The 72,089-nt window shown below is 38.4% G+C and overlaps 2 protein-coding genes and 1 long non-coding RNA gene across 8 annotated transcripts; all 3 read right to left on the reverse strand.

Annotated features, from left to right (window-relative positions):
- Nucleotides 1–6,497: 6,497 nt before the first annotated feature.
- Nucleotides 6,498–7,275, reverse strand: LOC136200991 (cypmaclein-like). Its single transcript, XM_065991518.1, has 2 exons — nt 7,134–7,275; nt 6,498–6,840 (listed from the first exon to the last, which is right to left on the reverse strand). The coding sequence occupies exons 1-2, from the start codon at nt 7,228–7,230 to the stop codon at nt 6,659–6,661; spliced, it is 279 nt and encodes a 92-aa protein (XP_065847590.1). The 5' UTR covers nt 7,231–7,275; the 3' UTR covers nt 6,498–6,658.
- A 17,592-nt stretch (nt 7,276–24,867) lies between these two features.
- LOC136234687 (uncharacterized) lies at nt 24,868–32,048 on the reverse strand. The gene is made up of 3 exons (XM_066024161.1): nt 31,792–32,048; nt 25,660–25,729; nt 24,868–25,580 (listed from the first exon to the last, which is right to left on the reverse strand). Exons 2-3 carry the CDS (start codon nt 25,720–25,722, stop codon nt 24,999–25,001), a joined length of 645 nt encoding a protein of 214 aa, XP_065880233.1. The 5' UTR covers nt 25,723–25,729; nt 31,792–32,048; the 3' UTR covers nt 24,868–24,998.
- Nucleotides 32,049–37,271: 5,223 nt separating this feature from the next.
- LOC136201410 (uncharacterized) lies at nt 37,272–40,322 on the reverse strand. 6 transcript variants are annotated; one of them, XR_010673825.1, is made up of 5 exons: nt 39,894–40,321; nt 39,433–39,519; nt 38,728–38,986; nt 38,315–38,434; nt 37,272–37,585 (listed from the first exon to the last, which is right to left on the reverse strand). It is a non-coding gene; the product is annotated as an uncharacterized lncRNA (long non-coding RNA). The 6 variants fall into 6 exon arrangements; XR_010673822.1 differs by lacking the exon at nt 39,433–39,519 and having other exon boundaries at nt 37,277–37,421; nt 37,534–37,585; nt 39,850–40,320; XR_010673823.1 differs by having other exon boundaries at nt 38,728–39,519; nt 39,894–40,322.
- Between the last annotated feature and the right edge of the window lie 31,767 nt (nt 40,323–72,089).

The raw sequence follows: 72,089 nt of genomic DNA on the forward strand, positions 1-72,089 counted from the left end.
CACTTAACCTATCTATTTGAGTTGACTCGGCCTGTACAAGTAAAATAAACGTCTCGCTATATGTGACTTGACATCACCCATAGTCATAAGATTCAGTTCAAGGATATAGTTGATAAAGGATCGAATTATACTGTAACTAATACGGAAGGGTTAACGACAGAATCAACCTGTCTTCTTAATGGACTCTGGGGGAGTGATTACAGACTTGTCAATAACATACTCAGTACATCATTCCGTTATACAAGGATTAAATATAATTCTTGAAGAAATTAATTTAATAGTTGCATACGGCCAGAAGTAGTAAGAACCTAATGGATCACACATAAGACTTGGAACCAAAAGAGAGATGGATGTGATTAATAGATGGAAGCCCAATTGAGCCCAGTAAGGCCCATTTAAATGGAGGGGGCCGAAATTTATATATAGAAATAAGGAATTATTTTAATTCCATTAATCCTAATTTGATTGGGTTTGTGAATTAAATTAATTAAGAGATAATTAAGTTAGGAGTTTTAATTAGATTAATATACTCCTATTATTATCCAATTAGGTTATTTATTATTATCCTAAATGTATTTGATATATTATAAGATAATAATTAGGAATCCTATTCCGAATGGAATTCCTATTAAGTAACTTATTCCTATCTAACTAGGGTTTAGATACAAGCGACTACATATACCCCCTCCTTATGAGAATTTCAACTAAGCCTCCTACTCCCCTCTATGTGATTTTCGAAACCTACATTAAGAGAGAGAGAGTGAATTCGCATCCCCTAGTTCGTGGACAAGAATTCATACGGCTTCCGTCAATTGATTAATCTCATTCATCTCCTTTTCTCTTTGATCTTGTGTTGGTTAATTAGAGGCAATCTATTTTGGTTGCATCTCATAAGGGTTGATTCTAACTTAATCTAACTGTGTTCGCGAAAGAAGGAAAAACAATCAAAAGGGAGAAATTCGTTTTTCTTCGCCTACATCAGGTCAGTTCACTATTTCGTGGATTCCCGGAGATTGAACCGTCTGATCGTCGCGAGTTTTGGACAGTAGCTTCTAGACATATTCTTCCACGGTTCCACCGAAGGGATTGTCGTTCGGAGGTCTGGAAGGTCTGTTTCGGATAGGGGCAGATTGGTAAACAGTTTACATCTCCTTTGAAGTTGTGGGCACTTCGTTTGCAATGGTAGATTGATCATCGAAAGGTATTTCTTCTTATCCCTCTTTATATGAAATAACGATTAACGGATCCTATGTTTAAAAAGGAAGTAGGCTAAAATTTTATATTTCCGCTGCTATACCTTAGCCTTAATTTCCTTCACCTCTACTCACTCCTATAACTACCGATGAGTACTATAACCAAGTACTCAGCTTCTCCTTTCTATTCTTCTATAAATAATAGGTGTTTGTCCTAAACAACAATTGCTAAGACACTTTAGATGAATGAAATCACTCTAGACTTTTACACAATGATTGGAATTGGTGTAAGATTTGCTTTGCTTTTCTCACAGAACTTCAAGTATGAATTTGGTCAGCGTTTCGACTTGATTGAAGATCTGCATCGAATGAAGCATTTGAGAGGCCTATTTATAGTGACACTTCAAGCACCGGTGATTTCGAATTTCGAAATAACCATTGGAGGCTAACGGCTTCCTGTTGCTTTCACTCTGGACGTACTCAGTGTCGTTGGCCAATGAGATTCTTGTGTCTTCTGTTTACGGCAGTGCTCAACAGCTTTACGTCAGATGAACAGAATGTTTCGACATTTATAGTAAAGTCTTCCAGACAGCTTACTATGTCTTCTGAGCTTTACCTAAAGTAGAAATACTTTGTCTCTAAGTTGGTTCTGTTCTGCCGCTGACTTGTACTTCTTGTCCTTCCACTCAACAGCTTCATCTTGAAGCAATTGATAGAAGGCTTCTCGATCCTTCTTCATATTGAGCTAGTGCTTTGCTTAGAACGACTGCGTTTTGTCTTCTTGGGCCGTGAGGTCTTGATCTGTTGACTTGGGCTTGACTTCCTCTTATGGGCCTTTAGGCTTTTTATCTTAATGTCTTTAAATCAAATTAACTCAACATTGAACAAACACATTAGTGTGAATAAATCAAAGCATTTAAATTTAATGTGTTAGAATATTTTTATCATTTACATAAATAATTTTGTCAAATCAAAATCATGTGGAAAGGTGTTTCAACATAAGTTGTCTTGGATAAGCAAGGAATAGACATGCACGAATAAGTTGTCTACTTGTTATAGCATGTTCACTTGAATATACATATGTCTACTTGAATAAGTTGTCTACTTGTTATATCATGTTAGACATACTCTTAAAGCTGAAAATGTTATGAACTCAACTGACTCATTTTTATTTGAACATGAGTTATGCTGATAAGTAAGGATTCTGAATGCAATTCGTTTATGAAGCATGTATTAAAGGGTAAATTTAGGCTAATTATAAGATATATTTTGATTAGATAGAATATACATATACATACGAACTGAATAACAAGATCTACATAAAGGGTTATGTATGTGCATTGGTCATACTCTTACTATGTTCCTTTCCACTCGGTTTGATATCGTAACAACAACATTAAACATGGTGATAGGTGTTGGTCCCTTGTAAGGTTGCAAGTATAGTTCCAAGGGGGGGTTAGGAACTATTTAAACTTTTTCGAAATTAGGGCAGACTTCTTTTTCTAAGAAAAAAGGTTTTAACAGCGGCGCTGAGTAAACAGCAAGATACTGGCTTAGTCAACTGGTGACTAGGTCAGTTTCTTAGCTTGAGTCAGGAGATAGCACTTAGAGTCTATTCCTGAGCTCAGATGTTTAACGCGCACAACTCAACTTGACCTCTTTACTTGGTCAGTTTTTGGTTAATTTAAGCAAGCAATATATATAAGGAGTTAAAGGTAAGAAATACTTTACTCATCAAATTTATCCAGGTTCGGCTTCTTCTAAGCGTACGTCCTGTCCCCGGAACACGTTCCGAGATTTCGAATCCTCTACTGAGCTCTTTAAAGGTAGAGCCTCAAACCCTTTACAATCTTAGCAACTGAGTATAACAAGAGTACCTTCCTCTATACCTCTACTCAATCCTAATCTCTTGCTGAGTACTATAACCGAGTACTCGGCCTCTCCTTTCTATCTCTAGAAATGATAAGTGTTTTGTCCTATACAAAGATTTGCTAAGTTACTTTAGACGATTGAAATAATCACTCTAGACTTTTACACAAATGTATGAATTGTAGTGTAAGATTTGCTTTGCTTCTTGATTGCAGAACTTGTGTAGAAATTTGGTCAGCGTAACTGCTTGATCAAGTTCTGTGTTGAGTGAAGTTTCTGATGGCACTATTTATAGAGACGTCTGGGCATCGGTCATTTCGAATTTCGAAATAACCGTTGGAGGGAAACGGCTACATGTCGTTGTCATCCTGACTTGCTCAGAGCTCTCAGCCAATCAGATTCACGTATCTTCTGTCCTCGGTAAGCTCAGCAGACTGTTCCTCCTTTTATGGTAAATTCAACTAGACAGCATACTGTGTCGTCTGAACTTTACCCAAAGTAGAAATACTTTGTTTGGAGGTTTTCATATGCCAGCTGCTGTCTTGTACGCTTTGTCGAGACTACTCAGCAGCTTCATCTTGAAGTTGTTCCCGAAGGTCTTCTAGATCCTTCTCATGCTGAGTTGCGTTTTACCCAAAGCGACAGCGTTTTAAAAACACGTGCCGAGTTGTACTGAGTTGTTTGACTTGGGCCTTGGCTTCCGTATTGGGCTTGGGCCTTTTAATTCTTATGTCTCATAAACAAATTTAACTCAACATTGAACAAACACATTAGTAGAATAAATCAAAGCAATTAAACTTAGTGTGTTTAGAATATGTATTTTAAATTATACTTAAACAATTTTGCCAAATCAAAATTATGTGGAAAGGTGTTTCAACAATATGTTTATCATGCATTCAACACAAATAGAGTCCCTTGTTTTGACAGCATCATAAACCTCATTACCAAGTTCAGAGTACCATGAGTACAACCCAAGTGGAAGGAGCATTGTAAAAGAGTCAGTTTAGTCTACTTGCACATACATACAAACTGAATAGCAAAGCTCTACGTTATATTGCAAAAGGGGGGATGAGTGTTGCCTTTCAATTGTAATTGATGGTCCAAAGCTCCTTAGTTGTTCTGACTAGTGAAAGGAAATTTGGAATTGGAATGAGAACCACATTTGGAGCTCACATTGCCTTTCGATTCTCCTTTCACTTAGTCAAGACAGCTTAGGAGATTTGAATACCTTTCATATTCAGCACAAACAGAGTCCCTTGTGGTGACAGCATCATAACCCTCATTGCCAAGTTCAGAGTACAATGAGTACAACCCAAGTGGAAGGAGCAAAAAGGTCAGTTTAGGAGCACAAAGCTCTACGTTATATTACAAAAGGGGGAGAATTAAAGGTCCAAATCTCCATAACTATTTTGAGTGGAGAAAGGAAATTTCGAATTGGAATGAGAACCACATTTGGAGCTCGCATTGCCTTTCGATTCTCCTTTCCCTCACTCAAGATAGTTTAGGAGATTTGGACACCCTCATATCCACTTTGCATACTCCTCAGTCCATATCCGGGCGATCCCCTCATACTCTTCCCTATTGTTGCGGTATTGCTCAGCAACTGCTTCTTACCCAGGATATGGCTCCTCAATGTGGGGCTGTAGAAGTAGATCATATAAGTGCCACAGACACTACAAAATGCATAGAATAATTAGAACAAAAATATAATGTTGTATTTTTATCAAAAGAAATAGATAAATGGTTGCATTATACTGTGGCAGTGGAAAAGCAATGGTTATTAAGGATACGGGGAAGTTGAATCAACCTTTGAGGATCCACGTTAGGATGATATATCCTATTCTAGAAGCAAAACTGAGAATAAGAGGAGAGATTTATTAGTGTATGTTTCATGTAGGTGATTATATTTTACTGATATGAGTTAATATTTACTCTTGGAAGACTGTCTGGGAAATCCGGAGGGTAGCTGACTCTGATTTCAAATACACCTCTTTCATATCGGGTGTATTGGGGGTCTTTCATTCTGATCGACCATTTGAAGAAGTTACCATTGAGAGGACATGTACGTTATCATCCAAGAAGAGACATTAGAAATACACAGAAGAAACCAAGAAGAGTACAGAACAACTATGGATTGACATTACGTACCATCTATAGCCAGAAGCCACTCTGGGTTCTCCATGTACAATTTCTCCAAGTCGGCAATTATGTCGTGTGGAGTTTCAATAAGGGGATCCATAGTGATATGATTGTGGTAAGTGAAAGGCCGTAAAAGGGGAAGAGTCACGTAATTACTACTGAGTTTAGAGATGTGTGTAATATTAATGACTTGCTTGGCTTTTGCAGATACCAAGACCTTTAGGATTATAGGCCTAATTATTACTCCAAGATATGGATTGACTTATGGAAGATTGGTTATTTTTTGTGTGTTTTAATTCAGAAATGTATTGGTTATTGAATATATGGATTTGACGTTATAGGCACAAATGTAAACATATTATGAGTATTGGTCTCCATTAAAATTAAAACCATTGATATACAGAATTTCATCTTCATATTTTAGAATGTTTCTGTATTCAGGTATAAAAACCAGAAATTCAAACGAAAAAGAAGGCATAAAGTGACATCTTAATTTTTAAAAATGTCATCTAAACAGCGATAAAAATACATTAGAATAAAAGTATCTGCCATATGAAAAAAATCATTTGACATGATTGATTAAGACATGTGCCATCTAAACAGGCTATAACGGCAGAAATTATTATACGAACTGTCATCTCAAATTAAATATGCCAATTTCCCACAACCTCACCAACGGTTTTAATTGTTAGAATGTCATGTGATGACATTAAAGGTGACAGCAGTAATAAATAAGCTGCATTGTAACAAGGGTAAGATGACATTAAACAAATAGGCTAATGTCATGTGTGATGACGAAACATGACAAAACCTGACCGTCGTGTGAAGGTACACTAAACGGCAGCGAGTCCCGTGATAGATTTATATCTCGCGAGACGATGGTTTTTAATTGTCGTCTGAATAGGGTTTTGGCGTAGTGAAAGTTGTTTAGAGCATGAAACTATAATTTTTTATTTTCCAAATCATCATTAATCACTTTCCGTCTTTTAACCAAATAAAACGTAAATAATTTTAAAATAAAAAATATTCAAGAATTAAAGTTTCTTAGAATATAATTTCAATCAACTGTACTATAAAAGATTACTTATTATTGGAGTGGTCATTTTGATCAACTATTACTAAAGTTTAGTACTATAATGCTTGATTTTGATGTTTATGCGTGTAATTTATCCATAATGCTTTCAATAAAAGTTAAATATAGTATAGAAGCAGCCGTTATTAGAAAAAAGAATGGCATAGAGCGATGTGAAAGCTGGTAGACAGAAAGAAGATAAATAACACAAAGACAAGACAAGAAACAACAAATATACATACTGTTTCATTTCATATATATGTAGTATAAATGAAAACATTTTATTCCAATATATATATATATGTATATAGTAGTAGTCACACTATCCTTAGTGTGCATGGGATATTAATTAATTTTTTGTTAGATAGATAAGAAAAGAAAGAATTTAAGGGCACTTGGGTCTGCCACCATGGGTCTTCATGTTAGCATAGCAAGGACAGACATCTTGATTGCCAGAAGTACCAGGAGGCACGCAGTTGCACCTCTCGCAGCAAGTGTTGCATGCCCTTATGCACATTTTCTGCCTTGATGCTTTGCTGCATCTGTACTCACATTTCCCACTGCAATCTGATTCACATAACAATATTTATTCAATTCACAACAACAAACACCAGTGGGCAGAGACAGGATTTTATATACGGGAATATTAAAAAAAATTGAGGATGAAGAGGTTTAAAACCTCCTATGATAAAACATCCATACCCACTCAACCATTTCAAAATGTTGAAATTATCCTACAAAAATGCCAACATAAACTAAAATTAGGGGCTATCATATACCAAACCGTCGGCCGGGGGCCGTAGCCCTGGCCGGATCCGCCTCTGACAAACACTACTTCAGAATAAGATGCATTTACTTACCTATTGTTGCAGCAGCTTCAACAACATTCAGCTCATTTATAAGCAGATGGAAGCAAATCAGTGCAAAAAACAAGAGATTCATCTTCATATTAGCCATCTTGATCTTTCCAACACAATAATACAATTTATTTCCTTCAATCTGTTTTCCTATTTATACTAGTCAATGAATAAACAACTTGCTTTCTCTTATTAATCCTTTTCCGCAGGTGACCTGTGACTAAGTCTATTGTCATTGCCTTTTTCTTCTTTGAATTATTTTCTGATCTGTATATTTTTTTATTTGTATTTTCTAAATCTGAAAGCTACCTCAGTTTTAATTTTAATTTCTTACTCAATCCTAAATATGTATTGCTACCTTTTATTTCATTAGTCGAGTTGATTGGTGATGTTTAAAAATATTATTATTAGTATCACACGCAAATGTTCTTTTACTTAAAACATGTACATGTACAATAGGAGCTCACTCTATATTAAAATTTCAACCATGTACAGTACTATTGTCAAGATTTAAATAATTGACTGATTATATGTCATATATATAACTTGACTCAAACCTTAACTCATAGGTAATGCACACAAATATCTTTTGTGATCATCTTTTACAATTTTTACTAGTGTAAAACTCATAGCTCAATTGTAACGACCCGGTCCAGAGTGGGTGGCGCTGGGGTAGAAGGCATGAGCAAGGAGGGGCCCTAAGGGATGACGATAGGGGCAAGGATGAACTGAATCCCACATCGGAAATGGAGAGGGAGTGATTGGGGCTTATTAGTAATGTGTGAATCCAATACATGCAGACGTGTTTTAAAGCTATGAGGCCCAATGTGTTGGATTTGGGCCAGAGCAGACAATATCTACATGGTATTGAGCAGGTTGATACATCAACTCTCCATGACTTCAATTTGTCGCGCTCAACTCTCTCCAATATCAACTTAATGCTTGTCACACTTGTCTCCCCCAAACTACAACTCTTTGTACCCATCTCGAATAACTTACATTCAAAGAGAAGGTGGACTTCCAGATGCGGCAAATAAGTTGAACCTAGGAAGTTCACATTAGGAAAAGGGGCCCAAGCCCATCTACATCAGGCCAACCAGTCAAAGAATTGACTCAGACTCGAAGGGAAAATAGGTCTTTTTCGGCCAAACCCTATAAATATGGGGCTCTTGGCACTCAAAAGGGGATCCATAGCTCTTTTTCTCACTTATCTCTCTACTTCATTTTTCTATACTAACTTGACCATCAGTGTACGTAGAGGACCACTCCCGATATAGGTCTGGACAAATTTCAGACATTCGAATAGAGATATCAACTTTTCATCATTTGGTGCGATGAGCGTGGATGAGAACACCCCCGAACTTTTTGCTCCATTTTCAGTAGAAGAATGGAATCACGATGGAAACTACTCCCCAGAGTCACCCCTACTAAGGAGATCCTTGGAACTAATAGGCAGAAACAAGACAAAGAAAACCTTATCGCCCTATAGAATTTGGAGGAACGTGTCTTTGTCGAGGCAGACTCAGATGAAACTAGAAACCCTGATATGAAGCAAACAGAAACCCTCTAAGACTTCCAAACGGTGCAAGCTCCATACATCGAGACACATTGCTAGATAATAGAAACTCAAAGGATATTCAGGAGGAAAATTGAAAGCTATGATAATTCCTCCAAGCCAAAAACTCACCCATATAAGAAGCACCATCGGTAGAACCAGACCGTCGGGCCAAATGTAATGACGAACTCTCTATGGGATGCCATTCCTTATGTGGGCATGCTACTTTGGGCGCTCACCGAGTGCCCAAGACCATAGAGGAGGCATCCGTAGAAAAGAAGCAGGCTTGAGAGGCATAGTTTCAAATGTTCCTAGACAAAAAAGGTTCTAAGCGAGGCTATTGAGGGAAAGATCACGTCTAATAAGACCCCCTAGCCCAGTGAATCATCGAGTCTAGCTTTCCGAAGAACTGGAAAAACCTCAAATTTCTACGTATACAGGTATTGATGACCCAATGAACATTGCACCACTTTCATGAGCATGATCAACTTGTACTTTAAGAAAGATCATGTGATGTGTAAGGTCTTCTTAACAACCTTGATTATTGTGGCCCAAGAATGGTACCGAGGACTAGAGTCAAAGTCCATTGATTCCTTTAACCTCTTGAAAGACCTTTTTGTGGCTAGTTCATAGGGGTTGTGAAAGATACGAAGATAAGCTCCAACCTCAACGACGTCTACCAATGCACTGTCGATCCTTTGAGAAGCTACCTCGCCCGCTTCCACCATATTTCCTCACAAGTAAAATCATTGAATCTAAAGGTAGCCATTGACTCCCTCACTAAAAAAACCACATGTGAACCCCTCAACAGAAGTTATATATCAATCTCCCCCAGTCTCTCCAACAGAAGTTAGCGGTCAGACAAAGCTTCATTTATTACCATGAAAGCATGAGACCGATGGATTATGTAGAAACGAGATGTGCCAAGCAGTCCATTACTTTGAGGATTCATGACCATCACAACACCAAGAGCCTCCCACCAATCCATACCGACCCTATTTGTCATCGAAGATTTCCAAACAGGCTCTGAAGTTCAGATTGGAAAGGACAAGTACTGCAAGTACCATAAACGGGAGGGGCAAAACACAGACAAATGCAAACACTTCTCTAAGGAAGTTGAAAAACTGCTTTTATAGGGCCCATGAACAAGAACGGGTCTCCAATAAAAGGAAACTTAAGATGAGCGGGAATTAACCTTTCATATGGATTGGAAGAAAATTTTTGTGATACCAAAAGGAGGTACAAGTCATTAGGGAAAGAGCCCCCGTATATATAAAAGATTCACCCCGCAAAAAATAAACTAAAGGGACTAATTGACGAGTCCCCCCCCCCAATCAATTAACCATCCTTTATGCACTCCCAGAGCGAGGCCCTAATCCCCTCCCTCCCCACTAAGATCCTTGTTGACACAAGCAGCTTGGTGAATGACGGTTGCCGAATCCACCAAAAATAATTAATACTTCACAGACCTAGTTACAGGCTTGCACAAGGGTAAGTAAAGGTCGTACCCAAAGGATTAATACTGATCTAATCATAAATATAACCAAGCAATTAACAAAAAGTAAATAGGGGGAGTTTGAATAGGTTGATTTACTAAATTAGCAAAAGTAATCAAAATAGAATTTGGATTGAATGTAAATATTAAATAAGACTTCAGTTAAGGGATCCTCAGGCAAAGATTTCAGTTAGTCTTGATCATTGACGGAAAAGATTATTCATCCAAATCAAGTATCGGATTAGTTTGGGATATTCTTCTGTATTACTGAATTAGCTAAGTAAGACTATAACTAATCCTTAATTAACGAATAATCTCACCTCAGCGGCTAAGATTCAACCCGTTAACAGCATTATGAAATAGAAGAACCTAATCTAAGCCAACCGATTCTCAGCTATATCGATTCAGAAACCTAATTAATTATTCACTTGATATGATAAAATTGAACCTTGATGTATTAATGTCACGTGGAGGAATTTCAGATGTCAATCTGATTTTGTCTTCGAATACATTCCAAGATTCGATTTTATGTTCTCAATTACCACTTGCTTTGATTCAACTAAACAATGACTCGTTGATTATATAGTTTAACCAAATAGTTGTATGTCAATTTATTCAATGAATAATAGGTTGTTATCATTCAAATGTAAACTAATAATTGGGGTGAAATCCCTAAGCACAGTGAATAAGTAAATGATACGAATAAAGAAGAATGACAGAAGTAGAACGATCTCACAGAACTTGAAGAATCCTACCTTTGAATTAACCCTTAACCAAAAATAAGGATTTAGCTATGAATAGCCATGAAGAACAATCTGTATCTATTTTCAAGAGAGAACAAATGATTACTGAAAAATAAAAATCTAAAAAGAACTTTTTTTTTCCAATAACGTAAATCAGGCTTTTTGTAGAAAAAAGCCTCTCCTAAAAATTAGCTAACAAAAATAGTTTGTTTTAAACACAATCAAGATATTTTCTAATATGTCATGTCTCCTAATTTTGTGCATGCTTAGTCATTCCCAACTGTCCAGGTTCATTCTTGATAGAATAAGGGAGAGTCTTGATCAATTCTGGAATCTGCAATTCCCGAAATCCTTAGTCTTGGGCAAGACTAACTTTATCTTCGTTTCAGCTCCTCCGAATCAGCTCCAAATTTCCTTTTAGTCCAAATTTGTTTCAACTTAAGTCCAATTCTGCTTCTTTTAATCATTTGAGTCCTATGGAGATAAATCATACCAAAACAAGCAATAACACCCAAAATAACACTAAATCAATTAAATAACCTAGCAATAAAGTGGACATTAGCACTAAAGTGGACATTTGAACGTTGAATTGGACACTTATCAGTGAACCTCGTCTCTTGGTTTGCTCTATCATGGTTGAAATTCAAAAAAAAAGTCTAGGAGAAGGAAATTTTCCCCTAGTGCGTTTATTCGACATAGATGTATTAGTCTTGGGACTCATCTTGCTCCCGTTCATCTTTGAGAAAGAGCTGAACTTGGTCAAAGTCCAGGCCGAGTGGGTCATGGTACATATATTGTTGGCTTACAATTCCATCATGGGGAGATCACTCATTTCAAGAATCTTCACCACCATCGACATCGGCAACCTCACATTCACTCTCCCTAGCACTTAAGGGCCCTCACTACAACGGAAGACAGATAATTAGTAGGGCGATATAGTGGACCTCAACCACATCCAAAAAATTATATTGGTGATTGAAAAATTGGGAGCCTTAATGATCTCTATGGGTACACACCTCACCCTCTAGAACCACTAAAGACTTTTGCCTGAACAATGACCACATCTGAAGATGGGGACACAACTATTCCCGACCCTGGAACACAACATCAAAGGAGTCCTGGCTGAGCATGTCGATGTCTTTGTGTGGACCACCTATAACATCATTGGGCTCTCATCCAACCACACCACACACCGATTGGACATCAAATCCTCATAAGTTTTGGCCATGCAAAAGAAGCACCTCTACTATAGGGACAATCAATAAGCAATCAAGGCGGAAATAGACAAACTAATAGATGTAGTTTTCAATAAAGAAATGCATTACCCCATTTTGGCTCTCAAATGCATGGCTTGTAAAGAATAGCAATGGGAAATACCACATGTGTGTGGATTTTAGTGGCCTTAATTAAGATTGTCTCAATTATTGTTATCCACTACCCAAATATCGACTAGTTATTCGACCAGGCAAATGATCGCAAAATTATGTCTGTTTTTTACACAATCGCGAGATATTAGCAAATCCTAATGCACCCAAGTATAATTTATGCCCTCGATAGAATAATGTTATGATCTCCCCAAGTACAATCCTACGAGATACCACTAACAAGCATGCACTTAGGGATGCAACTGAGAGCATCAAATAATATAACTTCAATTCCATCCTCATCGTTATCTCCTACAAACAGAAGGTCGCCCAATACTATAACTAATGCATCCCTGCTCGACCGTTCAAAGTCAGTGATATGGTCTTACGCGACACCACAACATCAAAATCACTATTAAAAAAGATAAAGTTGGGAAAGAATAAAAAGGTCCTTATCTTGTCTCAAAAACCATAGAAAGGTCTTTATAGTAAACACGGTCTACATATTTTCCTGTCTAATAGGTGTTGGGGTTTTGTGTCATATAGTCAATTGTTGCAGGATACAAACTTATTGTAAATGAATTGTTCTTTATATCATTTGTTTTAATGAGATATATGTTTTATAACTATATAAAGGCAATCCCTTTTAAGCACTAAATAAAGTCTAATAAAAGGAAATCCGTAAGTTTGTTTAAAGTGATTATAAAGTGTTCATACAAGCATGAAGTGAGACAAAACTTTATAATAAACTAATAAACTTAAAACCACCCCAAGTCAAGTGATATATTTAGGATTGATATATCACAGTTGAGACTTGTATGTAACAATGTCTTCTGTCCGACAGAAAGCTGATCTCACAAGCTTCACATATATAGATATCTGGACAGTTACATAGATCCGGTGCAACGTTGTTCATTAGGATTGGGGATCCGATTTGAGATAACAGGATGGGTAGAGTCATCCTTGTCAACTGTTCATCTCATTGGTATTAATAGGTATAACTAATCCTCAGACTCAAAGGAATGTTAATTGGTCATCCTGAATTACTGAATGTGAGACTTTGATCATGTGGTCCCACGATCCTTAACAGAGATGACTCTAGGGTGTGAACTGCAAAGGTTGGGTGTCACAGGAAGTAATTTCAGGGTAGTTATACATTGGATTGAGCATTTATCACTCCCGATTAATGGGAGATACATCCAAGGATCGCTTGTGGAAGACTCGACTCTAAACCCTTGCAAGGTGATAGCTTAAGAGTAGAAATTCGGATTTCACTTAACCTATCTTTTTGAGTTGACTCGGCCAATAACAAGTAAAACGAACGTCTCGCTATATGTGACTTGACATTACCCATAGTCATAAGATTCAGTTCAAGGATGTAGTTGATAAAGGATCGTATTATACCGTAACTAATACGGAAGGGTTAACGACAGAATCAACCTGTCTTCTTAACGGACTCTGGGGGAATGATTACGGACTTGCCAATAACATACTCTGTACATCATTCCGTTATGCAAGGGATTAAATATAATTCTTGAAGAAATTAATTTAATAGGTTGCATACGGCCAGAAGTAGTAAGGACCTAATGGATCACACATAAGACTTGGAACCAAAAGAGAGATGGATATGATTAATAGATGGAAGCCCAATTGAGCCCAGTAAGGCCCATTTATATAGAGGGAGCCGAAATTTATATATAGAAATAAGGAATTATTTTAATTCCATTAATCCTAATTTGATTAGGTTTGTGAATTAAATTAATTAAGAGATAATTAAGTTAGGAGTTTTAATTAGATTAATATACTCCTATTATTATCCAATTAGGTTATTTATTATTATCCTAAATGTATTTGATATATTATAAGATAATAATTAGGAATCCTATTCCGAATGAAATTCCTATTAAGTAACCTATTCCTATCTAACTAGGGTTTAGATACAAGCGACTATTTCGAAATTGCTTAAGAGAGAGAGAAAAGAATTCTATTCCCAAGTTCGTGAACAAGAATTTATACGGCATTCCATCGATTGATTAATCTTATTCATCCCTCTTTCTCTTTGATCTTGTGTTGGTTTATTAGAGGCAATCTATTTTGGTTGCATCTCATAAGGGTTGATTCTAACTTAATCTCACTGTGTTCACGAAAGAAGGAAAAACAATCAAAAGGGAGAAATTCGTTTTTCTTCGCCTACATCAGGTCAGTTCACTATTTCGAGGATTCCCGGAGATTGAACCGTCGGATCGTCGCGATTTTTGGACAGTAGTTTCTAGACATATTCTTCCACGTTTCCACCGAAGGGATTGTCGTTCGGAGGTCTGGAAGGTCTGTTTCGGATAGGGGCAGATTGGTAAACAGTTTACATCTCCTTTGAAGTTGTGGGCACTTCGTTTGCAACGGTAGATTCATCATCGAAAGGTATTTCTTCTTATCCCTCTTTATATGAAATAACGATTAACGGATCCTATGGTTAAAAGGAAGTAGGCTAAAATTTTTTTTTATATTTCCGCTGCTATACCTTAGCCTTAATTTCCTTCAGTGGTATCAGAGCCATCGTTAAATCCGTTATTTCATATATGAAAATATAGAAGTTTTCAATAGGATTGAATAAATATTTATGGTTAGGATTAATTGATAAATAGTATTGATTGATTAATTCTAAAGATAAATAAAGTTTTGATTAATTGTTAATTAAAACTGATTATGCTTATGTTCCTAATTATTTCGGTTGATAATCATTATAACAAAATCTATTAGTTTTATAGTTAGGTTGATAAAATTAGTTTTATTAATTCTAAATGATAAAACGGAAATCTATTGTAGATTATCCTATTTCTGAAAACCGTTTTAAATTTGTTTTAGAATGTTTTCAGAAATTAATAGTTTTCTGTTTTGATTATCGAATGAATAATTCGTTTAAATGTTTGTTTTTACCAATATGTAAATCAAAGTGTTAAATGAATTAAAATCAAAATAAATGGGACGAGCATAATCAACGTTTTATATGGTTATATTAATCTAAGGATTAATATAAAGATACAAAACGATTAGAAGTAAAATTGGATGAAAGTTAATTTGACGAGTTAATGTGATTAACCTAAATATTACATAAGCCGATTATGTAATCAACCAATTAAATTTATTTAATTGAGTCTATGCATGTTTGGAGTTATGGACATATTTGGACTCTCTTTTAGTCTTTTGGTATTTTTGAAATAGGGTCTGCGCGTCCTGCCTTTCTACTATCTATTGTAATTTCTCCTCTCATCTGATTCCCTTCAATTCAATTGAAGTTTTCTTATAGTAGTATAAAAATTAATATGTAATTTCAAGGCGTCATGGAGAAGACGGAGGACCTAAAGAGAAATATGTAATAGTTAGTATTTCTTTAGGTTTGGCCTTTTATTCCGTCTCTGGCTCGACGGAATAATTTAGATGATATGTCCATAACGCCAATGTATGTGAATGTATGTATGTCTGATGTATGCTAAAGCAAATCAAGACTAAGTTAGATTATGAGACTTAAATAAAATCCCTTGTTAAAAAGTTAAGTAAATAAGCAAGTTATTAAAATCGGTTGCCCCTCCCTAATATTATAATTCAGCCGGCAGTACTGGGGGCCTTTGGGTTGTTGGCTAAAGTCAAGCTCGGGGTCTTATGGTAACACCTGGATTATCGAAAATCGTTCTTTCATGAATATGGGGTAATACTTAAATTAGATTATGATAATTGGATGAGCAAACTCATGTTGTCATAAACTAATGGGCAAAATGGTTGGGATTAATATGAATGACATATTAGTTACTAATGTGGTTAGTAACCCAATAACCTAGGAATCACATTCGAGATGTGATTGATTGTATGAATCTACCTAACAAATGGGACTAGCTTGTTGGCTAAAGTCAAGGCGAAATCTCAGGAGTTAGGATCCTAGCTCACTAAAGGATTTGTGAAATTCTTCGAATTAATATGGAGGGTTATTAATTTGGAAAAATAGTGGGAGCAATCTGAAATAAATTAAAAGGCCTATAATTTTAGATTCTTATACTTTAAAGCAAATGAATAACATACGTCTACTCTTTCTCACTCTCAAGTTTAATTAAACACTCTTAAAATCATGACTAACACCAATCTGCAAAATATACTTACCGATAATAAGTTGAATAGTTCAAACTTCACCGACTGTTTTCGTAACCTCAAAATCGTTTTGAAGTTCGATAAAAATAGGGTATGTATTTGATACATCGATACCCCCTATCCCTGAGGATGATGCTCCCAATCGATGCTTATTAGAAGCACAAGGCTGATGACGATCATGCCGGATGCATCATACTTGCATCGATGACATCGGAATTACAAAGGCAACTATGCATGTTCCATCATCATGCACCTAAAGGAATTGTTTGGGAAACAGACCAGGTGCGAACGCTACGAGATATCCAAGATGCTATATCGTAGTAGGATGCAAGAGGGCACATCTGTCATGACACATTGTGTCAAGATGATTGGCTACATTACCAAACTTTCTAATATTGGATTTGCGATGGATAACGAATTGAGCATAGACTTAATTCTTCAATCCCTCCTAGAGAGTTATTCACAGTTCATTATGAACTATCAGATGAATGACTTGCAAACCTCTTTTGAAGAGCTTGCAAATATGCTCAAGTCAGTTGAGCCCAATATAAAGAAAGGTAAGAAAGCCGTTCCCAACAAAACTAAGGGAAAGGAAGTGAAGAAGCCCAAAGGAGAGTGCCACTTCTGTGGTGAAGAAAGGCATTGGAAAAGAAACTGTTTGGTGTACCTAGCTACCCTCAAAGAAGGGAAAAAACCGGTACTCCAACATCTGGTATGTTCTATATTTCGATAAAGAACAAACATTGCGATTTTTATAGAGATGGGATTTTCTATTTTTCAGGAATATCACAAAATGGGATTTATGTGTTAGATTTCTGCTTTCGCAATTGATACCAAAAGACATAAGCTAGATAATTCAACTTGCTTGTGGGATTGTCATATAAACAAGAGACGCATACTAAAAGCTACATTCAGATGGGCTTATAGATCCAATCGATTCTGAATCATTGGAAACATGCGAATCGTGTTTAAAAGGTAAGATGACAAAGACACCCTTTAGCAATAAAGGTGAGCGTGTATAGACACTCTAGGACTCATTCATTCAGATGTATGTGGTCCTATGTCAGTCCAAGCAATAGGAGGATTCAGATACTTCATTAGCTTCATAGATGATCATACTCGCTATGGTTATATCTACTTGATGAGGCAAAAATCAGAAGCTTTTGACAAGTTCAAATGCTTCAAGAATGAAGTGGAAAATCAATTAGGAAAGAAAATAAAAACACTTCGATCTGATCGAGGTGGCGAATATCTTTCTGATGATTTTCTGAATTATCTAACTGAATGTGGGATATGCTCACAATGGACACCTCCCTATACACCACAACACAATGGTGTATCCGAGAGGAGAAACCGTACCCTATTAGATATGGTACGATCTATGATGAGCATGGCCTTACTTCCAAAGACGTTCTAGAGCTATGCCTTAAAAACTGCCCTCTTCACCCTGAACCGAGTACCAACCAAATCCGCTGTTTCCACACCATATGAATTGTTCGTTGGTAAGAAACTCGTGTTCTCGTTCATGAGAGTATGGGGTTGTTCAGCATATGTCAAACGCGTTGCGTCCGACAAATTAGATTCTAAATCTGATAAATGTTTCTTCATTGGATATCCTATGGAAACCATAGGGTATTACTTCTATCATCCAGATGATCAGAAAGTAATAGTATCCAAACACGCAACCTTCTTAGAGAAAGAGTTTCTCGAAGAAACACAAAAGGGAAGCGTGATTGAACTCGACGAAGTTCAAGAGGAAGAAACAACGACTGAAACAACAAAAGCGGTTGAGGTACCCGAAGAAGTCCCATTAGATGAGACTCCAGTGGCACCTATTCGTAGATCACGAAGAGTTCGTGAACTCCCAGTTAGATATGGTTTTCTAGTGGGAGATGATGACGAGGTTCCCGTGTTAGACAACGAACCCGAAAACTACGAAGAGGCTCTTAATAGTCCAGATTCTAAAGCATGGCTTGAGGCCATGGATTCCATGTATACTAACCAAGTTTGGACTTTGGTTGATCCACCCGAAGGGATAAAACCCATAGGGTGCAGATGCATCTTCAAAAAGAAGACTGACATGGATGGAAAGGTTAGCACCTACAAGGCTAGGTTGGTAGCGAAAGGATATCGTCAAAAACAAGGTGTTGATTATGACGAAACCTTCTCTCCCGTTGCTATGTCCAAATCAATCAGAATCATGCTTGCAATTGCCGCTCATCTTGATTATGAGATTTGGCAAATGGATGTGAAAACAGCTTTCCTAAACGGAAACCTGCTTGAGGATGTATACATGATGCAACCTGAAGGTTTCATATCAAAGGATGCAAATAAAGTTGGCAAACTTCAGAGATCCATTTATGGACTCAAGCAAGCATCTAGAAGCTGGAACAAGCGTTTTGACGAAACCATAAAACAATTTGGTTTCGAACAAAATTGCGAAGAAGCTTGCATTTACAAGAAAGCAAGTGGGAGCTCTATAGCATTTCTCATACTATATGTGGACGATATACTGTTAATGGGAAATGACATTGCTCTTTTACAGTCAGTGAAAATATGGTTATCCGGTAACTTCTCAATGAAAGACCTCGGTGAAGCAACCTATATACTTGGTATAAAGATCTATAGGGATAGATCACGTAGACTGCTTGGTCTTTCACAGGCTACATACATTGAAAAGGTGCTAAATCGGTTTAGCATGCTTGAATCGAAACGAGGTAACTTACCCATGGTACATGGAGTAAAGTTAAACAATCATCAATGTCCTAAAACTAATGATGACAAACGACGCATGGCTGTAGTCCCGTACGCCAGCGCGATCGGTTCGATTATGTATGCTACGGTATGCACTAGACCCGACGTAGCGTTCGCGTTATTTGTAACGAGTCGTTACCAAGGGAATCCGGGAGACGAGCACTGGATTTCCGTCAAGAACATTCTTAAGTACTTGAGAAGAACTAAAGATATGTTTCTAGTGTACGGAGAAGGAGATCTGAAAATACAAGGATTTTCAGACGCTAGTCATCTCACAGATGAGAATGATTTTAAATCCCAATCAGGATACCTGTTTATCCTAAATGGGGGCGCGGTCAGTTGGAAAAGTTCCAAGCAGGGAAGCGTAGCTTTCTCTACGACCGAGTCAGAGTACATCGCTGCTGCGGAAGCAGCAAAGGAAGCAGTTTGGATTAGAAAGTTCATTACAGAACTAGGTGTGGTGCCTGACATTGTCAATCCCATTACTCTGTACTGTGATAACAATGGAGTCATTGCGCAAGCAAAGGAACCACGGTCTCATAATGCATCCAAGCACTACCTAAAGCGATACCACATCATTAGAGAGATTGTGGCTAGAGGAGATGTGAGAATAGAAAGAGTACCTACAGAGGACAACGTTGGAGATCCGTTGACAAAGCCTTTAACCCAGAAAGTACATGATCATCATTTAACTTCTACTGGGATAAGTTTTAGAAACAATTGGCTTTAGTCCAAGTGGGAGTATGTTGGGGTTTTGTGTCCTATAGTCAATTGTTGCAGGATACAAACTTATTGTAAATGAATTGTTCTTTATATCATTTGTTTTAATGAGATATATGTTTTATAACTATATAAAGGCAATCCCTTTTAAGCACTAAATAAAGTCTAATAAAAGGAAATCCGTAAGTTTGTTTAAAGTGATTATAAAGTGTTCATACAAGCATGAAGTGAGACAAAACTTTATAATAAACTAATAAACTTAAAACCACCCCAAGTCAAGTGATATATTTAGGATTGATATATCACAGTTGAGACTTGTATGTAACAATGTCTTCTGTCCGACAGAAAGCTGATCTCACAAGCTTCACATATATAGATATCTGGACAGTTACATAGATCCGGTGAAACGTTGTTCATTAGGATTGGGGATCCGATTTGAGATAACAGGATGGGTAGATTCATCCTTATCAACTGTTCATCTCATTGGTATTAATAGGTATAACTAATCATCAGACTCAAAGGAATGTTAATTGGTCATCCTGAATTACTGAATGTGAGACTTTAATCCTGTGGTCCCACGATCCTTAACAGAGATGACTCTGGGGTGTGAACTGCAAAGTTTGGGTGTCACAGGAAGTAATTTCAGGGTAGTTATACATTGGATTGAGCATTTATCACTCCCGATTAATGGGAGATACATCCAAGGATCGCTTGTGGAAGACTCGACTCTAAACCCTTGCAAGGTGATAGCTTAAGAGTAGAAATTCGGATTTCACTTAACCTATCTTTTTGAGTTGACTCGGCCAATAACAAGTAAAACGAACGTCTCGCTATATGTGACTTGACATTACCCATAGTCATAAGATTCAGTTCAAGGATGTAGTTGATAAAGGATCGTATTATACCGTAACTAATACGAAAGGGTTAACGACAGAATCAACCTGTCTTCTTAACGGACTCTAGGGGAATGATTACGGACTTGTCAATAACATACTCTGTACATCATTCCGTTATGCAAGGGATTAAATATAATTCTTGAAGAAATTAATTTAATAGGTTGCATACGGCCAGAAGTAGTAAGGACCTAATGGATCACACATAAGACTTGGAACCAAAAGAGAGATGGATATGATTAATAGATGGAAGCCCAATTGAGCCCAGTAAGGCCCATTTATATAGAGGGGGCCGAAATTTATATATAGTAAATAAGGAATTATTTTAATTCCATTAATCCTAATTTGATTAGGTTTATGAATTAAATTAATTAAGAGATAATTAAGTTAGGAGTTTTAATTAGATTAATATACTCCTATTATTATCCAATTAGGTTATTTATTATTATCCTACATGTATTTGATATATTATAAGATAATAATTAGGAATCCTATTCCGAATGGAATTCCTATTAAGTAACCTATTCCTATCTAACTAGGGTTTAGATACAAGCGACTATATATACCCCCTCCCTATGAGAATTTCGACTAAGCCTATATCCCTCCCCACTTGTGATTTTCGAAATTGCTTAAGAGAGAGAGAAAAGAATTCTATTCCCAAGTTCGTGAACAAGAATTCATACGGCATTCCATCGATTGATTAATCTTATTCATCCCTCTTTCTCTTTGATCTTGTGTTGGTTTATTAGAGGCAATCTATTTTGGTTGCATCTCATAAGGGTTGATTCTAACTTAATCTCACCGTGTTCACGAAAGAAGGAAAAACAATCAAAAGGGAGAAATTCGTTTTTCTTCGCCTACATCAGGTCAGTTCACTATTTCAAGAATTCCCGGAGATTGAACCGTCGGATCGTCGCGATGTTTGGACAGTAGTTTCTAGACATATTCTTCCACGTTTCCACCGAAGGGATTGTCGTTCGGAGGTCTGGAAGGTCTGTTTCGGATAGGGGCAGATTGGTAAACAGTTTACATCTCCTTTGAAGTTGTGGGCACTTCGTTTGCAACGGTAGATTGATCATCGAAAGGTATTTCTTCTTATCCCTCTTTATATGAAATAACGATTAACGGATCCTATGGTTAAAAGGAAGTATGCTAAATTTTTTTTTATATTTCCGCTGCTATACCTTAGCCTTAATTTCCTTCAATAGGGACACCCCTATATAAACACTTGGAATGTACAAACACTCAAACGATAATAAATAATAAACCAACCATGTGTATAGGGAAAATCTTATTTTATCGATGTTCTTTTATTCAATAAACGTACTCATTCAATAAAAGCCTACACACCGAACAATGTCAACATCCGATGTATGCCCCATGAATGGGGGAATCCAATGCTTAAGCTTGAATATCGACTAGTAGCAATCCCCAACGGACACCTTACGACTGCAAGTGCTAGACATACCAAATACCTACTTACCGAATGGTACCATGATTCCTTAGACATTAATCAAATATGAATGTTCGAATCATTAAGAAACTACTATGGGATGGAAAGACACCATACCCACTCCCAACAAACACCCAAAGCCTACACACGAAATGGTGTCAATACCCAGTGGGCACTCTAGGAATGTGGGCATTCCATCACTAAGTCTACATACTAGAAGGTATTATCACTTAATGGGAACCTTGAAAAAGAAAAATGCTCGAACACCAAATCCCGCACGCTAAATAATGTCACCCCTCCGGAACACCTCAACAAACCAAGGGCTTCAACTGCAACAATAACAAACAATTTACACCAATAAGGTAAACAAAAAAAAAAGCATACAAATGACCGTATTTATACCACATGGCGGGGAGTCCAAGCGACACCCTCGTAAATACTTATAATGATGACACCACCACGGTTGTCGTGATTGAAGTTATCGGGAAAAAGTAGGCATGTTAACCTTAGAGTCAATGCACACCCCCGACACTTGTCACAAAAACCATGTCCTCAACAAGCACTCCCCAAAAGGAGCCTTGTACCTACCTACCCACACTAGAACATGTGCAAACTGTCCCCGACATCAACTCATCGGGCTCATCTCTCCCAAATGACAAGTGGTCAGGCTAATCTCTCCCAAATGACAACCCGTCGTGCCATCTCTCCTCGTTTTCCTCCCCCAATCGACGAGACGACTCATATCATATAGCTCGCACTCAAAGAGGGGCGGACTTCCTGATACGTCAAATGAGTAAGAGAAGCTCAAACCATGGGAAGGGCCCAAGCCACCTAGGCCAGGCGAACCAGCCATAAAACGGCTCAGGCCCACTAGGACCTTCACAGGTCATACCCGATGAGTAAATAGGTCTTTTTTTCTCTAGACAAAGTCTATAAATATAGGACATTTGATACTCAAAAGGAGACCCAAAACTGTCTCTCTCACTTAGCTCTCTATTTCATTATCCTATTCTAACTTGGTCGTTGGAGTGTACACATGCAGGGCACCATTCTCAAAATAGGTCCGGACGAATTTTGGACAGTGCGATCTCAACTTCACATTATATATATATATATATATATATATATATATATATATTGTTATTAGAAAGGAAAATTTACGATTGAATGGTTAAAAGTCTCAGTTTACTTAAATTAAATATTTAGAATTTGAGTGCAAACTTAAAAAATTTAATTAGGATAGAATTACTACAAAAAAAAAAAAAAAAAAAATACTTGTTCTGAACTAGTAAAACTAGTTCCGTGGATAGTTAGTGGGTTTTGATGATAAGAAAATTACAGGGTTAAATACATGAATATGTAGAAAATTATAATTAAGTCATATCATTAAATTTAATTTTTAATATGTCATTATTTTCTATATATTATGATTTTACGTCTTAATTTAAAAATTCTAAACCTCAATTCATAAATTATAAACCCTAAAAAATATATTCTAGACTTTTAATTTATAAATTTCAATCCTTAAAATATATTAAAAGTACTGATTTTACTAGTCTGATATAATTCAAAATCATTATTTAACATAATTGTAGATAGTTTTTCAAATGTGAATTTGTATGTAAATTTTCCAAATTATATCAGCATTGTGGTTATGGTGCAAGTAACATTGATTGTTTTATCTCTAATTTTGTATAATTGCTTTACTCAATAGCAATAATGATATGCAGCATCAGCATCAGCTACTAGTATATTCTACATATCAAGTCTCTTGAAAATAGGCTGGGGTATATAATTATAATTAGTGCTATTATAGTTGGTAATTTAGCTTAATTAAGATAATTATAGGTGATACCATTCAAACTGTTTATAACTAGTCTAAACTGCATCAAATATACGTTAATTGCCATGAATTTTTCCAAAAAATTAATTATAGTTCTTTTGAGAATAATAACGTAACGACCGATCCTTGGAGGATGACGCTGGGGTGAAAGGTCTGAGCAAGAAGTAGCCTTAAAAGACGACGATAATGAATTCCAAACATATGAGATGGGGAGAGAGTGACTAGAATATCATTAGTAACCGTACATTCAATACATGTAGACATGTTTTAAAGCCGTAAGGCCAAAATGCACAATATTTACATGGTAGACGAGATTGTTACAGATAATCTGAAGCTGACTAGTGATGAAACAAGTGCATCATAGCTTATTTGAAGTGAAGAACTTGTGTTAGAAAAGCAAAAGGAAGAAACAAGTTGACACCAAGCTGAGTGTATATGGATTCTTTATAGGTTACCCAAAACGAAATACTGATGAACGAATAGTTACACCATTTTCTGTGATTTACAGCTTTACATTAGTTGGATATGTATTTGTTATTCAGTTGGATTAAGACATTCAACTAATTTTTTTCTTTTTAGTTGTTCAGCAATCAATTCAACACAATTTCAGATTCTCTGACTAATCTACGCAATAGATTTTCATTTCATTTTCACTTTTCTTTTATTCTTGTATTGTAAAATTACCAATTAATTAATGGATTTGTTAATATAGTGTCACACATTAAGGGATATAATCTCAGTGCCTGTAATACGAATAGTTGTGTCGGTGAAGAGTCGATTTTGCCAAAGAATAGATATAGATTGATGTGATTCTGATACATAGATACAGAAGAAAATGTATAGCAAGGAACAATGTGGTTCGGGGTTCCCTATTCGTATAGCATGAAAGAATCATTTACATTTTAGCCTAACTAAAAACGAACCCAGCAGCGTGTGCATTGCGCCATACAATCTCCTTTGCAGTCGATGTTGTAACCTAATACTTTCGGATTTCGAAGAAGGAGATTTCGTAATGGTTTCCCTTTTATCCCCCAAACATTTTCCAGAATCTTCACATTAGTCTTCAAAACCTGTTCGAGACAGCAACCAAGAACTTCTGGGAACTTTTTCACCAATTTCTGGAGGTCAATATCTGACAGCCCGAGATTCCTCAGATAATCTAGTATTTCATTTACACTTTCAAATCTTGGAACTTCTTGTTTCCGTTCCTCGCCCCAGTAAGGTGAATGCACATGGCCAAATGCTTTCCCAAGCATCTTGTCTTTCTCCTCGGTACTGAACTCGAATGCAGACAGAGCTTCTCTGCATGCTTCCCACATTTTCTCGTCTTCCACACTCAAAGGTGAGTTATCGATTTGTGCTGACGAATGTACAATCCACTTCTTAGATGAAAAAGAAGAAATCCAGGCTCCTTGGATTAAATTTGACTGAAAAACACCATATGAGTTTGCATTTAACCGAGTTATACTAGGCGATACTGTCCCAAGATCAGGCTGCATCATTTAAACTCCAAATTATCATTAAAAGGCTACAGTTAAATGTGGTGTGTAGTAGAATTGAAACGAGACTTACAGTTAAATAGTTTAAACGTGTTGCAGAATCAAAAGTTAATAAAGAAGCTGATGATCCTAGCATCCCTGTGCTGCAAAAAAAAGTTTAGAAAAATTTAAAATGAGGTTGAGATATACAAACAAAAAAGAATAACTCAAAGAAGCTTCGCTATTTTACAAAACGAAGCAGCGGAAATAACAATGGGCTACAAACTGCTCTCATTATCATTACGACAGCCTAACAATTACTTACCAGAAGAAACTATTATATTTATTAAGAATCTAAGTTTATCAATAACAAAGAACCTAGCATTCATACATAAATTTAGTAGAGCACTCGACAAAGAACAAGCTAAAGCATTTCTAATCCATTTTTATCTCATTTCTAGGCCACAATTTTCTATAAGAACATTAGCAAGAATTGAGTTTATACAGCATCCTTCTTTCCTATAGACTTTCCGACTATAACAAATCAACATTTTTCATTTTCCACGACATGCCTCTAAAGTCGGAATATGAAAGCATTCTGTCAAACGAACCTGGCACGTATGGGTACATCTCATTCCACTGATTTTAGTTCACATTATATCAGTTGTGTGGTTTACTCTTAAGTAAAACGTATCATGGAGGTGACCCTCCAAAACTCTGTCCCCAAAATTCTTACCATTAAGCCTGCAACTCTGTAATTGCCTACCCACAATGCAACTAGTTATCGTATTCATATATTTCAATGCAATTATTCCTTCACCTACTCATAGCGATAGTGCAGAGCAATCACCAAGAGACTAAGGGCGCATTTGGACATTGCTTTCCAAACCCTAAAAGCAGCTTTCCTAGCTGTCACAACTTATCAAGAAAGCTTATCTTTATTTTATTTTTTTGAAAAATGGTCATAATTTTCAATATAACTTAATATTATATCTTTTTTATTTCTTGATTTTTAGAACTTTTATTGTGTTTTACCAAACACTCATTGGCTTTTTCCCACAACACTTTCTCACAGCACTTTCCTCCACAGCAGGTTCTGTTGGCCACAGCAATGCCAAACTGGCCCTAAACCCAGCAGTCTTTCATCTTAATATTACTGTTAGTATTACCTAATGGTTCTAAGAAGTAAAAAAAAAAAAGAGAGACTTAAACAATCCATTGAAGGATATGCTGGAAAACAATTCACCAATGATTGTTTACCCAAAATAATCTTAATATTGATTGATGGAAAAGTGAATAACTACCTAGAAGTCTTTCTTCAACAAGAAGTAGAAAGCATTTTCAACTGATTAAGAAAACATGGATAATAGAGAAACAAAGAAGCAAATATGCCCACTCAACGCACACTAAGGCGCTAGGGGGTTCTGGAGCCTAGGATCAAGGCTCAGGCGTGCACCCAATAAACAGAAGGCGCAGAAAATGGAAAAAAAAAAAAAAAGCCAAAATAGATATGTCATGAAACCGTTTTAGCTAAAAGCTCGAGCTGATAGTTAAAGGTCCACTTCATATTAATAGTGGACACACCCCCACACGCGAAAGCACACTTGGGCTTGAAGCGTGACAACACAGGCCCATATTACCATGTCCTGCAAATAACTCAACAAATGGGGCTGCCAGGAATCGAACCCAGGACCACTTGGTCACACTGGCTCTGATACCATGTCATGAAACCGTTTTAGCTAAAAGCTCGAGCTGATAGTTAAAGGTCCACTTCATATTAATAGCTGACAAGATACAAAATCTAATTATCAATATTTGATAGTAATGTCACTAAGGATCGACCATAATTACTCTGTTTACCTCTGTTTTTTCTGAAATGAAATGCAATCGTTTTTTGTCTGGGAAACCCGTTTCCGTATCAAATATTGCGGATACAGCCCCGAAACGTATCCTAGAAGTTTCCGGGAGTTTCCGTATCCGAAACGTATCGGATACGTGATACGCAGGCATGTTGAAGTATCCGTGCTTCATAGTCTATTAGTTAACTAGTGTTGTAAAAATCGGTCAAGTCGGCGACTAATCGTCCGATATATCGGTGATTTTTACAACACCGACCGATTTTATATAACTGGTCGGTATAAGTCGGGAGCCCGATTTTCTTCCGCCTAGATGGTTCAAGTCGGGTTAAGTCGGTCAAGTCGGGTTAGGCGGAAAAAATCGGCTGAAATGGGTTAAAATCGGCCCAATTTATAAATTACAATGAGTAAAAAATAATACAAGTAATTAGTATTAACTAATAACTATTTTATTATTTATTTAAAATAGATATATATATATTTTTCTATTTAAAATAGTATTTAAAATCTCCGATTAATCTTTGGAGGTCTTGTCCGCCCGACTAGCGCCTAACGACTTTTACAACACTGCTAAAAAGCACACTTGTAACCACACGAACAAGGGAAAACCACATAAAAATATTGTCTTAAACATCAAAAATACGAAGTTAAGTGTTGACAACAGAGAGTAAGATACTAGAAGTGCAGCAGAACTCTGTTGGTTTCATGTGTCACACTGCAGAAGGAGCTCCTCTCCTTTAAGTCTCTTACTCCTCTTCACTCCCTTCTATTTTTACGTCTCTTCTGTGTTTTTACTTAGTTCAACGGTTTAGATTTAAGTTTACTAAATAAGATAAAGGTTGAGATTAATCAACCTTTTATTTTGATGAGCAGTAAAAAAATTTAAGAACCTAATCATCAATCAAAGTCGCGCCTGAGGATAACTTTAACTTGTGAAGCCCAGACAAGGCGCACAAGACGAGAGCCTTTTAAATAGAGCCTCGCGTAGGACTTATTAGGCACAGGACCTTGAGCCTCGCCCAAGGCGCGCCTTCATCTTCTCTCTTTATATGCTTGAAATATAGAAATCCATACAACAACAACAACAACAAAGCCTTAGTCCCGAAATGATTCGGGGTCGGCTAACATGAACCATCATATAAAACCGTGAAATCAAGTCGTGTCAGCAACACAAATTCGCTCCCTCCACTCCGTCCTATCCACTACCATATTTTCCTCAATTCCCAGTAAACTCATATCACTCTCGATCACCCTCCTCCAAGTTTGCTTAGGTCTTCCCCTACCCCTCACCACTACATCCCTTTGCCACTCTTCGGTTCTCCTAACCGGCGCATCAAGCGCTCTACGTCTCACATGGCCAAACCACCTTAGTCGGTTTTCTCTCATTTTATTCTCAATAGATTGACCCCTACTTTTGTCCTAATTATTTCATTACTCGCCCGATCCTTTCTCGTATGACCACACATCCATCTCAACATACGCATCTCCGCCACCGACATCTTATGGATGTGGCAGTGTCTCACTGCCCAACACTCCGTACCATAGAAATCCATAAGACCATATAATTAATAATGAAAAAACAGGGGACAACAAGAATAGAAATTTAAACTGAAATCTTTTGACACAAAAGCTGTTAGGAAAGAATCTATCTCCACACACAATTAGAACAGCAAAACAGCACAATTAGCATCATTAAAGGGCGGCCCGGTCGCATTACGCGTCCCCGCTGAGCGAGGGTCCGGGGAGGGGTCCCACCACAAGGGTGTATTGGGGGCAAGCCTTCCCTTGCCAATTTAATTGGCAAGAGGCCGCTCCTAAGACTCGAACCCGTGACCTCTGGTCACACGACAACAACGTTTTACCGTTGCGCCAAGGCTCGCCCTCTCACAATTAGCATCATTAAAACTGAATATTGTTTTAGAACAAATTTCTTAAAATAAATAAAGAACACATGTATTCTCCATACATGTGATAGAATGGTCAAGATATTAGGCCCAACCCTATCAATAATGAAGTAAAATGTCTTGAGAATGGAAAAGTAAACTAGAAATAAAACAAGATATGAGATGGTCTTTTGCACAAAATGTATTTTTTAGTCAATAAGAACCTCCCAGATAATATTGAAGACCCTGTATAAAAAAAAAGGGCAGCCCGGTCGCAAAGACCCTGTATATAAAAAAAAAAAAAAAAAAAAAAAAAAAAAAAAAAAAAAATCACTCCTCAAGTGACTAGGGGCCATGCCTAGAGCAATAAGTTTCATATTGTATATACATATAAAAAAAAAAAAAAAAGGGCGGCCCGGTCGCATTACGCGTCCCCGCTGAGCGAGGGTCCGGGGAGGGGTCCCACCACAAGGGTGTATTGGGGGCAAGCCTTCCCTTGCCAATTTAATTGGCAAGAGGCCGCTCCTAAGACTCGAACCCGTGACCTCTGGTCACACGGCAACAACGTTTTACCGTTGCGCCAAGGCTCGCCCTCATATTGTATATACATATATTAATAATAAAAAGCACAGCACATCTATGCTACGGACAATGAGTAATGTTGAACAAAACATCTAAGTAGATTATTCTAAATACAAATGAAGATAAAAAGCACAATATCCTAACCCTTGGCCCTGGGAATCCTTTAGGAAATGAAACACAAATTACCATCTTGGATATCTAATTATCATTCACCATAGTTGTTAAAGGAATGCCTCGGGCTCGCCTCACTCAAGGCTCAAGGTAGTGAGCCTTGATTGCAAAAGGCGAGGCCCTGTTTAAAAGGCTCTCACCTTGTGTGCCTCGCCTGGGCCTCGGAGCCTGAATCAGGGCGCTCCTCTGTGTTTTCACTAGGTTTTTTTTTTACTGTTTTGTGTAAAGCAAATGTTTGACTAATCTCAACCACTAATCTAATTTAAATAAGATTAATCTTAACCCTTGATCTAAATAAGAATATCAAGACAAATAACTAAATATAGAAAGACTAGAGAGGGATTAAGCGCACTCATGAAAAGACGAGTCTCCTCCACTCCACTAAAACTGAAACTGAGACAGACACACGGAATGATATCAAGTGACAATGAATGGTTATTAGTTTAGTAGCACTAGTTAGGTACTTAGGCTAAGACATTAAGTATATGTTAATGTCTCTATGAAGTATGAACATAACTTGGTGTTTTTGACATTTATGATTTAGTATTATGTATGTCTTTATGTGTTTTTGTGGTCATAAGAGTGTTTTTTTGGTTTATGCTTAACTAGTGAATGAATATATATTTTTTCTATTTTCTGCTCCTCATGTTCCTCAGGCACGCGCCTTGCGTTGCGCCTTGAGCGTAGGCTCCAGGAACACTTAGCGCCTTTAACAACTATATCATTTACCATAATTATCTTTCCTGAAGTGACTACATTTTCAACTATTCGGTGTACTTCAAAAATCTCAGTTTGCACTTGAATTTTAGTTCAAAATGTAAGTAAGAATACTTGTTAAAGGAAAAGGTTAAAAAATAAAAAATAAAACTTGTCAAAACGTCGGAAAGTTCATTGAAACCATAGATCCGTAAATTTTCAAACTTATCTCCAAACAAGTTTTCCTTCATATCAAGAATCCAATATTTGCTCATTGACCAACCAAAGGAAATCTATATTTTTTATTAAAATCAATCCAAATCAGTTCAATTAAACCACGTCGAGGAAAAGCATTATTAGGTGAAACTTCAGCACCAAAAATGGCCAGTTGAACATCATATTAAATTACTATATAGTCTCACTGAACTGCGTTGAAAGACTAAGAAGAAAGAATGCCAAAAAGACACCAATCCCACTCTACTGGAAGATTCAATACCAAGTAACCAATTCTCATATTAGGTAAAACGCATAAATGCAGATAAAACCTCAGTTACCTCATTACTAATGAAGATGACATTCTACTTAACAAATTGACAGTAAATACCAACAAAACGAATAACAGTTTAGACATAAACATCATAAGTTGGGTTGCATATATAAGAAGTAGACCTAATACGTCTCTAGCTTCTCCAAAAAAGTCAACTGTCCCACTAAACTTTCAAAACATCCTATTTACCCCTAAACTTGCTTAAATTTAGGGACATAAATAGGGGATACCAGCAATTAGTAAGGAGGATAAAGGAGAAACATCCAATTTATAGTTAATTCAAAACAGAATGCAATCCACCATTAATTCAAATTAAGAACTGAGATTTTTGTTAATTCAAAGCATCCAATTTATTGTATTCTTGTTGCATAAATCAACCGATACATATACAAATTAAGAACTGAAATTAGTAAACTACACAGTTTAATTTGTCTAAGTAGAAAATGTAAATGCAAATTCCAGATAAAAAGAGAATAGTAGAAGACAGTTACTTGGAGCAGCAGTTGGGCAGTTAGGAAGAAAGAAATGTGGATTTCGGGAGACAGCCACAGCCGGTGTATGTGGCCACCAAGAACACCTTCTCAGAAGACAACTCCGTCCTTACGTTCTAATGAAAAGCTACCTTACTGTTGTTTGGCTATAAAGATTGGCCTACCCCTTCGCTTGATTAGGATTCACCTTTGACCTTTTGACCCTTCCGGATAACCCACTGGATTTGGTTACTCAACGGGTTAATTCGAATCAGATCCAAACTGATAGCTGGAGATTTCATCAAAATGCCGTAAGAAAAATAGAGGAAATTGTATATAGAATCAGTTTTGATTTTTATTTTTGGGTTATATAATTTTATTTTTTATTTTTTATTTTATCATTTTCAAATTTTTATTTCAAATATACAACTATTTTGTTGGGTTTTAAAAAAACAAAAAAATACAGTTTTTTATTTAATGTTAAAACCACTTTTAGTTTTTTTTTTTTTTTTGAAAGAGAAAATCATTAATGATGAGAGTCATTACAGAAAATCAGAGCAGAAAGCGAAACAAAACTCGGAACAACATCATAATAAAAAGGGCTAACATGTTGGGCGGCCGCTCTTGCCAAGACATGAGCTAAACCATTTGCTAGCCTTCGGATAAAACGGATAGAAAAGCCGTTGTGAGTTGATAATAAGAGCCGGATCTGACCAATAAGATCCCCGAATTCGGATACATCAGGAAGGTTTGAATTGATGGCATGAACAACAACCTGTGAGTCAGTTTCAAAGATTACTGCACTTTCTCCTCTACCACAAATCCACTTCATCGCTTGGAGGATAGCCCATGCTTCACCTTCGCGGGAGTCCATCAAGCCGTCCGAAGTCCCAGTTCGAGCAGCCACAAAAGAACCATCGAGTCTTCGTAACACCGCGCTATTACCAGATTTTCCAATGATAGTGAAAGTGCTGTAATCGGTGCAGCAAGAGAGGGAATGAGGGGGCGGACGGTGCCATTTATTCGCACACAGGGCCGAACACGACTCGACACTTGAGAGATTCCGTCGACTCTGTGCGGCCTGCCAATCCAGCAAAGTTCTTCGGCCTCCGTCAACCACAATCGCTGGCGGACTGGTGGTCTGCTTCCAAAATTTATCATTTCTCGCGCGCCAACAGCACCAAAGCAGGACCATAAAGAGTTGCACATTCCAAGGATTATTTGACCTGCAGAAATCAAAAAAATAGGATGCAAAGTTTGCAGCATCAGTAGCTTTCAGTTCCAAATTTCCATGAAGACCCGCCTCCTGCCATATCAGCTATGCTTTTGGGCACAACCAGAAAAGGTGCCAAGCGTCTTCAATGTCCAGGCCACACATCACACACTCGTCAGGTATGTCAATCCCTCGTCTCTTTAATTTGACCCTAGTTGGAATACAATCCCGAACCAGCTTCCAACAAAAGTAGCGCACCTTATACGGTACAGCAGCAGACCATATCAGACGCCAATCCCCTTCGATTTGAAAACCCTGAGCAACCTCATCCTCTCTCATTGCGGTGTGATAGGCACTTTTAACTGTATAGAGACCAGACTTTGAGCCACCCCAAATTAATTCATCCTGACGCCCCTCCACTCTGACAGCAGTACAACAGATATCCGCAATGTCTAACTCAGTAAAGAGTTCCTCAAGCAACTCGACATCCCAGTCATGTGAATTTGGAATGAATAAGTCACTAACCCTTAAATCTTCCAGACCATCCACCCTAGGGGAGGTGATCTTCTGGCTGTAATCATTTCTCAACCACTTATCATTCCACACATTGATCGATTGGCCATTTCCTATCTTCCATCTACTTCCTTTATTAAGCAATAATTGAGAGCTCCAGATACTCCGCCAAATGAAGCTAGGACAATGTCCTAACCGGGCTTCGATAAACTCCCCATTTGGGTAATATTTGGCTTTGAAAACTTGACTGACAAGAGAATCTGGAGATGACTGAAGTCGCCACCCTTGTTTTCCCAATAAAGCTAAATTAAAAGCAGTGAAATCCCTGAATCCCAACCCTCCCTCATCCTTTGTAGTGCACAACTTATCCCAAACCATCCAGTTAATTCCACGAGAACCATCCTTCTTATTTCCCCACCAGAAGGAGTTTAACATCCGTTGGAGCTCCTCAGCCGTGGAGATAGGAAGCAAAAAGACACTCATATAATAAATGGGTATAGCCTGTCCCACAGCACGTATCAATGTTGCTCGACCTGCCTTAGATAGAGGCTTATTTGACCAGCTCTGTATCTTTTTCCACAGTCTGTCCTTCAGCTGAGCAAATATGGCCCTCTTTTTCTTTCCAACCAAAGATGGTAAGCCCAGGTAACGACCAGTATCAAGGGGTTGACTAACACCCAGAATGCTGGAGACTCCCTCAGTGAGAAGAGGATCCACATTACTACTGCACATAATGCCGGATTTAGCAAAATTGAAAGCCTGGCCCGAAGCGACTTCATACACGGATAAGATACTCTTCATCTCCCTACTTTCCTCGAGATTTGCCCGAAAGAATATGAATGCATCATCAGCAAATAATAAGTGAGAGATTGGGGGGGCCTTCTACACACACGAACCCCATGCAATTTTCCAGACCTCTCCGAGTGTGAAATCAGAGCTGATAAACCTTCCACACACACTAGAAAGAGATATGGAGATAACGGGTCCCCCTGTCTAAGCCCCCGTTTCGGAGAAATGTGGCCCACCAATCTATCATTAACTTTTACTGAGTATTTCACTATACTGACACAAAGCATGATGTATTTAATCCACCCAGGGTCAAAACCCAATTTACGGAGCATGGCAGCAAGGTAATCCCAATTCACTCTATCATAGGCCTTACTAATATCAATCTTAAGGGCAACATCGCCATTTTTCCTATGCATGTTCCTTTTCATACTATGAATAACCTCAAAAGCAATAAGAATATTATCATGAATTGATCTTCCTTTGATAAAAGCAGATTGGTTTTCAGAGATAAGCCTAGGAAGAATCCTCTTGAGGCGATTAGCAAGCACTTTTGAGATTATTTTATAGATTACATTACACAGGGCAATAGGCCGAAGGTCCTTCATAGAGCAAGGTTGTTCACATTTTGGGATCAACGTAATAATAGTATCATTTAAACCGGGAGGAAACATACCAGAATGAAGCCAGCTGCAACTTGCCTGAAAGATATCAGCTCCAAGTAGTGTCCAAAATCTCTGAAAGAAACCCGGATTAAACCCGTCAGGCCCAGGGGCTTTGTCAGGGTACATCTCAAACAGGGCAGATTTGAATTCCTCGATCGTGAAATCCTTTAGCAGTTGTTCATTATCCTCCCTAGATACTTTGGTTGTAATCAGGTCAGTGACAGGAGCAAAATCCCCCGATCCGCCATCGAACAGGTTAGAGAAATAGTCCTGTGCAATCTGACAAAGTTCGTCAGGGTCAGATGTCCAGTTTCCGCTCCCATTTTGCAGTCTGTTGATTTTATTTCTCTTCTTTCTACCATTGGCGACAGCGTGGAAAAGCTTAGTATTAGAATCACCGTCAGACAGCCATTCCACCTTCGCCCGCTGCCTCCAATGATCCTCCACTTTCAAAAGACTATCAATCACCTGCTGTCTAGCCACTTCATAATCCCTCGCGGCCTGCTCCGTAGAGAATTCACGGAGCTGCTCCATCCAAGCCAAACCAGCGCGAGTATCAGATTGTTCCGTTCGTAACAGCGCACGACCCCAACGATCAAGATGGCCTGCCACATTTGATAGTCTATCAAGGATCCCTACATGTCTCATTTCTTCCCAACCCGCTTTGACAGTAGGATCCAAATCATTCTCACGGAGCCATTTGTTCTCAAACATGAAACGACGACTCGGTCGAAACCCCTGTAGAAGCTCAGTTTGAAGGACAATAGGATTATGGTCAGATAACGGGGCTATTGTGTTTAAAGATGATCCATTTGGAAATTTTTCTTGCCATGACAGGTTAACGAAAACTCTGTCAAGTTTCTCCTGAACTTCGTTTGGCTTTCCTCTATGACGAATCCATGTGAACTGATAACCCATAAGGGGAAGAGCAATCAAGCCACATTCCCTAATTGTCTCTCTAAAGCCCATGTAACACCACTCAGGATGGTCATGTAACCCCTGCTTATCTTCCGGCGCCAGTAAATCATTAAAATCCCCAAGAATAGCCCATGGTAATTGGGATTGAGAGGCTAAAGACCGCAACAGCTCCCAAGATTCTCTCCTTCTATTCCGTTCCGGACAACCATAGAAACCAGTAACCCGCCAATTCCCATTCGATGGATCCACAACTTCCATATTAATATGATGATTCGAAAAAGACAGTAGCGAACAACAGCTAGAATCTTTCCAGAACACACAAATCCCTCCACTTCGACCAACACTATCCACATTGTAGCAACATTCAAATTTTATTTTATTCTTCAAAAAATCAATCCTGGACTTGCACACAAGCGTTTCAAATAAAAAAATGACGTTAGGTCTGTGAACTCGAACCAGCTCACAGAAAACCGGAACTGCCCTGGCACTTCCCAGTCCCCGACAGTTCCAACTCAGAATCTTCATATATCTAGGCAGACCCCTCCATTTGGGAATGCCAGTATTCCGTTTTTTGGATCAGACTCCTCAATAAAACCCGTACTGTTATCATGTCCCTCAATCATTAGCTGATCTTCAAATCTTGTCGTCGATGATGTGGGGATTCTATAGTTGATAGTCCATGGTGATCGGAGCAATCACAGCAACAGATCAGAGATACATAAAAAATAATAAACCCTAAAAACCTTCATAAGGAAGGGACGGCTCACACAGGATTATATATCACTACAAGAAAATTGCTCTATAACTAGAGTAAATCTCGTCGTTAATGATATAAATACCGTCGTTACTAACTTATAACGACCGTATATACCGTCGTGCACCCTCATTAAAACCTTTGAGGTTAAAAGTATTAACGAGGGTATATTGTGTCCCGTCGTTGAAAACAAACAACGACCGTACATAGCCCATTGTTGCTACTGAATAATTAGGACCGAAATGCGTGTCGTTATAAAGTAATTCTACTGTCGTTATTATAAAATTGTAACGAGAGAATAAACAGTCTTTAGTTTCATAATTCACCGTCGTTATTATTAAATTTTAATGAGTAATTAAACAGTCGTTGTTTCCATAATTCACCTTCATTATTATAACATTTTAATAATAAAAATTGATCGTAATTTTCATATTCTACTGTCATTATTATGATATTTTAATAAGAGAATAGACAGTCGTTATTTCCATATGATATTGTCGTTAGAAATTATATTTACAACTAGATTCCAACCGATATTTCACAAATGTACGGACACTAAAAATTATCTAAATATATATAAAAAAAATTCAATAATTGGAATATATATATATATATATATAATTCAATAAACTATAAACTAATTTGTCTTTTTAACAAAATTGAGAAGAAAAGTGCATAACTATGAATCCAAATATTTGTTCTTGTTTTTTTTAACATAAGAGGACAAAACAGCTTGTTCATACATAACATGATATATGATATAAAATAGAAGGCATAGTGGATCTCCATGACGTCTCCAAAGCTACTTCAACAAAAGTATTCCAAAAATTAGGACAAGGATATAAGAAGAAAAAGACTTCTATATGTACAAATTAATTAAAGATGAAAATTTTATAAGGATTAGTTTACACAACATTTTTGCTCACTAGGAAAAGGAAAGAAGATGGACTTCTCACATGAAATAACCTGTCGCCAAGATTACACACCAAAAATTAAGAAGAAAATCAAATCCAAGTACCATAACCTTAGGCAGGCATAAGCATGATATAACGAAAAACAGTAGTGTTAAACCAATTAACCAACCAAGCACCTCTACTAGAACATTCTCAATGTAGAACACCACTTCACAAAAGATAAAGAGGAATACAAGCAGAACAAGATTAAAACCAATGTAAATGATGTAAACAGTAGTTGAAACCATATATACTTTCACAAGATACTGAAATGGGGCTGACAAAACGAAAATATGTACGAGATTATTGGACTAGACAGTTACAGTCAGCCTATCAAAAAGAGGATTCTTGACTTTAGTGAAAATCAGAGAATTAAGAATTAAGAAAGAAAAAATAATAGCTAAATCTGATGTAAATTACTGAGTTTGGGACTTCAATTGGTTAATCTTGTTAGCATTTCACACAAGTAGAGAATGTAAGTTTGCACGGTGTAGAGAATGTGCATATAACACAAGTAACACATTTGTGAGATAGATGAAACAGCTAGATGTGCACGAGTCAAAGTTCAAATTCAGAGACATTGACCAAAAACTCCATATAAAAGAAGTAAAATATCAAATACTTCTAACAATTAGGATACCACATTCTTTTTTCAAGTTAATGCAGATGTGATAAGGATGTGATAAGGACAGAAAATGCAGTGCAAGCAAATATGGAAATTGAATTTCAGATTAAACTTTACCACAAAAGTTTAAGCTCTGTTTCCTGCAGATTTCGTGGCTTCAATCAACAACCACTAAGTTTTGCCAGGCTGAATCCCAAAAAGAATCTGAATATCTTCCAAGCCATCAACTGTCTCTACCTGCAGTAACTCAACATATTATATCAAGCCACATAGTTTTAGAACATGTATGTGTCAAGTCCATCCTGCAGTATAATGAATGAAGTGTAGAATTATGTAGTTTTAATTAGACTTTCACACCATAAGTAATAAGGTTGTCCACCATATTGTTCAGGTGGAAAAATGTTCCCACATATGACAATTTCAAAAGTTAACAACAGTTGGGAGTGGAACACATAAGAATCAGGAAATAAAAAAATCTAGAGCACATGACAAACCATATATAAATCTTCAATTAGCATCTATGAACTTACTTATTCACTGAGCTTTTCAATCTCAGCAGTATAGTAGTCATTGCATCCCTTTTATTTCATAAGTGATCCACGAATCCTGTTTATAGATAGACATGTCTTGGATACCGATTTCGATTTCAGTAGTCCTAAATCCACACCTGAATCTCTATCATACCTGAATCCAAATTTAAAGTGACAAATCCATTCACAATGATATGCAATGTTAACACATACCATAGAGAACTGCTCCAACTCCATTTTCATGTAACTTCATCAATGACTGAAAAGACAAGATATAAAACTATATCAGGCATAGCAAATGAAAAAAAAAAATTCATTGTCTTGTTCACTTTAAATTATTATATGTGAAAACTCAATATTATGGGTTATTTCAATAAGAATATGGGCTGTTCTTAGGCCAGGAACTTATTTAGCAGCTTTCATTAGTCCAGCAAAAGCCCAAAGGATTTGATTTAGGATGCAGATCGATGTATATTTGAGGCTGCTTAAATAACAAAAGAACTTAAACAGAGTCACCACATCTGAAGTTAAACACAAGGATAACTCTAAATAACATACACACATGAGGTCAATATAGACTTCCTTTTCCCCTGTGATGCCAAAGTTCAAGGAAAATATATTTCATAATGTCAATCAATTTCCATTGTTTTCAATAGACTGAATCTAAGAAACATGAAATTATTGAAGAAATTAACGATGACAAACATGTTGGGATGGCAACTATTTTATCTGTCCTCTGCTTTAGTGATTCTAATAAATTATCTACATCTGCTTCCTCTGATGCAGGAGCCTCTGCTAGGGGGAAAAAAGGAACATATTAATGTATTATCAGACTAAAAGAGATAATTACAGAGCCTGAATAAGATCCTCCCAGCTATCTGAGTAGTAAGCTGTTGGGATCGATTATGCAAAAAAAAAAAAAAAAAAAATAAAGCCAATAGTTATTGAAAACCCCAAACTAAACCCTAAACCATTCAATAATAGCACAATTTGAAGTTGAACACCCTGAACCCTTAATTTTACTATCATACGTCAGCAAATCGAAAACTTCAACACATATAAATTAGTTTCTAAATTATCCATTTTCATTCTCAATAAAAAAACTAAACCAAACAATCTCACCCTACGCCAGCGCTTTGACTCGTCATTGGTAGTTGTACACCTACCTCACTTCTCCCCAGCCTAGCTGATGTCGCCGTTCACTTGAGCCCTTGTCGTCCTACCAAGCTCCAGATGCAGAAAAACAATGGGAATTACAGAGAAAATGAACAGAGAGGAAGGTGAGAAAATGGCTATCTGATCGAAGAGGGGAAATACGAGAGAAAGAGGAAGGAAAGAAAGAAAACGAGAACAGAAGAAAGAGAGGAAAGGAGAGAAGAGAAAATGAGCGTTTTTTTCTTCAAGTTGAGAGAGGCGAGTCTCTCAGGGAAACATAGATTGCGGATTGAGGGGTTGGTAAACAGAACTGCGGATATGGGGGCAGACAAAGGCAGTCCACGATTTGGATTGACGGGTTGGTAAACGGAACTACCGATTACAACGCAATAGACGATTAGGGTTGGGAAGGAATGATTGCGGGAAAATAAAAATTAAAGAATCTCACTTTCCTTTTCTTTTTTATTTCTCATAAAAAAAAACTAAAATAAAATTCGAAAACATTAGAATTTTTTTGGCGCCAACCATTCTCTATTTCTTTTAACAAAGCGCCAACAATTCCAAAAATATAAAAGCTGCAAAAAATTAAAATGGTAATTAGTGCCAAAAACCTAAAATCTTACTACAAGAGCAGTTAAATATAATAACGACCGTATTTTTTTATCGCTAATAAATAACATATCAATAACAAGAGTAAAATATGTCAATAACATCAAGTTTTATATACGGTCGTTAATAATATCATTTTTACCGACAGTGATTTTTTACCCTTGTAATTACGTATACAATCGTCTCTTATTTTTATTATTAATTAATTAAAAAATTCGGTACAATTAGAACTAATATTCAATAAACTTTTTCTATGCTAGTCATTAATCCTAATTCCAATTGCCTTAACCCTTCTTTTCTTCTCTATTTCAGTCAAATGAAATGCAATCTTTCATTGCCAGCTTCAAATTGATTTTAGTTTGCACAGTAGGACCACACAGCATAACTAAAAAAATCCATACAGTAAAACCAAACATCCAGAGACCCCATTTCTTAGAGTCCCATTAATTAGCTCCAAAATTGATTCGAATTACATGCAGAGTCAAGTATATTTGACGATTTTCTTTGCAAAGCCAAAATTGAGGCTGTTTTCTTCTTTCGCCCCCATGTGAATTCGGGATACTGTTCAAGCAATTGTCCAAACGTCTTTCCGGACAACAGCGGCTACCCAAACTCGACACCAGACAACCCACGACCAAACAAAACACAAAAACAACCACTCTCAATAGGCGGCGATGGATAGACGGCGGCGAACGACGGCCAACCAACTCGACACCAGACAAAAAACACGATCAAACAGATACCAGAACCGACGGCGGCGAAGGAACAAAAAATGTTGGATAGTTGTAAATAATTGGTCTAATTATGACTAATATGTAATTTCTCCAAAAAATAAAAGGAATTCGACTAAACATCGAACTCGTTTATTTGTAAAAAAATATTATGTTTCAAAAAATATTGTGCAGAAAAATAAAATATTTTCTTGTTTAGCTAAAATATTTTTCAATAATATTATATTATTTAACTTTTTTATTTTCAACTATACCCAAATGTGATTTCGACTTCCGTACCCGCCAAGCAAAGTTCAAAAAAATAGTTGATTAATGATGTTGAATGTATGCTAGGTTTATATGAGACAGATTTTTTTTAGTATAAGAGGATAAGATACATTACGAAGCTATAATTTTCACAATAACAAATCCTAAATTTCAATTAATATAACTCATCAATCAAAATAATAATGCATAAAACTCATATTAGTAAAACTCATATTGGAATTGAGAATTAACAAAAACAAAATAGATCTGAATAAAGAGATAAATAAAGTGGGTTTGATGTCTTAACAATTGGAGGAAACAATCAGAATTAAAATAGATTAGAATTGCACCCATTGTTAGGAATAAATTTGCTATTTTATTCCAATTTTAGGGGCAAAATTGTACTAGTTGTTTAGACATTAAAAGCAAAATTGCACTTGGTTGTCAAAATTGAGGGTCTTTTTACACCTTATCCAAAAAGAAATTAATAGTTAATAATTATTTAACACATATACAACAACAATATATAACGTGTCAGTAAAACTTAATAAAGTAAATATCAACAAAAAGATTTCCTTGACAAAAGTCATTGATTTCTAGTTTCAATTGGTAAATCAAAGGGCCATTAAACCCGCCAAAATGTTGTTCAAGCTCCTTCCAAAAAGTTCTAGCACAAGATTTGAAAACAAAATCATCTAGAAAATCCCGAGAAATTAAATTGAAAGTCCAAGAAAGAACCATAGAATCTGCTCATTTTCCATTGTTGATATTCAGGTGAATTTTTAGGAGTAAAAGTGTCACAGAGGACAAAATTAAGTTTCTCCTTAATAGAAAGTGCAAGTAACATTGCTCTACTCCAAGTAATGTAGTTAGTATCGGTCAAGAGAGCCGTAACAAGGCAAATCCCAGGGTCATTAGTCGTATTCAACTAGAATGATTAAGAGTACTCATCTTGGACATATGAAGCATGATTACGATGTTTAGACAGATCAATATCTATATTATATGTAATAACGGAAGTAGAGAGAATTTAAAAGAAGTGTTTTAAAGGCTTTTTGGATGAGTTGGCACCCTAAGAACAAAGAGAATAAAATAAACCGACCCATTATTAAAGTAATAAAAGAAACTAAGAGTTACAAGAAGATGAAAAAACACAAAATGAAGAAAATCTAAAAGTCACAAATAAACATATATATAAAGTATGATAGATAGTATTCCACCATTATATTCACTGGCCATCGAAAATCAAAGTTTTCATCGACCTTTAATTTTTATTATGTATTAGTTTTGTTCTTCAAATTCTTATAATATAATCTATAATTTTGTTCTTACTTTAAATAATATAGCATTATAATTTTGTTTTATATCATTAAGAGATTCAGATTTATTTATGAGTTGTTTCTATTGATAAACTGTATTAATAGCATTTTCTTCAAGAAGTGAGAGAATTTAAATTTTGATATTTCCAATTGAAGAAATCTGATGGAAATAGAAGAGACATGGACAACTGAAATCGGGAAAAGCAAAAATGTCAAAAATTACAGGAAATCGTTATGTTTCCGAATGTAATTATTCGATTTTTTCATATACAGTAGTTATTTTGTTTTTGTTTTTTGTAGGGAAAAGAAAGAAAAAACAAACACCACAACAAGTTAGCCCGAGATTAGCCTAGGAAAAGCTAACCCCCACATTATCTTCCGAAAGCAAAAACAAACACCTTATCTATGTTTTCTTTTTTCTTTTTATTTTTTTAAAGACTAAAATAAATATTTTGTATATTTACATTCTTTTTCAATATATGTTGCTACGTGTAATCGTTTTGATTGTTAACTCTAACTAAAATTTGGATTTTCAATTATATGAACTCAATTGTTAGGTTTAATTGGAGTTAGATTAATTTTCAAAATTCAGAACTTAGTGAAGTCTACTAATATTTCTAATTTGAGTTTATCTAACTCATATGAATTGGTTTTCTTTATGCATTTTGGTACGAATAGATATAAAGTTTCACACGGTAGTTGTTCATTGAAGTTTGACATATTGAAGAAAATAATTAAAAAGGTATTGAAACATTATACTTACAATGAATTTTATTTCAATTATAAATCATGTTTTTTCATGATGATTACCATTCTTAGTTCCTTTCTCATTTTTTAATAATGGATTCTACATTATTATTATTATCAAGAAGTTAAGTTTTTTTGCTCAATCATTTAGACAGAGAGATTTTAAGCATCCAATACACTTGATAAGATGTTTATTCTTAAAATAATTTGAATTATACTAGATATGAACTCAAAATGAAGGTAATAATAATAACTTTTGATATTCAAAATCATAAAATGTATATTAATTATGAGATGTTGAGACAGTTGCTTCTGTAACAGTGGTTTTTATAGTTATTAACTACTATATTGTAGTTTGTACAAAATTGTTAGTATTTCAAGATTTTTTATTACTCATTTATATGTAAGAAATTTCTCTAATGAACTAATGTATCACATTGGTATTTTTTGAAAGAGAACGAAAAGACACCTGTTAATACTATGCTCCTTCCTTGATAGCAACAGGATGTTAGATATTCTCCTTACTACCTTTATACGTTAGTAAATTAATGGTTTAGTAATTAAGTTTTTACAACCGTTTGATGTGTACCATAAATGATAATAAGCTAAATTGTAACATCTTCATTTTTATCTTCAATTCTTAATTTTTTTTTTTGGTTACATTCTTAAAATTTATTAATTATAATTTTTATTTATTTCAAATGTAAAATATTTAATTAGGTCTTCAATTCTTAAGTAGGTTGATATTGATGCGTGTGTGATATACAGATATGTCATAAGCAGTCTCATACTACTTTTAGAATCAAATTAGAATCATTCATTTTAATTTTTTTGTTCATGAATTTGATACTTCTCCTAATAAAAATCATAATTGTTGTTCATTTAATCTTGGATTTTACTGGACTGTGGCCGCATTCAATGTAGTATTGCTCAGTTAATATACCATTAATTAAAGCATATTGACACCATGAAAAATCTATTCATGATAGTATTCGTTTTTTTTACCACATGGCAGTATTCGTTTATATGAATAAACATGATGCGTGGATTCTATAAATTTCTTAAATATAAAATATGAGTATTTTTATTATTGTTTTATTGTTATAAATATATTTATTTGATTACATATTTATTTTTTTATATATTATATTGAAAATAGTGTCAAAATAATAACGCCTTTTTATACAAATCCATATATTATTATTAAAAAATAATAAATTATAAAAATAGTTGAATATGGAATATGATTCAAGTAGTAATATGGAACATGACACTTCAATATTTGTTATTAGACGTTAAACCTTTAAAATTTTTATTTTATAATTATAATTATAATATTATTTTAAAAAAGAATATTTCAAACCATTCCTACGTATTTAGCAATTCAACAGTGTTCACACAGGGTTCATGTGTATACTATTGAGAAATTCAATTTAATCAAAATTTAAGTTTGAAAACTTTAATACTTTGTAACTGATTATAATTCATTGTTGAATTAAATAATTATTCTTATGTTTGGCAATTTATTTTTCAGTTTGAAATAACTTCATTACTTTGTAACGGACTATAATTCAATTGTAATATTAAAACCAATTAATTGTTTTGTAACGGTAAAAAAAACTCTTGCTAATGGTTTTTAGTATTTAACCAAATGGTGTTGCAATGGAAGGTGCAAGTTTGGAGAGTCTTTCACCAGCCATAAAAAGATTCACAAACTCTTTTTATTAGTTCGGGGATGAAGAATCGCAAGAGAGTAATTGGACATCTTGAAAACGATATGCATAAAAAATTAACTTAATGGTGGCAACAAGAGAATGAGACGTGATGGAATTTGGGATAATAATTTGAAGTCAACATCTGAATTCGATATGTATATGGGAAAAGTTCAGATGTCCTACTATGTGAAAGAGCAGGCTTATCAAAACTTGAGTATGCAACAGAGAAGACGTATGAAGACTTATAGGCTCGAAACGGATATAAGAGAAGGCAACAAAGGGGTGATGTTTGTTGAAACACTTTTCCACATAATTTTGATTTGACAAAATTGTTTAAGTATACTTTAAAATACATATTCTAAACACACTAAGTTTAAATGCTTTGATTTATTCTACTAATGTGTTTGTTCAATGTTGAGTTAAAACTGTTATAAGACATAAAGATTGGAAGGCCCAAGCCCAATACGGAAGCCAAGGCCCAAGTCAAACAACTCAGTACACTCGGCCCGCGTTTGTCAAAATGTTGTCGTTCTAAACAGAACGCAACTCAGCATGAGAAGGATCTAGAAGACCTTCGGGAACAACTTCAAGATGAAGCTGCTGAGTGGTCTCGACAAACGTACAAGACAGCAGCTGGCAAAGGAAAACTTCTAGACAAAGTGTTTCCTCTTTTGGCAAAGTTCAGACGACACAGTATGCTGTCCAGTTGACCTTACCATAAAAGGAGAGACCATCTGCTGAGCTGACCGAGGACAGAAGATACACAATTCTGATTGGCCGAGAGCTCTGAGCAAGTCAGGATGACAACGACATATAGCCGTTTCCCTCCAACGGTTATTTCGAAATTCGAAATGACCGATGCCCAGACGTCTCTATAAATAGAGCCATCACAAGCTTCACTCAACACAGAACTTGATCAAGCAGTTACGCTGATCAAATTTCTACACAAGTTCTGCAAGCAAGAAGCAAAGCAAATCTTACACTACAATTTCTTATATCTGTGTAAAAGTCTAGAGTGATTGTTAAATCGTCTAAAGTGTCTTAGAAAATCTTTGTATCAGGACAAAACACTTATCATTTCTAGAGATAGAAAGGAGAGGCTGAGTACTCGGTTTTAAGTACTCAGCAAGAGAATAGGATTAAGTAGAGGTATAGAGGAAGGTACTCTTGTTATACTCAGTTGCTTATTGTAAAGGGTTTGAGGCTCTACCTTTAAAGAGCTCAGTAGAGGATTCGAAATCTCCGAACGTGTTCCGGGGACAGGACATAGGCTTAGAAGAAGCCGAACCTGGATAAATCTGCTGAGTAACGTATTACTTACCCTTAACTCCTTATATATATTGCTTGGTTAAAACAATCAAAAACTGACCAAGTAAAGAGGTCAAGTTGAGTTGTGCGCGCTAAACATCTGAGCTCAGGAATAGACTCTAAGTGCTATCTCCTGACTCAAGCTAAGAAACTGACCTAGTCACTAGTTGACTAAGCCAGTATCTTGTTGTTTACTCAGCGCTGCTGTTGAAATTGTTTTCTTTAGAAAAAGAAGTCTGCCCTAATTGCAAAAAGTTTAAATAGTTCCTAACCCCCCCCTTGGAACTATACTTGCAACCTTATAAGGGACCAACAAGTGGTATCAGATCCTAAAAGCTCACTGCTAAAGGTTTAACAACCTTGAGCTGATCCCTACCATGGGCGAAAACAGCACTCGGTTTCTCCCTGGAAACCAAACAACTCAGATACTGCCTGAGGGGCTGTCCATTACTAGGCCTCCCCTATTCTTCGGGTCGAACTATACCTTCTGGAACAATAGGATGAAGAATTTCATTCAGGCTACAAACATGAGTGCCTGGCTATCTATAGTCCAAGGCCCGTTTGTACCTGTCGAAGTTATGGCTGGCCAAACAGTTGTAAAAGCTGAGGCCAAATGGACAGAGGATGATCTGAAGAAGCTCCAAAACCATGCTTCGGCTATCAATATGCTTCACTGTGCGCTCGATGCTGCAGAATATAACAAAATCTCAGGTTGTGAGTCGGCGCAAGAGATCTGGAAAAAGCTGGAAGTCACCTACGAGGGAACAAACAAAGTAAAAGAATCCAAGGTGAATCAGCAGATGAGACTGTACGAGCTGTTCGAGATGAACAATGATGAGGGCATTTCAGACATGAACGCAAGGTTCACCAACATCATTAATGAGCTCAAGAGACTTGGGAAAATCTTCACTAAGGAAGAACAATTCAAAAAGATACTCAGGAGTCTTCCTAAAGATTGGCAAGCAAAGAAGACAGCAGTTGAGGAAGCTCAGGATTTAACCACCTACAAATATGACGAACTCATCGGTTCATTGCTGACCCATGAGATATCCATGAAAAACTTCGAGGTGAAGGAAAAATCTGAAGACAAGAAGCAGAAGTCACTTGTCATGAAAGCTGACTCCACTGATGGGAGCTCAACTGATGATGAGGAGATGGCTATGTTCACAAGGAAGATGAAAAGGCTATTCAGGAAGAACAACAAATATTCTAAAAAGCCTTATAGAAAATTTGATAAGTATAAAGCTGACTCAAGCGACAGCAAATACAAAAAGGATAACTCAAAGCCCATTACATGCTTTGACTGCCATCAGACTGGCCACATAAAGTCAAGCTGTCCCACACTGAGGAAAGATAAGAAGAGCGGCAAAAAGGCAATGGTGGTGATAGGGGTCAAAAACCCCTATCTTTGGGTACGGTTTTAGGACGGGTTTTAGGGTTATTTAGCTAATAAGCGAGCAATTCTCGCATTAAAATGCTTTTGTGTGAGTTAGTTAGAAATTGGAAACGTTCTATTTACTTTTCGTCGTTTAGGCTCGTTTTGTGATCAATTTAGGCAAATACGGCCGAAATAGCATGCATAGTATAATTCCGTTATCTTGTGAAGCTAATTGGTCCGTCAAAAGTCGCACCAAACGAAGCGTTTGCTCAAAATAAGCGATTGACGGATCAATTTAGCTTTTGGACTAATGTTATCTGGAGTTTCTATACGTGCGCAGGTGTAAGTTCGGGCAAAAAAGGATATCGAGGTTGTTCGGCACGCTTCGGGAGCATTCCGGGCGAAAACGCTCGACGAGCAGGGCCTCGTGGGTCATTTCTGCTCGCCGAGCAGGCCGCCAGGCGCATGCTCGCCGAGCAGGGGGCTGCTCGTGGTGAGCAGCCCTGCGGGAATTGGTCAAAAAGACCAATTCCGCCCCCACGAAGCCATGATTGGCCCCACGTCTTCCTACACCAACAAGGACACGAAAATAGGTCAAAACGAGGCCCGAGCCGCGTCTATAAATAGGATTTTTCCATTGTAATTCAATATCTTTTTCCTTTGTAATTTTCTTAGCTTTCACCTTGAGAAATCCTCTCCACCTCCTCCATATCCTTCAAACCTCCATTGAAGACACCTCCGAAGCTCCATTCATCGAGGATTGCTCAAGCTTCATCCTTAAATCCTAGAAAGACGCCTGCATTGGTAGACAGGTTCCCTGAAAGGGATTTTTCTTCTTTTACATTCTGTCTAGCCTCTGATACATGCTATGAATTCTAGGTTTATTGTAACTTCGTGACAATGTTTCCATCTTTGATATATATTATAGTTCTTGTTTATTCAATTGTTTTGATGTTCTAATCTTTGTCTTACGCTTTGTCTGATTAGTTTAACTCATTCGATAATCCCAAAATTAGGTTGGCACATATTGCGAGCTGAATCTGACCTAGTCAGTGCCTATAGGATTGACAACCCTATAGAAGATTAAGCCCAAATTACTGAGCCTTAGAGCTAGTTTCGGCCTTACAAGGGAAACACGAACTAGGGACTTTAGGAGGATAGGTCGGGTTAATCGCCTTGGACACAAGTGACTTAGTTTCAATTCAATTGTTTAAACATTCTATTTTCATTATCATCGTATCCCTTCATGTTCATTCGGTTAATTGCATTGGTAAAAGATCAATTAGGGGTAGAGTAACTTAGTTAGGCGTAGAATAACTTAGCTAGGATTAGATAACTTAGTTAGAACTAGATAACTTAGCTAGGATTAGTATAATTCAACCTAGGAGTAGATTAATATAAACAAACAAACTCAAAACCCCCTAAGCCTAGATAACATCCGAGACCGAGTAGCTCGGTACTTGCAGAAATAAATCCTGTGGACGATAACCTGGACTTAAACCAGAAATTTATTACTTGATAACGACGGGGTACACTTATCCCTCAGATCGGGTTCTTCGCAGAATCCGCATCAGGTGGCTACATGGAGCGACAGTGATGAATCTTCATCAACAGAAACTGAGGCCACCGAGTCAGCGAAGATATGCTTCATGGCTGACGAACTTGCTGAGCCATGCGTCTCTGAGCATGCTGACCTATCCATCGCATCAGATGATGAAGAGCAATCAAATGAGGTAATTTCTCTTCCCCAGCTCAGAAACGATATGGTTAATGCCCTGAGTGATCTCTACACACTCGTTAAGAAGTGTAATAAGAAAGTTAGAGCACTCAGCAGGCGCTGTGACGAAGTGGAAGAGGTCAAACTGAGTGACCTCAGATTCCTTCTTCAGGACAATTCAACTCTGCATGATAATATGAAAATCATTGCTGAGTCTGTCTCTGAAGTCCAGTCAGTTTCAAAGAAACTGAGGAAGGACGTCATGATGCGCCCCCAACTAACTCGAGATGAGGACTCACTAAGGGATAAGTGTACCCCGTCGTTATCAAGTAATAAATTTCTGGTTTAAGTCCAGGTTATCGTCCACAGGATTTATTTCTGCAAGTACCGAGCTACTCGATCTCGGATGTTATCTAGGCTTAGGGGGTTTTGAGTTTGTTTGATTAAATTAATCTACTCCTATGTTGAATTACGCTATTCCTAGCTAAGTTATCTGATTCTAACTAAGTTATTATACGCCTAATTAAGTTACTCTACCCCTAATTAAGTTAAACTACTCCTAAGTGATCTTTTACCAATGCAATTAACCGAAGGAACATGAAGGGATACGATGATAATGAAAATAGATTGTTTAAGCAATTGGATTAAAACCTAAGTCACTTGTGTCCGAGGCGATTAACCCGACCTATCCTCCTAAAGTCCCTAGTTCGTGATTCCCTTGTAAGGCCGAAACTAGCTTTAAGGCTCAGTAATTTGGGCTTAATCTTCTATAGGGTCGTCAATCCTATAGGCACTGACTAGGTCAGATTCAGCTCGCAATATGTGCCAACTTAATTTTGGGATTATCGAATGAGTTAAACCAATCAGACAAAGCGTAAGACAAAGATTAAAGCATTAAAACAATTGAATGAACAAGAACTATAATATATATCAAAGATGGAAAATATTGTCACGAAGTTACAATGAGCCTAGAATTCATAACATGTATCAGAGGTTAGCCAGAATGTAAAAGAAGAAAAATCCCTTTCAGGGAACCTGTCTACCAATGCAGGCGTCTTTCTAGGACTTAAGGATGAAGCTTGAGCAATCCTCGGTGAATGGAGCTTCGGAGGTGTCTTCAATGGAGGTTTGAAGGATATGGAGGAGGTGGAGAGGATTTCTCAAGGTGAAAAGCTAAGTAAATTACAAAGATAAAAGATATCTAATTTACATTGGAAAAACTCTATTTATAGACGCGGTTTGGGCCCTTTTCTTGACCTAATTCGTGTCCTTATTGATGTAGGAAGTCGTGGGGTCCATCGTGGCTTCGTGGGGGCGGAACTGGTCTTTTTGACCAATTCCCGCAGGTCTGCTCGCCGAGCAGGGCGAGCTGCTCGCCGAGCAGGGCGAGCTGCTCGGCGAGCAGGGCGAGCTGCTCGGCGAGCAGTGTCACGGCCCGCCTAAATTCATCCGAGGGAAGGCCCGAGCCAAATGCCCAAAGGGCTAAGAGAAACGGTCCAGGGGCAAAACGGTCATTTTCCTGTTCATCGGGACGTTGCGGGACATGTCGGTGGACACCAAGGACATCGGGCCAATTGTATGTGCAGGCGTGCACAAGGCAGCCGGGCAGCGGGCCCGTGCCTGCCGGGGGCGGATTTGGCCAAGAGATGGTCCCCCCCTATAGTGTGTCTTATACCAACTTGGGACACACTGTCGGAGAACATTGCCAAACCCCACACACCACAAGTTTTCGTAAGGTATGTCTAGACGATTCCAAATGTCTTCATATTTGGTATATGGTTCCTTGGGATCTATATGGAGCTATGTGCTCAGTTATGTGCGGGGAAAATATTAATGGCAAGGAAAATTGCCATGGTGGAAAAGTACGGGCCCGAGCTGGAGGCGTCGGGCCCGTGTGCGTGCCAGCAGGCACACTTAGCCTCTGTTCGTGCGGGGCAAGCAGGCAGCAGGCCCAGGGACTGCCAGGAGACGCGAGCGACGGCCAGAAGCTGCGAGGAAGCCTGCCGACAGAGCCTCTGTTTGCCGAGATACAGGCCCAGAAAATTCCAGACGGGCCCGGAGCGTGCCAGAACGGGCCAGAAACTTCCGAAACATACCAGATTGGTCCGGGGCGTGCCGAAATGTGCCAGAACATGTCGGAATAATACGGAAGGTACGGGAAATATTCCGGAATGTGCGGGAAAGGCCTTAGAAGCTTCTAGGGACAATGTAGAAATGTCATAACCTTTCTTACTTGTATTTTATCTAGATTATTCTAGGATTTATTTGTGTAAATTATTCTAGAACCTTCCTAGGTTGCCTATAAATAGGAGGGAAGGTGCTCATTTGTAACATAGATGAGTTGACATATAGCAACACAAGCAAGTGTGAGTGCTACTTTGTGTTCTAGCCTTTGTAAAGCATTCTTTTCTTAATAAAGAGTGTTTTCCTCACTTAGCATTTGTGCAAGATCCTGTATTTCCGCTGCATAACGTTGCCTAGCGTGCAAGCTAGCAAACGAGGTTAAGGCTGAACTAGTAATAGGGGTGAAATTACTAGTGCCGCACGGTCGACAGATAGTCAAGAGGCTGTGTCCGTGACAAGTGGTATCAGAGCCTAAGGTTGAAGGCCAGTGGTGTTGTGACAGAATTGCCTACGGAATTCTGATTTGCCGACGGATTGCACGATGCCGAAGAGAAGTGAGGTCGAATCGACTAGCGTTCGTGGGGAGGAGCAAAGAACGAGCAAGAGGGGAAGATCAAGGTCGCGAGACGTCCTAGTAGACATCAACGGTAGGCTGGAAAAAGTGGAGTTTGCCATTGTCGAAGACCGAGATAAGTTCGAGGCCATGGAGCAACGCGTGGAAGTGCTCGAAGGTGACGAGCTCCGGCAAGAGGTGCTTGCCATGGTGAACAGGGTCGCCAATGATTGTGAGGAAAGGGACAAGGCCTTGGAAGCTCAAGTTGCTTCTCTTAGGCAAGAACTAGAGAGAGCTCTTGCCGAGTTAGTCACGACAAAGGAGGAGTTAGCCTTGTGCAAGAGGGCAATTGCACATGGCGATGCGTTAACTTCAGGTGCATTTAGTCCGCATCGACTAGAAGTGCTGAAACCTAAGGCGTATGGTGGTTCGAGGAATTCCAAGGAGATTGACAACTTCCTTTGGAGTTTGGAGAAGTATTTCAGGGCACTTGGCATTGCGAGTGATGCCAAGATGATCGACGCCGTGCCACTCTACTTGCAAGATACGGCCATGGTGTGGTGGCGATTGAAGGAGCAAGAGATGCGATGAGGTACATGCTCAATCGCTACGTGGGACGATTTCAAACGAGAGCTTAAAGCCCAATTCTATCCGGAGGCGGGTGAGCTCGAGAAGAGGGCGAAGTTGAGGCATTTGAAGCAACGAGGTGGTTTGCGGGAGTACATCAATGAATTCTCCGAGATTCTCCTAGAGCTGCCCAACTACCCACAAGAGGAGGCCTTCTATCTGTTCTTGGAAGGATTGCAGCCATGGGCTAGGCTAGAAGTCCAACGCAGAAATGTGAAGGAACTTTCTGCCGCAATTGCCGTAGCCGACTCGTTAGTGGAGTTCGACAAGACGGGGAGGCAAAGCTTTGGCCATGACAAAGGCAAGATTGGTCAAGAAGGTGTAGCCGATGGCAAGAGTGGGGGAGACGCCCATGATCGAAGCAAGACGAATGTCCCAAAACCGCAAGAGGCCAAGCCGATCAAGGGCAACAATGTGGAAAGGCCGCTCAAGTGCTACTTGTGTACCGGCCAACATTTGACAAGGGACTGCCCGATGAGGAAGAAGTTGAATGCGCTCATCGAGGAACGTGAGCGCCTACTTCGAGGCGACGACGACGAAGAGCAAGAGCGACCGTCCGAGATGCACATGGGGTCCCTACGTCATTTGGGAGCGATGAAAGTCGAGGGACGGAGCGATGATGAGACATCAAGCCCCTCGACACCAAGATCTCCCCGTGGAGCGGGAGAAAGTTCAAGCGTCGAGCCCGAACCAGCCATGGATGTCCGAGGGAGAAAGGGCATCCAGCCACCAATGAAGCCGATTGAGCTGCCATCAGAGGGCAAGATGGAGCTCAAGACAACGAAGATTTCCAAGGTGTTGCCGTCAGAGGGCAAGGCGGAACACCAACCTATCAAGCATTCACCCAAGGGAGGGGTGAAGAAGATGAAGTCCAAGGCCAAGAGGATGACCGAGGACGCGACCAACAAGGTGTTGCCGTCAGAGGGCAAGGTGGAGCACCAACCAGCGAAGACTTCACCCAAGGGAGCGGTGGAGCAAAGGAAGAAATCCAAGGCCAAACGGGTGGCCAAGGATGCGTGCAACAAGGGTGAGCAAGGTGCCTTCACCCAACCAAAGATTCCTAAGGCAGCGTGCACCAATGGGGAAAAGGTGCGGGGTCCGAAAGCCGATGGGAGAAGGTTGGCCAAGCGAGGGAAGACTTGCCAATCGAGGCTTGTGGAAGGACAACTGCCAACCAAAGACAAGCATGACCAGAAGCCAAGGAGGCGGAGGTCGAAGAAGAGTATGGCTATGGAGGGCCAAATCTCCAAAGTTGTAGGCCAAGGGGTTGGCCAAGGTGTGGACAAGTCGTTGAGGGAACGACATGTTGCGAGGGAGCAACAACTAATGAAGGAAGCTTCTCATACCGAAGGGGCAGCGACCAAAACGAAGGGCCAAGCTAGGAGGAGACGTCCAAGCAAGGCCGCGAAGCGACATGGTGGGCAAGGAGGCGTGACACACCCAAGGATGGCAACGAGGACGTTGCCAAATGGAGTGGGGGAGGATGTCACGGCCCGCCTAAATTCATCCGAGGGAAGGCCCGAGCCAAATGCCCAAAGGGCTAAGAGAAACGGTCCAGGGGCAAAACGGTCATTTTCCTGTTCATCGGGACGTTGCGGGACATGCCGGTGGACACCAAGGACATCGGGCCAATTGTATGTGCAGGCGTGCACAAGGCACCCGGGCAGCGGGCCCGTGCCTGCCGGGGGCGGATTTGGCCAAGAGATGGTCCCCCCTATAGTGTGTCTTATACCAACTTGGGACACACTGTCGGAGAACATTGCCAAGCCCCACACACCACAAGTTTTCCTAAGGTATGTCTAGACGATTCCAAATGTCTTCATATTTGGTATATGGTTCCTTGGGATCTATATGGAGCTATGTGCGGGGAAAATATTAATGGCAAGGAAAATTGCCATGGTGGAAAAGTACGGGCCCGAGCTGGAGGCGTCGGGCCCGTGTGCGTGCCAGCAGGCACACTTAGCATCTGTTCGTGCGGGGCAAGCAGGCAGCAGGCCCAGGGACTGCCAGGAGACGCGAGCGACGGCCAGGAGCTGCGAGGAAGCCTGCCGACAGAGCCTCTGTTTGCCGAGCTACGGGCCTAGAAAATTCCAGACGGGCCCGGAGCGTGCCAGAACGGGCCAGAAACTTCCAGAACGTGCCAGATTGGTCCGAGGCGTGCCGAAATGTGCCGGAACATGTCGGAATAGTACGGAAGGTACGGGAAATATTCCAGAATGTGCGGGAAAGGCCCAAGAAGCTTCTAGGGACAATGTAGAAATGTCCCAACCTTTCTTACTTGTATTTTATCTAGATTATTCTAGGATTTATTTGTGTAAATTATTCTAGAACCTTCATAGGTTGCCTATAAATAGGAGGGAAGGTGCTCATTTGTAACATAGATGAGTTGACATATAGCAATAGGGCTGGGCACAGTTCGGTCCAAGTCGGGGATTCATGAATTTCCAGTAGTGGATTAAAATTCGGAGATTAATAAAATGAAATCTCCAGGATTGAATTGAAAGAATAAATCTCCAGAATTGAATTGCCCCAAAATTTCAGTCCAGTCCAATTCGGGGATTCGGAGATTCGGTTCCGGTCCAATCCAATATAATTTTTCGGTGATTCGGATAAATATCTAATAGTTTAAGTCCTAAAAAATAAATTAAAAATTTAATTTACAAGATAATAAAATATAAAATTTTATTATCTTACATAACTTGAAATAAATGATATTTTTTAGGAAGTAAACAACATTCATTAAAAGTTACAGTAGACAACAAGGCTAAAAAAACCCACAAAATCAAAGTATTAAAAGTTATGGTAGACAACAAGGCTAAAAAAACCCACAAAATCAAAGTTACAAAATAACAAATCCATAAAAACAAACAACCTTTAATTCAAAAAAGACAACACTTTATTAGCAAAATCTCTCTAATCATCATCCTAATTTGTAATTGAATCTTCTTAACACAACATATTCCTTGTTTTCCAAAGCAAATGCAGTAAAAGCCAAACATCAATCTAAACATATAAAATTTAGGTTTAATAGGCACCCAACCCCCTAAACTTGTAACTTTTTTTTCACCTGGCCCCCTCAACTTAGGGGACAACCTCTCAACCCCCTCAACCCTCCAAAAACATCACATACAGCTCCTTACACCCCTATGTTCGGTCAAAATATTGACCCGTATAGAAAACGCACTTGACTGTTGTCTACCATAACTTTTAATACTTTGATTTTGTGGGGTTTTTTTAGCCTTGTTGTCTACTGTAACTTTTAATGAATGTTGTTGTCCAAATTAAGACAGTTCATACTGCGAAATGGACTAAAAAAGTAAATAACACAAAACATGCTCGATTGTTTATATGAATTTCCACTATAAATTATTGGAGATTTGTGAAGAAATAGTCTGAAGAGTGATTCTGTATTCACGAGCCAAACATTCTTCAAGTGACTGATATCTCCCTTCTCTTATATGCATAAATTCATGAAGATTTCCTCCATTTTTTGTAGCTTTACAGTCCCTTATATTGATGTTTATATTAGAAAGTGTAGGTAATGTTTGAAGTTTATTGCTTAGCTATAAGACCCCACAATACCCGATTGAACAAGAGGTGATGAGATGGGAAAGGTGGGAGTGGCTGTCTAGAAAATTTTCCATGGCTGAAAAACCATGTGAAGAAAATTTTCCTAATTGATTTTCCATGAGAGGAAACTTCTATGAATTAATTAAGAACTATATCTAATACCCTAACATATAAAACTTCAAATATAACACAGAACATATAAAACTTCAAATCTACACAATGTACGTAACACAGAGTTTAGAAATTGAAATATAAAAGTTCAGAGTTTAGAAAACTTACCAGAGTTTAGATCGGTAAAAGGTGGAGGTGGCGGTGTGCAAGGTGGAGGTGGCGACGTGCGAGGTGGTAGCAGCGATGGAGTGCAGTGGAGGAGATAGAACCCTAGAAAAAAATCGAAGCAGAGAGAATGGGGTAAAGAAGCATGAGATTCTATTTTATAAAATGTTTAAAAATTTTAATATTTAAAACTTTTAATATTTATTACTTAATTAAATGGTTAACAAGAAGTAGAATTGGTTCAGATGGTTAAGGCGATTAACAATGTTCCATTTGATTAGGTGTTTGATTCTCCATGTCTACATTTTAGGTAAATATTTTTTATTTCATTTTATAAACGGGAATTAATCGGGATAATTTTTATGACTATATAATAATGTATACCTTATTAATAAATTATAAATTTATATTATTGTAATTAGTTCACCAAACCTTACAAAATATATAATTATATATTATATAATATTTATCTTTATATAAAGTTAATCTATGAAATATAAATTTATTATTGCTAAATTTTCGGTTATTTCAGTTCGGTCCAATCCAATCCAATCCAATCCAGTTATCGGTTCAGTCCTGGATAAATTTCGGTCCAGTTCGGTCCAGTTCTTTGACGAAAATTCAACGGTCCAATCCAGTTCGGTTCTTCAAAAAAAGTCAACGGTCCGGTCAAATTCCGGAGTTTTTTCCTCGGATATTCGGTCCGGTCCAGTATCTCCGGGATCCGCACCCAGCCCTATATAGCAACATAAGCAAGTGTGAGTGCTACTTTGTGTTCTAGCCTTTGTAAAGCATTCTTTTCTTAATAAAGAGTGTTTTCCTCACTTAGCATTTGTGCAAGATCCTGTATTTCCGCTGCATAACGTTGCCTAGCGTGCAAGCTAGCAAAGGAGGTTAAGGCTGAACCAGTAATAGGGGTGAAATTACTAGTGCCGCACGGTCGACAGATAGTCAAGAGGCTGTGTCCGTGACAGCAGGCACTGCTCTTCGCGAGCAGGCACAGTGCCTGGGCGGTGCCTGGGCAGTGCCTGGGCGGTGCCTGGGCTGCTCGCCGAGTAGCGCCCGGGCTGCGTGCCGATGCTCAATTCGCCGAGCGGCTGCCGGGGGTCCCCGAGACACGATTTTTGCCTGAAATTAATCATGTTTTAACCTGCACACGCACATAAACTCCAAACAATATTAGTCCAATGGCTAAATTGACCCGCCAATCGCTTATTTGAGCAAACGTTTCATTTGGTGCGACTTTTGACGGATCAATTAGCTTCAAAAGATAACGGAATTATAATATGCATGCCATTTTGGCCGTATTTGCCTAAATTGATCATAAAACGAGCCTAAACAACGAAAAGTAAATAAAACGTTTTCAATTTCTAACTAACTCACACAAAAGCATTTAAATGCGAGAATTGCTCGCTTATTAACTAAATAACGCTAAAACCCGTCCTAAAACCGTACCCAAAGATAGGGGTTTTTGACCCCTATCAAACCTCCTCGCACTTAAAACTTTACTTGTCCCCAAGTAAACTAAAAACTAAACCCGCAATCACAAGCAAGCTAGACAACCTCCCGGTTTGACTAGGTGCTTGACACAATTTCGAGCATCTGTAATTACATGCATTCGGAAATACAAAGTAGAGACACGATGTCCAAAAGCCGCATTTCAATTATCATAGGTCATATTTTTAAGAAAAAGGACACATGTTCAAAGTTAAAATGGCTTTAGCAAATACGAAGTGACTGAGCTTTTTATTCATCCCTTATTTTTTTTCTTTTTGGGATGTTTTCTTGAGACGTTTTTTATTTTTAAGAACTGGGGAATGAAGTTCTTCCCTTTTGTTCGTCTCTTTTCTTTTCTTTTTCTGTTTTTCTCTTTCTTTTTTTTCTTTTTGGGATAGTGATGCTCATTCACTTCTTAGCCTTTTGGCTTGCTACTGTAATGCCATAAACAAAGATAAAGCGCTAGAAGAAAACAAATGCTCAATTCGAGCTTTGCAAAAAAATTTGGGTTAAGTAGCAAACCAAGTTGTGGTTTGCAAAAACAGGTTAGAACGAAAGAAAAAATCTATAAACTATAAAAATATAGGCTCAAAGGGGCTTCCTAGAGTGGATGAAAAAGAGAAAATAAGGTAAAGAAAAGGGTTAATTCTAACGAGGTTGATTCATCGTTTATCATCTCAAATCATTGCATGTAGGTTCAACACAGTATTAGGTGCAAAATCTGTAATCTTCCACAAGTCAAAGCATTCACACAAAAATGTCAAGAAAAAGAGCTTTTTGATGTTCGCTCTTAGGCTCAAATTCAACTCACAATTCTTTGGGTTTCAATTTTGTGTTTCCTAGTTCTCCCCAAACTCAAGTTTAACATCACATGCCTTTAATTCTTAAGTTATCTACCTAAGTAATGATTTTGACATTTCTTCAAAAGTAGGGTCTAAATGCAAACTTTAGCTCATGCTTTTACAGATACAAGGATTGTGTCCTACACCTAAACTAGTTGTCATGCAATCTTAGATTCGGTTCTCAGTCCTCAAAGACAAATAACGAAGTTTAGATTCGAAGGAGGTTCACGGTTTTAGGTCCTAAACATGCAAAACATAAATAAAACCCGAAAAATGCAAAACTAAACTAGACACAACGCAACAAAAATTTAAAAATTATACAATTTTTGTAAGTTTGTCTACCCCTCCTCCTCACACTAAAAATATGCAATAAGTTCCAACATTGCATCACAAACCATAGAGTACAAGTGCAAAAAGTTAGGGTGGAGAAGACAACTTACTGATTTTAGCGCAATCGGCAAAAGCTTGACGAATTGCGGTGGCAAAAAAAAAATTTATTATTATTATTTATTTATTTATTTCAGCAATCGGCAAAAATTTATTACTTATCGCGGCCGAGCAGCGGGCTGGGCGCTGCGAGCTGGGCCTCCTGGGGCCAAAAAAAAATTTTTTTTTTTGTTTTTTTATTTTATTTTAAACCTGAAAACTAAAAAATAAAAATAAAATAAAATAAAACTAAACAACTAAAAAAACAATATTTATTTATTTATTTTTTTTTATTTTTTTTTAAACGAACACTTTAAAAAAAACATAAAAGAAAACTAAAAAGACTAAACTAAAAGATCAATGTATAATCTAAATAAAACAAACCTGAAAAGTTTTATTAAAACTTGGGTTGCCTCCCAAGAAGCGCTACGTTATAGTCGGTGAGCTCGACATAGAATTCCCGCCTAGGTGTATGCTTCTACTCGCGTTAGGAATTCAAATTCCTGAATAAATAATCCGTACCTATAAAACGGATTAAGAGCCTCTAATAAGTTTAATGAAAGCAGGAGGCCGAATTTAAACATATTATGAAAAAGTTTGGTTTGCTCCCTTTTGGATTCTCTTGGTAGGTCGAAGAGAATGAAAACTTCTGAGAATGAAACAAACCTAAACTTTTCTAATTTTTGAGGAAAAAGTAATTGAGATACACAAGTTTTGATTTGATCGTTTATCTCTACCACATGATTTAGAATTTTAGATTTTGAACCGGGGTTGCTTACCGCTTTCGGTTCTTCACTTACCTCGAGTGATGCATGTGATAGTGGACTTGGTTCTACCTTTTTGTCATTCCTCAAAGAGATGGTTTGAGCTGATTCCCTTTGTGGGATCTCTATGTTTTCCTTTATGCCTGGGAGAGCATCTCGGGATTGCTTTTGCATCTCTTCGTTTATTTGAGCCAATTGGTTGCTCAAGTCCTTGCAAACCTCCTCGTTGATTGTAAGTCGGGCTGATATTCCTTTCAAAAGGGACAGCACCTCATCTTGTGAGCTAGAGGGTTGTGGAGGAACTTGGCTTGCTTGTTCGTAAGGGAACATTCCCAATTCGTTTTCCCTGTGCTTATTAACAAACCTATTTGGAGGCCTCAACATGTTAGGGTTCCCGTAGGACAGATTTGAGTGTTGAGGTCTCCTCCAATCACTACCATAAAAGCTGTAAGAATTGGGGTTAGAATTATACCTTTGGTGATTACCCACAAAACTTACACTTTCATTGGTGTTGAGGCTCAGTTTCGCCATCAAGATATCCATTTTCTCATTTAAGTCGACCATGGAGGGATTGGGAGCCTCATTCTCCAGGGCATGAATATATTGTCTTGATGGGATAGTAAACTTTTGAGCTTGCCACTCGACTTTTTCTTGCCAATTCATTGATCAGAGAATGCTGAGAAAAAGTGAAGTTCTAGCACAAAGGTTGATAAATAACAGTATACAGATATGAACAAGTATAGAAAAGTATAAAGAAATTATATATCAACAAGTATAGACGATATAAACAAAGATATTTACAATGAATGCCTAAACTAACAAATCGACCTTTGGTTCGATATTGCAGAAGAAATAAATCCCCGGCAACGACGCCAAAAACTTGATGCGCCCCCAACTAACTCGAGATGAGGACTCACTAAGGGTTAAGTGTACCCCGTCGTTATCAAGTAATAAATTTCTGGTTTAAGTCCAGGTTATCGTCCACAGGATTTATTTCTGCAAGTACCGAGCTACTCGATCTCGGATGTTATCTAGGCTTAGGGGGTTTTGAGTTTGTTTGATTAAATTAATCTACTCCTAGGTTGAATTACGCTATTCCTAGCTAAGTTATCTGATTCTAACTAAGTTATTCTATGCCTAATTAAGTTACTCTACCCCTAATTAAGTTAAACTACTCCTAAGTGATCTTTTACCAATGCAATTAACCGAAGGAACATGAAGGGATACGATGATAATGAAAATAGATTGTTTAAGCAATTGGATTAAAACCTAAGTCACTTGTGTCCGAGGCGATTAACCCGACCTATCCTCCTAAAGTCCCTAGTTCGTGATTCCCTTGTAAGGCCGAAACTAGCTCTAAGGCTCAGTAATTTGGGCTTAATCTTCTATAGGGTCGTCAATCCTATAGGCACTGACTAGGTCAGATTCAGCTCGCAATATGTGCCAACTTAATTTTGGGATTATCGAATGAGTTAAACCAATCAGACAAAGCGTAGGACAAAGATTAAAGCATTAAAACAATTGAATGAACAAGAACTATAATATATATCAAAGATGGAAAATATTGTCACGAAGTTACAATGAGCCTAGAATTCATAACATGTATCAGAGGTTAGACAGAATGTAAAAGAAGAAAAATCCCTTTCAGGGAACCTGTCTACCAATGCAGGCGTCTTTCTAGGACTTAAGGATGAAGCTTGAGCAATCCTCGGTGAATGGAGCTTCGGAGGTGTCTTCAATGGAGGTTTGAAGGATATGGAGGAGGTGGAGAGGATTTCTCAAGGTGAAAAGCTAAGTAAATTACAAAGATAAAAGATATCTAATTTACATTGGAAAAACTCTATTTATAGACGCGGTGCGGGCCCTTTTCTTGACCTAATTCGTGTCCTTATTGATGTAGGAAGTCGTGGGGTCCATCGTGGCTTCGTGGGGGCGGAATTGGTCTTTTTGACCAATTCCCGCAGGTCTGCTCGTCGCGAGCAGGCACAGCCAGCTCGGCAAGCAGGCACAGTGCCTGGGCAGTGCCTAGGCAGTGCCTGGGCGGTGCCTGGGTGGTGCCTGGGCAGTGCCTGGGCTGCTCGCCGAGTAGCACCCGGGCTGCGTGCCGATGCTCAATTCGCCGAGCGGTTGCCGGGGGTCCCCGAGACACGATTTTTGCCTGAAATTGATCATGTTTTAACCTGCACACTCACATAAACTCCAAACAACATTAGTCCAAGGGCTAAATTGACCCGCCAATCGCTTATTTGAGCAAACGTTTCGTTTGGTGCGACTTTTGATGGATCAATTAGCTTCAAAAGATAACGGAATTATAATATGCATGCCATTTTGGCCGTATTTGCCTAAATTGATCATAAAACAGGCCTAAACAACGAAAAGTAAATAAAACGTTTCCAATTTCTAACTAACTCATACAAAAGCATTTAAATGCGAGAATTGCTCGCTTATTAACTAAATAACGCTAAAACCCGTCCTAAAACCGTACGCAAAGATAGGGGTTTTTTACCCCTATCACGTCACAATCATCCAGAACCAACTAAAGGTTCCAAATAAAAATAACTTTCCTCTGAGAACTCAGTACCAAGGTACTCAGCAGAGATGGAATCCCCAGCGAAAAGTCCAGTGTGACTTTTGTGGGAAGTTAGGACACACCACTAAGGTGTGCTGGCACGCTCAGCACTGGGGTGCTGACAAGTCAGTAAAAAATCCTAAACAGAAGGTCAGTTGTGACTTCTGTGGAAAGAATGGCCATACTGCCCATGTATGTCGCCATAAAATAAAATATGATGCTATACCTGTTGCACCTAACAAGTCAGGACCCAAAAAGAATTGGGTACCTAAAAGTAACTAGTTACAATGCAGGTAAGCCTGAGATGTGCCGAGAAGCAAAGATGTGGTATATTGACAGCGCATGCTCAAGGCATATGACGGGTGATGAAACTCAGTTCATCACGTTTGAGCGTAAACGAGGAGGGAGCGTAAGTTTTGGAGACAACAAGAAGGGTAAGATAGTTGGATCAGGAACCATCGGAGGTAATCCCACTATTGAATCTGTCTCCCTAGTCAGCGGACTCAAATATAACTTACTCAGCGTAGCTCAGCTATGTGACAATGGGAGAAAAGTTATATTTGATGCTACTGGATGTAAAATATACGAGGGTAAAACAAATGAGTTAATTTTAACTGCCCCTCGGATAGATAATGTCTTTATGCTAGATTTAGAGAAAAAGTTTTCAAAAACTGTGAGCTTAGTATCAAAGGAAGAAAATTCCTGGCTATGGCACATGAGACTCGGTCATGTAAGCATGGACCTCCTGGCCAAACTAGCAAGAAAGCAATTGGTTGAGGGACTGCCTGAACTCAAATTTCAAAAAGATCAATTATGCCACGCTTGCCAAGCTGGAAAACAAACCAAACAATCTTTTCATAGCAAAAATATTGTCTCAACTAAGCGTCCGTTAGAGTTACTACACTTGGATCCCTTTGGTCCAGTCCAGCCGCTGAGTCTGGGTGGAAGAAGATTTTCCTTGGTCATTGTAGATGACTTCTCTCGGTACACATGGGTTATCTTGTTGACCAGCAAGGATGAGACCTTTGAGACATTTTCAAATTTGGTTAGAAAAATTGAAAATGAAAAAGACCTAAAATTAGCTCACATCCGTAGCGATAACGGTGGAGAATTCAAGAACCAAAAGTTTGTTGAATTCTGTGAAGCCAGCGGCATTGACCATAATTTTTCTGCTCCTAGAACACCTCAGCAAAATGGGGTTGTAGAAAGGAAGAACAGAACTCTGGTTGAAATAGCCAGGACAATGCTGGATGAGCATAGGCTTCCAAAGTATTTTTGGGGAGAAGCTGTTAACACAGCGTGTTATATTCTTAATAGGGCTCTAGTTAGACCTATACTCAAGAAAACCCCCTATGAACTTTGGAAAGGACGAAAGCCCAATATTGGATACTTTCGTGCCTTTGGCTGTAGATGTTTTATTTTAAATACCAAAGATAGCTTAGCAAAGTTTGATTCAAAAGCTGATGAGGCTATCTTTTTGGGCTACTCAACAAACAGCAAAGCATACAGAGTTTTTAATAAGCGAACTCAAGTTTTAGAAGAGTCAATACATGTAGAGTTCGATGAAACTGACCCTGCAGGTAGATACCAGCCGCTGACCGAAGATGATCCACACTCAGTAACCATTGCTGACCCAGAACCAGCTACTGAGTCATTCACGAAAAGGCTGACCAAGAGTAAGAGTGAACCTAAGATTACTTTTACTGATCCATCTACTTCTGCAGAGATTGTTGAAACACAGACAGCACAAGACACAAATCTACCCAAAGAAATAAGGATCCCAAGAGGGCACTCAGAAAGTGCAATCCTTGATTCTGCTGGGAATACCCTGATGACGAGGAATCAACTCAGGAAGTACCTCAGCAATGTTGCCTTCGTCTCAGTACAAGAACCGAAGAGTTTTGCTGAAGCTGAGTACGATGAATTCTGGATGATCGCAATGCAAGAGGAGCTCGATCAATTTAGAAGAAATGACGTATGGGAGTTAGTGCCTCATCCAAAGAGTCAAAAGACCATCAGAACAAGATGGGTCTTCAGGAACAAGATGGATGAACAAGGAAAGGTAGTCAGGAACAAGGCAAGGCTTGTAGCTCAGGGCTACAGTCAGCAAGAAGGTATTGACTATGGTGAGACCTTTGCCCCAGTGGCAAGGCTAGAGGCAATTAGAATTCTATGTGCATATGCATCTTACATGAATTTTAAATTATTCCAAATGGATGTCAAAAGTGCATTTCTTAATGGAGTTATAAACGAGGAGGTTTATGTTAATCAACCTCTAGGTTTTGAGGACCCAAAATTCTCTAACCATGTTTATAAACTCAAAAAGGCTCTGTACGGCCTCAAGCAAGCACCGCGTGCTTGGTATAAGAGGCTGGCCAGTTTCCTGCTGACTAGAAATTACGTCAGGGGCAAAGCTGATACAACCTTATTCATTAAGAAAAAGGGTAAAGATACCCTGCTGGCCCAAATTTATGTTGGTGATATAATATTTGGTGCAACTAACGAATCAATGTGCAAGGAGTTTAGCCAACAAATGCAGACTGAGTTTGAAATGTCCATGATGGGAGAACTCAACTTCTTCCTCGGTCTTCAAATTAAACAAGGAAAGAATGGCATCTTCATCAGTCAAGCCAAATATGCCAAGGAGATATTAAAGAAATATGACTTGGAGAATTGCAAGCCAATATCCACTCCTATGGGCACTGACACTGTCCTATGCACTGATGAGAATGGTAAGTCGGTAGACAACAAATTATATTGAGGTGTGATAGGCTCTCTACTTTACTTAACAGCCAGTAGACCGGACATTCAGTTTTCAGTATGCTACTGTGCTAGATATCAATCTAACCCTAAGGAATCTCATTACATTGCTGTAAAAAGAATCCTTAGATATTTGCAAAGCTCAGTGAACGCAGGTTTGTGGTATCCAAATACTCATGATTTTACACTCATCGGATACACTGACGCTGACTATGGACGGGATAAGCTGGAACGAAAAAGCACCTCTGGAGGATGCCACTTCTTAGGAAGCTGTCTTGTATCCTAGTTCAGCAAAAAGCAGGCATCAGTAGCCTTGTCTACCACTGAAGCTGAGTACATTGCTGCTGGTCATTGTGTTGCTCAAGTCCTATGGATTAAGCAACAGCTTGAAGACTATGGTGTTCAAACGAAGATAATTGAAGTCAAATGTGACAACAAAAGTGCAATTGATCTTTCCAAGAACCCAATTCAACATAGCAGAATGAAGCATGTCAGCATCAGACATCACTTCATTAGAGACCATGTACTCAAGGTTGAAATCAAGCTGACCTTTGTCCCAACAGACGAACAGCTTGCGGATATCTTCACGAAGCCACTGGCTCGTGAGCAGTTCAGCATACTGAGAGAAGTTATTGGTATGTTCAATCCTCTTCAGTAAATTCCTGAACTAAATGAATATGCATGCTGAGTGAATTATTATGCTGAATGATTGTCTTTGCTGTGTACTCATTGAAATTTATTAAACAGCAAATACTGAGTAACCCTTGCATACTGAGTAAGTTGGCTTTTTGAACTTAGAAATCAAATCATCCGTAAATATACTACTGACCACTCAGAATATCAAACGTTTGACATTCTAAATACTGAGTGTTAGATCCGTTAGCATAAATGCAAAGCACGCGTATAGCCCTAGGATGACGTATTCGCCGTATGTGTCATAAATACCAGGATCTTTGTCGGTACACAATCCCAAGGCAGAACTGACACATGGATTCGATTAAGATCCACACCGTTCATTCCGTCTATAAATTATGGGAATTTCCCCATCATTTATTCTTTACGCTTAATTAAATCCTAAGGCATAGAAACTGTCTCAAACTCCTTCTCTCTCAAATCCTTCTAAACTTTCTCCATCTTCGAAGAATGACTAAGATATCATACAATACCTCCGGTGCCGGCCACCAAAAGACCAGCTCCGATGAACCTACTCGCAATCCTCCTACGCTGAGTAAGGGAAAAACTGGCCAGAACTCTGGTCAAGGAAAAACTGCAAAGGTCCGAACCTACTCCAAAGTGTTTGAGAACGTACGAGAATGGAAGGTTGAGCCCTCCAGATGGGTTTCGGAACACTTCGTACAGAATGAACAGCCATTTTGCGAATGGATTTCCCAGAATGGATAGACTGGGCTGTTCTCGGTTCGGGATGAAACTTATCCTGACCTAGTGAGGGAATTCTACCTCAACCTCAAGGTCGCAAACGACACCACCGACTACCTTTGCACTGAGGTAAAGGGGAAGACAATCTTCATCAACCCTCTCTACATAGGAAATCTTCTCCAGCTGAAAACTGAGGGAGCAAGGCTGAAAAGATCAGGAGATCAGGACAAAACTGACTATATACACTCCTTCTGCAAACCTGATGGCTACTCAGGAGAAGTCTCAGCCTCATCAATGGGTCAGCACCAGAAGATGGCTCACTACCTGCTGACCTATTTTATTTACCCAAAGATCAACTGCACTACATCAGCGACCAACTTCGAGCAATGCTTCATATGGCATATGCTGACGTACACTCCTATCAACATGTCGGTCTTTCTTGTTGCTGGGTTCCTATGCAGCACGGGTACGCTGAGGCTTGGGTCAATCATAACTAGGATCCTCATTGACCACAAGATTGACCTCCAAGGTGAAGAATCTTACCGAGGATCTGAGATAACAGCTGCCTCGCTGAGGGCACTGAAGTTTGGACAGCCTTTGAAGAAAGGTAAAGCTGCTGCTGCTGGCCAGACTGAGGGAATTGCTGAGCCTAAGAAAGGGCGCAGGACTAAGGCCCCAGCTTCTCGCAAGAGGAAAACTGCTGAGACTCCTACTACAAATGTTGAGTCTCCAGCAAAGAAGCAGAAGTCAGCTTGCAAGACAGCTGAGAAAAGAACCAGGCAAGGTGAGCCTAGAACTGAGGAAGCTGCTGAGCAACCTCAGAAGAAGCAGAAATCTTCTACTTTGACTCCTCTGGATGCCATACCGACCGACTTCGTTGTACCGGGTGACTCTCACTTCACCCAGTGTCAAGGTACAGTTGCTGAGTCTGAGGAACCTGAGGTCCAACTAGATGATCATTTCATCTCTCAAGTTGAGGAAGAACTTGATGGAAAAAGTACTGAGGAGGAAGAAGAAGCCAGCGATCAGGATGACGCTGAGGATTCTGAGGAAACTGCCAGCGAGAATGAAGCTGAGGATGCCGATACCGGGGTAACTGCTGGTAATGAGCATGACACTGAGCTAGCTGCTGGAGTTGAGCAAGTCCTTGACCAAAACATTGTTGATCAAGTTGAACAGTAGGCTGACCAGACTCATACTGAGCAACAGGAATCCTCTCCTACTCACTCAGAAGAACCTGCTCATGATGCCACTCCACCGCGTAGAAGGCGAAAGTTGGTTAAGGCCAGTGAGAAGATAGTCAGTGAACCTCCTGTGCAACCACCGACTATTCATGACCTTGTCCTCTCCAAGACAACTAAGGACCCTTCTACTGTCAAGCTCACATTTTTCAAACGGCAATCCACTTCCACTACTTCGACGCCATTGGAAAAACAAGCCTCTGTTTCTTCTCAGCGGGAACATGCCGACCCTAATACTTCTGCCATATCAACCAGTCAGGTTGAACCGTCTACTGTTCATGCTGTTTCCTCAAGTATGGTGCTGACTCCCCATCCTTCTGCCGTCAACACAAACAGTATTCGGGTTATAACTTCCACAACTCAACTCTCTGCCGATCAATCAACATTTCCTTCAACTCAAGTGCAGATTGAGCATACTCTTCCAATCACTGACCAGGGTACTCCTTTCACTCCACTTCCTTCTGGTCATACTGATGTCCATCTGAATGCCACTGAGTTCGGCAAGAAGATCATCGACTCAGTCCAAGCTTTGATCAGAGATCTTCAACATTCCACTCCTCCTGCTGCTGGTTCTTCAATTCTGGAGACTACCCAGCTTTCCCAGGTCACTCAGCTTCTCAATGAAATTAAGGGACTTAAGGATCTGCTGAATGTCGTCTTATCCTTCCAAGCCCAGCAAGCTAAGCAGGATTCTATTGCCAAGTTGGCAGAGATACAGCTGACAACAGTTCAACACCTGAACTCTCTCCATCACCAAGTCCAAAAGTTGTCCGCTTTGAACACTGACTATGCTACTTCCTCTAAAATCAAAATGCTCTTTGCTCAGCTTCACACTGAGCAACTTAAGACCAACGAGCAAAATGGTGTCATACAGTTAGTGCTCAGTAGAGCAAATCGGTGAGGCTATAAGGCTGCTTAATCTGAATAAGCAAGAAATGGATACTGGCGCGTTGAAATAAAATGAGTTGCTGTCTCTCGCACAACAATCTTTCAACCACATCCGTCATAACAATATCCAACGTCATCATTATGACTCAGCTCTCTTAAAGACATTCCACCAAATCTTTGCTGGCCTTTCTGAAGCTCTTATCTGGCAAGCCAAAGCTCAAGCTTACAGTGTCAATATGCTCAGTGCTGCTGATCTCCGAATACCCGAAGAGGTCTCAGCTGATGGAGTTGCCATTTTTGATGGCGTAAATGAAAGCGCTGAGAAGCTAAAGGAGCTTTCTCAGGAACTGACTCGCGCTGTCTTAACCGATGCATTCAAGCTCCCCAAAGTTGACAAAATGGGGGAGAAAGCGCAAGCAGCTAGAGCTCAGCATGAGCGACGTCAGTATGAGCGAAGTCAGTCATCACAACACAAGAAAAAGAAATAGATAGGCTAGCTCAGTATAGGCCAAGACAGTTGTAATCTTTTGTTGCCTTATCTATATATGTGTTGCTGTGTAATGAATGACTTCTATCAATATATCATATCCTTTTCTTCATCAATATTCAAATCTTGAGTTATGATATATGTTGCTAAATACTGAGTTATTATGTATCTTAAATTAAATCAGCTATGCTTAACAACTTGTAAAATTACTTGACTAAATCAAATGCTGATAACATTTTTGACATTAACCTATGTGTTTATAACACATTCTGATAAGAACTCATTGAACAACAAATTACTCAGCGCACTCTATATGTCTAAACCTTCCGCTTTATACTGAGTAAATAGAATATGTTGAAATAGCTGACCTATATCTGAAAACTGACCTTAGACTTACTCATTTAAACCTTTAAATGTTTTAAGTAAAACTAAGTCAGTAGCTCAACCCTTACGGGGGAGTTTGCTAAATTATACTAGGTCAACTATCATGGGGGAGCTCATACTGAGTTCCTTGCTGAATAGTTTTGCCAACATCAAAATGGGGGAGTTTGTTGAAAAACCTTTCCATATAATTTTGATTTGACAAAATTGTTTAAGTATAATTTAAAATACATATTCTAAACACACTAAGTTTAAATGCTTTGATTTATTCTACTAATGTGTTTGTTCAATGTTGAGTTAAAACTGTTATAAGACATAAGGATTGGAAGGCCCAAGCCCAATACGGAAGCCAAGGCCCAAGTCAAACAACTCAGTACACTCGGCCCGCGTTTGTCAAAACGTTGCCGTTCTAAACAGAACGCAACTCAGCATGAGAAGGATCTAGAAGACCTTCGGGAACAACTTCAAGATGAAGCTGCTGAGTGGTCTCGACAAACGTACAAGATAGTAGCTGGCGAAGGAAAACTTCCAGACAAAGTGTTTCCTCTTTTGGCAAAGTTCAGACGACACAGTATGCTGTCCAGTTGACCTTACCATAAAAGGAGAGACCATCTGCTGAGCTGACCGAGGACAGAAGATACACAATTCTGATTGGCCGAGAGCTCTGAGCAAGTCAGGATGACAACGACATATAGTCGTTTCCCTCTAACAGTTATTTCGAAATTCGAAATGACCGATGCCCAGACGTCTCTATAAATAGAGCCATCACAAGCTTCACTCAACACAGAACTTGATCAAGCAGTTACGCTGACCAAATTTCTACACAAGTTCTGCAACCAAGAAGCAAAGCAAATCTTACACTACAATTTCTTATATCTGTGTAAAAGTCTAGAGTGATTGTTAAATCGTCTAAAGTGTCTTAGCAAATCTTTGTATTAGGACAAAACACTTATCATTTCTAGAGATAGAAATGAGAGGCTGAGTACTCGGTTTTAAGTACTCAACAAGAGAATAGGATTGAGTAGAGGTATAGAGGAAGGTACTCTTGTTATACTCAGTTGCTTATTGTAAAGGGTTTGAGGCTCTACCTTTAAAGAGCTCAGTAGAGGATTCGAAATCTCGGAACGTGTTCCGGGGACAGGACGTAGGCTTAGAAGAAGCCGAACCTGGATAAATCTGCTGAGTAACGTATTACTTACCCTTAACTCCTTATATATATTGCTTGCTTAAAACAATAAAAAACTGACCAAGTAAAGAGGTCAAGCTGAGTTGTGCGCGCTAAACATCTGAGCTCAGGAATAGACTCTAAGTGCTATCTCCTGACTCAAGCTAAGAAACTGACCTAGTCACTAGTTGACTAAGCCAGTATCTTGCTGTTTACTCAGCGCTGCTGTTGAAACTGTTTTCTTTAGAAAAAGAAGTCTGCCCTAATTGCAAAAAGTTTAAATAGTTCCTAACCCCCCCTTGGAACTATACTTGCAACCTTATAAGGGACCAACAATGTTGGATGTTCATCTGGTAGCTCGGTTGGTAGGTGTAGCATCACCGGGAATAAGTTTCAACATTTTACTGAAGATGTTGATGATCATGAAAGTGATGCAGGATCTGTTTGTCAACGGGGAGTAAAGCAAGACATCATTCAGTTTCCTATAAAAGATGTATTAGCTGCAAAAATTCACATGTTAGAGTTGTATGCCTACAGATGTGTACTCGACGTATTGTATGCATCCCGACCTTTAAGCCGGGATAATGAAGCAATGGTGATGAACATCTGTCTTTCCCTCCACATATCAAATGATGAACATTTGAGGGAAGTCGGAAATTTAGTTTCTGCTGATAAATGTATTGCTTTTATGATGGATTCTAGTTAGATTTACTATGGAGTTTAGGAGACTAACCGGAAAGTAGAGTATTAGTCTTCTCTTTGAGAACAGAAGAACCAAAGGCATGCAAATTAGAGATTTTACCAGATCCGCCAAGACGAAGTTTCTTTGATGAAGAAGATCGGCGATGTGTAGTGGATTGAAGTTTTGAGATCAGAGACTGGTGTGATTG

This window comes from Euphorbia lathyris, chromosome 7, assembly GCF_963576675.1.
Source record: "Euphorbia lathyris chromosome 7, ddEupLath1.1, whole genome shotgun sequence".
Classification (NCBI taxonomy): Eukaryota; Viridiplantae; Streptophyta; class Magnoliopsida; order Malpighiales; family Euphorbiaceae; genus Euphorbia; species Euphorbia lathyris.

Excerpts from the sequence above, each read along its gene's own strand:
- LOC136234687 (XM_066024161.1), bottom strand. The coding sequence starts at position 25,722 with ATGCTAGGATCATCAGCTTCTTTATTAACTTTTGATTCTGCAACACGT. Across the intron at positions 25,581-25,659 it reads CACGTTTAAACTATTTAACT|CCTGATCTTGGGACAGTATC; the intron begins GTAAGTCTCGTT and ends TAAATGATGCAG.
- LOC136200991 (XM_065991518.1), bottom strand. The coding sequence starts at position 7,230 with ATGGCTAATATGAAGATGAATCTCTTGTTTTTTGCACTGATTTGCTTC. Across the intron at positions 6,841-7,133 it reads TGAAGCTGCTGCAACAATAG|ATTGCAGTGGGAAATGTGAG; the intron begins GTAAGTAAATGC and ends TATGTGAATCAG.